This window comes from Girardinichthys multiradiatus, chromosome 12, assembly GCF_021462225.1.
Source record: "Girardinichthys multiradiatus isolate DD_20200921_A chromosome 12, DD_fGirMul_XY1, whole genome shotgun sequence".
NCBI classification, from domain to species: Eukaryota; Metazoa; Chordata; class Actinopteri; order Cyprinodontiformes; family Goodeidae; genus Girardinichthys; species Girardinichthys multiradiatus.
This window is the reverse complement of record NC_061805.1, coordinates 22063683-22124630: the sequence shown is the minus strand read 5'-3', so window position 1 is coordinate 22124630 and position 60948 is coordinate 22063683. Positions and strand designations below refer to the sequence as shown.

At 39.9% G+C, this 60948-nt stretch overlaps 2 protein-coding genes and 1 long non-coding RNA gene across 3 annotated transcripts; 2 read left to right on the top strand and 1 right to left on the bottom strand.

The window, feature by feature from the left end:
* Positions 1-16326: 16326 nt before the first annotated feature.
* On the bottom strand, positions 16327-19910 carry LOC124878391. The gene is made up of 5 exons (XM_047382316.1): positions 19026-19910; positions 18831-18938; positions 18597-18731; positions 18355-18445; positions 16327-18244 (listed from the first exon to the last, which is right to left on the bottom strand). Exon 5 carries the CDS (start codon positions 17544-17546, stop codon positions 16482-16484), a length of 1065 nt encoding a protein of 354 aa, XP_047238272.1. The 5' UTR covers positions 17547-18244; positions 18355-18445; positions 18597-18731; positions 18831-18938; positions 19026-19910; the 3' UTR covers positions 16327-16481.
* An 8267-nt stretch (positions 19911-28177) lies between these two features.
* LOC124878479 lies at positions 28178-29260 on the top strand. The gene is made up of 3 exons (XR_007040785.1): positions 28178-28317; positions 28689-28793; positions 28933-29260. It is a non-coding gene; the product is annotated as an uncharacterized LOC124878479 (long non-coding RNA).
* A 6939-nt stretch (positions 29261-36199) lies between these two features.
* LOC124878470 (lymphocyte antigen 6G-like) lies at positions 36200-37282 on the top strand. Its single transcript, XM_047382422.1, has 3 exons — positions 36200-36339; positions 36711-36815; positions 36955-37282. The coding sequence occupies exons 1-3, from the start codon at positions 36291-36293 to the stop codon at positions 37107-37109; spliced, it is 309 nt and encodes a 102-aa protein (XP_047238378.1). The 5' UTR covers positions 36200-36290; the 3' UTR covers positions 37110-37282.
* The last annotated feature ends 23666 nt before the right edge of the window (positions 37283-60948 follow it).

The window sequence follows — 60948 nt, the reverse complement described above, 5'->3', positions numbered from 1 at the left end:
TCCACATTCTGTTTCCATCATCCTCCTGGAACAAAAGACGTCTCATCTATCAGCAGCAAGGTGGCTGAGGTATTCCTCAATATTATTGGACATGCCCAACATTATGATTAAACGTTGTAACACTTTAAACCCAGCCACACTTCTGCCTACTGAGGAGGATGGTGAAAGTCACGACTGCGCAGCTGTCTAAAATGTTGTTTGTACCCCTCATCCTGACTTGCAAGACACCCTTTGACTAACCCTGATCTTATCTTGTATGTAGATGGGTCTTCCTCCCGTTCTGCTGTGGGTCTGAACCAAGTAGGGTTTGCAGTGTGCTCTGTTTTGCGCTCAGGTCCTTTGCCAGCGCACTACTCAGCTCAAACAGCTGAATTAATTGCTTTGACTGAAGCTTGCAAGTTGGCAGAAGGAAAGACTGTGACTATTTACACAGACTCAAGATATAGTTTCGGAGTGGTGCATGATTTCGGGGCCTTGTGGAAACATCGCTTCTTTTTTAAATCAGATGGAAACCCTACTTTGAATGCTAGACAAGTGTCTGATCTTTTGGATGCTATTTTGTTACCCGCACGTTTGGCTGTGGTTAAGTGTGCTGCGCACACAGGACAGTCTGATTCTGTTTCTAGGGGTAATGCAGCCGCGGACTCGGCTGCAAAAACCGCGGCTTTGAGGCCTTTCTCCTCAGATGAAACTTTTCTTTCTCTGACTGATCCGCAAGCTGTCACTGTTCCTCAAATGCAATCTTTTGCTACTTCACAGGAAAAAGAAAAATGGCGAAGAGCTGGGTGTACCTTTAACAGCAGTTCTGATTTTTCTGATGGTAGACCATGCCTGCCTAAACATTTTTTTTCCTGGTTTGCTATACGGATTGGATCATGTGTCCAAAGGGAGAATGCTGGATATGGTTAAAAAATATAGGTATACAAATGGGTTTTCAGTGGTAGCTGAAAATTATTGTAAAAGATGTTTGATCTGTGCTTCTCACAACCCCTTGAGGATTCCTGCACAATCACAAGCGACACATCCACCTCCACGGTTCCCATTTCAGCATTTGATGATGGATTTCATTGAGTTGACACCTGCTGAGGGGAAGAAATATTGTTTGGTGGTCGTGGATATGTTTTCTAAATATGTTGAAGCGTTTCCAACAAAACACGCAGACAGCAGTGCTGTAGCGAAGTCTTTGTTGACAGAGATTCTTCCCCGTTGGGGGGTCCCAGAGGTGATTTCCAGTGATAACGGGACACATTTTGTTAACAAAGCTTTGCAAGAAATTAGTAAGCTTCTAGGTTTCCAGTTGAAGACACATTTTGCTTACCACCCACAATCAGGTGGAGCAGTAGAACAAGAAAATTGAACAATAAAGAGTAAGTTGGCTAAATGCTGTGAAGAAACAGGGTTGTCCTGGCCAAAAGCTCTCCCTCTGGTTCTTATGTATATGCGAATGAGAAATAGATCCAGAGCTAATTTGAGTCCTTTTGAAATCCTTTTTGGGAGACCTGCAAATACAGGGGGAAGACCGAGTACTAATCTAAGCACACTAACAACTGCTCGTTTTGAACATTCCATGTTGGAATATTGTATGGTTCTGTCACGTTCCCTCTCTCTCTCCCATCAGACGGTGAAAGCTGCCTTACCCCCAGTAGCTGACAGACCCCTGCACCAGTTCCAGCCAGGACAGCGGATGCTGATTAGAGATACCAGGAGACGTCACTGGAGAGACAAACGATGGAGAGGTCCGTTTCAAATTCTGCTAGTGACTCACACTGCCGTAAAGGTCCAGGAACGTGACACCTGGGTCCATTTTACGCACTGCAAGGTGTTCACTGGAACACCACCTGAGCAGCATCCTGGTTCTGAACCTCCTACCTAGAGGAGCTTCCGACGACCGCCCACCTGTACCAGACTGGTAACAGGGCAGCCTGAAGCGCAGAAGCCACTCAGGAGAGACAGCAGGATTTTTGTTTTTTTTAAGTTGTTTATAATTTGTTTTCTTTGGAAAAAAACTGTTTGTTTTCAGTACCAGAAGAAAGGACATTCCACTTCAGGATCACGATGCAGCTAAATGGAAGATGTTCTGTTCGGATGCTAATGATTGGTATTGCAAGTATTTTTATTACTCCTGTGTTCATTTTGGGAAAAGGTACAGCAAAGACAATGGAAGGCTAATCTGAGGAATTATGCCAATAATACTCATCAGCGGATTCGAAGAGAGATTCATCACTTTCCTGACTACTATGATCATGCTGATAATGTCTGGTGGCAACTGATGCATCAAACCGTGAGGAAGATAAGAAATGATAGTTGCTATGTTTGTTGTTTGATTCCACATGCTATTAATGATCAACTATTTTTGGTACCAGTTCCTATTGATACTGCTTATACCCTAGCTACTTTCTTTCCAGATAACCGGTTGGTGGAGGTAATTTTTCCTTGGGTGAGGAATTATACTGTACGGGAAAGCAGAAATGTTAGTAGATTTTCTAGTGAGACTAATTTAACGTGTGCGTCTATAGGAACTCTTTATAGAATTCGAGGTAATAGAAATCCGATTAAAGATCCAGATATTTGTATTGCTCAGGAGGAAAGCACACCTTATTTCCTTGGAAGGACAGAGGGTTGCAAAACTATTATACCAGTTTCATGTGCCTTGATCCACAGTAATACATCTGGACCTTGTCCTGTCAGAACTGATCCTTCTACTATTTCAGAATCTTTGGCTCCAGATCCTTTTGTGTTAACTCTTAATTTTACAGCCTTACCGAATGGAAGTCAATTGTATGGCATGGCAGGTAAATTAACCAGGGTTCTTGTTACTTTTCCTAGTAGAGATGGGTACTCGTGTCCTAAGAACATGGTTTGGATGTGTGGGAACAGATCATATCTGTATCTGCCTGGTAATTGGTCTGGAGTATGTTATCTAGCTCATTTACTACCTACAGTCACAACTTATAATTCAATCAGCCCATTATTAGAGAGGAAGACAATGCTCAAACGGCAAAAGAGAGCTAGGATTCCACATTGGAAAGGGATTTTGGGTACAATTATTCCTAGTTATGGTGCTGCTAACGCCGCCCATAGGATTAATGAGTTGTCAGTTGAGTTAGAAAATCTTACTGCTTTATCTGAGGAAGGTTTCACTGTTCTAACTATAGAGCAGCAGGCTATTAGAACGATGCGTTTGCAAAATAGAATGGCTTTGGATTATCTGTTAGCTGAGAGGGCGGTGTTTGTCATTTAATTGGGAAACAATGTTGCACTTTTATTCCTGATGTGTCTAATAACATGACAAGTATCCATGATAAGTTTGAGGACTTGCTGACGACCCAACGGAAGGAAAATATGAGTTCCTCTTGGAATCCTTGGTCTTGGTTCTTTACTGGTGGATGGACTTCTTGGTTGGTAAAGATTGGAGTGATTCTTTTATGTTTCTTTTTGATTTTGATGTTTCTTTCATATTGCATTATTCCAATGGTTAGGGGGATGGTAATGAGACTGATAAATTTTTCCATGTTAAACGTTAAGGATGTAGACTTAATTTCTGTTTGTCATGATTGTGATGATTCTGCATTTGAGGTGACAGATGGTATGGATAACGATGGATTTTATGTCGCTTAAGATGCTTTAATGATGTGCTAACTCTAAATTGTTTGAGGAGTTACTACTGATGTTCAGCATTTTAGTGGTACACATGGAGTTTTGGTGTTTTTTTGTTTTTTTTTGCGGTGTTGTTATCCTTGTTCTTTCAGTTTTGTTTTCCTTGTGATTTGGGAAACTTAGTTCTTAGTGAGGGCCATGACTATACGGCGTTTGATTTATATATTCTTTATTTATTTTTTTCTTTTATTTTAATTATTTTTCTGGATGTTGGTTTGCTAGAATTTTTTTATATGTACTCGTACTCGTACTCGTCGTCTTCCGCTTTATCCGGGACCGGGTCGCGGGGGCAGCAGACTCAGCAGAGACGCCCAGACGTCCCTCTCCCCAGACACCTCTTCCAGCTCCTCCGGGGGGAGCCCAAGGCGTTCCCACGCCAGCCGAGAGACATGGTCCCTCCAGCGTGTCCTGGGCCGTCCCCTGGGCCTCCTCCCGGTGGGATGTGCCTAGAACACCTCCCGAGGAAGGCGTCCAGGAGGCATCTGGTATAGATGCCCGAGCCACCTCTACTGGCTCCCCTCGATGTGGAGAAGCAGCGTCTCTACTCCGAGCCCCTCCCGGATGGCCGAGCTCCTCACCCTATCTCTAAGGGAGTGCCCGGCCACCCTACGGAGGAAGCTCATTTCAGCCGCTTGTATTCGGGATCTCGTTCTTTCGGTCATGATGACTACAGAATCGAGGCACGTGACGTCGCCCGGTACGGCGGAGCCGGGGTCCCACCCTGAAGCCAGGCCTGGGGTCGGGACTCGTCGGAGAGCGCCTGGTGGCCGGGTTGCTCCTCGCGGGACACGGCCGGGCCAAGCCCAAACGAGAGACGCTAGACCATCCCCCAGTGGGCCCACCACCTGCAGGGGGAACCGTGAGGGACCGGTGCAAAGAGGATTGGGCGGCGGACGAAGGTGGAGACCTCGGCGGCCCGATCCCCGGATGCTTAGGCTGGCTCTAGGGACGTGGAATGTCACCTCGATGGGGGGGAAGGAGCCTGAGCTGATGCGGGAGGTCGAGAGATATCGACTAGAAATAGTCGGGCTCGCCTCCACACACAGCGTGGGCTCTGGAACCCATCTCCTTGAGAGGGGCTGGACTCTCTTCTACTCTGGAGTGGCCAGCGGGGAGAGGCAGCGGGCTGGTGTGGGTTTGCTTGTTGCCACCCAGCTCAGCCGTCTCGTGTTGGGGTTTACCTCAGTGGATGAGAGGGTCGCATCCCTGCGCCTTCGGGTTGGGGAGAGGTCTCTGACTATCATTTCGGCCTATGGGCCGAATGGTAGTGCGGAGTACCCGGCCTTCTTGGCGTCCCTGTCAGGGGTGCTGGATAGTGCCCCTCCTGGGGACTCCATTATTCTGCTGGGGGACTTCAACGCCCACGTGGGAAACGACAGTGACACCTGGAGAGGCGTGATTGGGAGGAATGGCCTCCCGGATCTGAATCCGAGTGGTGTTTTGTTATTGGACTTCTGTGCTAGTCACGGATTGTCCATAATGACTACCATGTTCAAACATAAGGGTGTCCATCAGTGCACTTGGCACCAGGATATCCTAGGCAGGAGGTCAATGATCAACTTTGTTGTCGTATCATCAGACCTTCGGCCGCATGTTTTGGACACTCGGGTGAAGAGAGGGGCTGAGCTGTCCACTGATCACTACCCAGTGGTGAGTTGGATCCGCTGGAGGAGGAGAAAGCCGGACAGACTTGGCAGGCCCAAGCGCATAGTGAGGGTCTGCTGGGAACGTCTGGCAGAGCCCTCGGCCAGGGATGTATTCAACTCTCACCTCCGGGAGAGCTTTGACCAGATTCCGAGGGATGTTGGAGATATAGAGTCCGAATGGACCATGTTCTCCACATCTATTGTCAATGGGTGACCGGAGGGTGTGTTCCAACTACAGGGGGATCACACTCCTCAACCTCCCTGGTAAGGCCTACACCAGGGTATTGGAGAGGAGAGTCCGGCCGATAGTCGAACCCCGGCTTCAGGAGGAGCAGTGTGGTTTTCGTCCCAGCCGTGGGACACTGGACCAGCTCTATACCGTCTACAGGGTACTTGAGGGTTCATGGGAGTTTGCCCAACCGGTTCACATGTGTTTTGTGTACCTGGAGAAGGCATTCGACTGTGTCCCTCGGGATGCCCTGTGGGGTGTGCTCCAGGAGTATGGAATCGGTGGCTCTTTACTAGGGGCATCCAGTCTCTGTACTAGCGGAGCAGGAGTTCGGTTCGCATTGCCGGCACTAAGTCGGACCTGTTCCCGGTGCATGTTGGACTCCGGCAGGGCTGCCCTTTGTCACCGGTCCTGTTCATAACTTTTATGGACAGGATTTCTAGGCGCAGCCAAGGGCCGGAGGGGGTCTGGTTTGGGGTCCAGAGGATTTCGTCTCTTCTTTTTGCAGATGACGTGGTCCTGCTGGCCTCATCTAGCCAAGACCTACAGCATGCACTGGGGCGGTTCGCAGCCGAGTGTGAAGCGGCTGGGATGAAGATCGGCTCCTCCAAGTCCGAGGCCATGGTTCTCGACCGGAAAAGGGTGGCTTGTTCTATTCAGGTTGGAGGGGAGTTCCTGCCTCAAGTGGAGGAGTTTAAGTATCTCGGGGTCTTGTTCACGAGTGAGGGAAGAATGGAGCGGGAGATCCCATTACTGTGGCCCCCATTACTGTGGCTGCCACAGTAATGGGGGCGCTGTGCCGGTCCGTTGTGGTGAAGAGAGAGCTCAGCCGAAAAGCGAAGCTCTCGATTTACTGGTCGGTCTACGTTCCTACCCTCACCTATGGCCATGAACTTTGGGTCATTTTTTTATATGATTGTCCTGTAATCACAAGGGGGGAGTGTGATGGAAATTCTTTTATTAAGTGTCCCAAAGTGTATGACCTTTAAGTTACCTCACTCCTCTGAACATCTGTGTTAGAGGAGGAAGCTGTAAAAGCCATTATCAGAAGTTTAATGGTTAAGTCCCATTTTTTAGGGTGATGTCTGGAAGGGCAGTTAGGTCTGTTCCTAGATAACTTTGTCAGCTCTGAACCCAAGAAGGGTCTGGGCCATAAAACACAGACTCTTTGAAGTTGAGATAACACTGTCATGTTGGTATAAATACTGTCTGTAAATGGTGTCCGGGACTCTGCTTAACTGACTTGCTCGGTGACAGAGTCATTCAAACGCTGAATGCCTTTGAATAAAACTTATAAAGACAAAGTCCGGATTTTCTCTTATTGTTGTGAGTCAACTTCTTTCCACTTTAATAAGAAAATTCCACAACATGCTCATGAAAAATGATCTTGCAGTTAAAAATCTAAAAGAAGTGGCTGTTTAAGTGATATGAGAATATGAGCAAATATAAGATAAACAGTGGGGAAATGTTGGAATAATTATATATCGTTTTTATCTTTTATCTTATATTCTTTCTTTTTGTTTCATTTGATTATTTGATTTTATAACCTTTCTTGATGTTTGTGTGACTAAGGATGTGTGAGTTGTCTGCAGGCAAAGGTCAAAAATGGAGCTGAGAAGGAAGCGGTCCAGTTGAGGAGGTCATAAAGATGAAGGCTGATTGCGCTGAACAGAAGACGCACTGATCCTAAAGATGGGGAGACTGTGGAAGTGTTGTTAAAAGATAATGGTGTTTATGACCTGTTTACGATGCAGCTATTGTTCCCATCCTTTAGAAAACAATGTTTTTGTAACTAGGGGCCCCCAAAGATAATAAAAAGAGAGGAGCGGACAGATGTTTTTTCAGAGCAGTGCGAGAATTGTAACTGAAAGCACATCTCAATCCGTTCTCCTCACATGCAAGTAAATAACTAATTCTTTGTCTCTCTCTTCTTTTTGTGATGTTATAAGTATTTTAGGTTGTTTAAACCTGACAAAAACAAACACAAAACATCAAAGACAGGCAAATGGCCAAATTTGAAGCTTCAGGAATTCAAAACATTTTTTAACAATCTCTTTTCAAAATATGTTTTCTCAGCAATATCTCTTAATGCTGTTATTGATCAATTTTGTTATGACAATCGTCAGGATCCTGTTTAAGATGAGTGCACATAGTCCAAAGAGATCTCAAACTATTTAAGAGACTACAATACACCCTTTAATCAAACTTTTGACAGGTGAACTTTTGAACTTAAGGGGTGTCATGGGTTATGGGGGCGGGGAGGTCATGGGGTCAACAGGGGTATGTCCGAGGGGCGTAATTGTGCATGCTGACTGGTTGTCGTCATTAGGGGCGATACCTTAAATGAACCAATTATAATACAGGGGTGTGTTTAAGGGTGTTACGGGGAAGGCCTTAAATGAACCAATTAAAACACAGGGGTGTGTATGTTATAAATAGAACAAGACAAATATGGTATTATCAGAAACTGTATGGCATCAGCACCAATTAAAAATAGAGGGGTGTGTTTGTAAGCCTCGTTAAACCTTGAATAACCCAATGAAAACAATGGGGCGTGCTTTAGTGTTTAGTTTAAATACAGGCATAAAACTCTGCACTTTACATGCCGCATTCGTTGGAAAAGAACACCCGTTCGGCAATGGCTAGAGTTAAGGGAGTTAATCATCAAGCGGAGGAGAAACGCAACGCGTGCCAAGATGATGAACAAGCAACTGCATCATCTATATCATCTACTTCCTCATCTGAGATACCTATCGGAATTCCCATCATAACATACTCTACCGATGATGAGGATTCAACATCAACTTCAACAACCACCGTTGAAAATCAGACCTCGGGTCGGCCAAGAGGTACGTCAGTTCTGTGCGAAACCCCAGTGACCGTCTACCAGCATTCATCCCATGAATTGAATGCTCCTAAGAAATCAACATACTACATCTGTAAGGTGCAAAGACCCCCGTTCAACACTCTGCAGGAAGAATGGTCTTTGGAGCCATATGGTCTGAGTGGTAGCTGGGGTTATATTTTCATGTATGAAATAGGAGAGCTTTGCCTGTATCAATTGGATCAAGACAAGGTATTTAATGGATCATTGGCTCTGTGTACTCTCACCCACAGTGACTGGGCTGTGTTAAGGCTTGCAATCCTCAGTCATTCAGTCAGTCAGTCAGTCAGTCATTTTCTACCGCTTATTCCATAGTGGGTCGCGGGGGAGCTGGTGCCTATCTCCAGCAGTCTATGGGCGAGAGGCAGGGTACACCCTGGACAAGTCGCCAGTCCATCGCAGGGCAATCCTATTAACCTTAATGATAGCCCTGAAACAGTCTCAATGCAGGAGAGGGAGGAAGAAGAAGAAAATGAACTGTCTCCTTGACCTGCAAAACAGGCGAGAATGTTTCATATACCATCCGATGTTGAAATAGCTGAAAGAGAACCTCTCTTTAGTGCAGTGTTTGTCAAAAACCACAGAAAATGGTTGCTGGTCTTTTCGGGCAAGCAGACGCAAGAACAACTGGACAAACCCCTCAGATCTGTTTGTGTTGGAGGCTTTCAATCAGGACTGCGGCATATTCAAGACAATGCTGGCTCTGCCATTTGAAGCTTGGGCAGAGAAGATGAGTGAAATTGGACAGCGTCTTTTCGACCTTTTCCACAACTCACGCAGTTGGATCGTTGTCATGTCAGTGAAAAAAACGCTGACGTTTCCTGTTTTAAGTCTAAAACAAACCCTCTTCTGAGGACCCGCCCCCTTCCTATGATATATATACGGGGGGATAACAGCAAGCTCACAGACACTGAGAATTGAATCCTGAGAATGAGTGAGCCAACACCATACAGGGATCTCTACAACCACCGAGCAGAGATCCACTTCTCTCCTGAGCACGATGAAAGCTTCAACATTGGACCATATCATCCGCCTTCCCCGGACCTCTTCTCACCATCCACCTCAACATCCTCATTCTCAGAGACCCACTTCAGTCCTGCATCACCTACAGGATACAACATGAAAATGTATCAACCGCTTTCTCCAGACCTCTACTCACCATCGCCGCTATTTATGGCTGAGTCTGTAGACGCAAATGTCCTGCCTGAAGACAAGAAGGTGGTCGTGCAGGATGAGGTAGCTACCAGCTACTCACCCTCTACTGAAGCCCCTACACAAACCCTGGAATTGATGCAGGACCCTCAGCCTTCAGCGGAGGATGAGAGTAACCAGGGGGACGAAATTGACGGTTGGTTCTCAACCGCCCTCATCAATACGGTGAAAACAGCGATACTTCATTTATTCAACATAACCTCTTTGAACTATCTCAGAGAAACCTGCTACGGGTGCATACCGAACCACCTGAGCCAGCGTCAGCACTAATGCCTGTAGGTATTGGGGGAGGATTATTACCAAGTCAACTTTCAACGCCTCGTGCAACGACTCGTAACCCCCAAACTCATTCCTGCTATTCAGAATCTTCTCATACTTCGACGCATACAAGCGGATGATTTCAGAGTGAAAAGGATTGCAGAGACGGTTTTATATGAACTGAAATCGGTACAAGGCATCCACTGTGCAATAGCATACGTTTATGATCGCATGGTCGAAGAGAAACACCTCAAACAACTTAACTCTGTTTCAGAGTGCTACGGACTGATAAACTGATCTCACATGTTTGATGACTTGTTGTATAATTTTTAGTATTCCAGTACTTTAATTAATTTGCATTATATGATTTTTCTTCTTTTTTTGTTCTTTTTACTATTAAATACAAAAATTTAAAAAAGGCATAAATCTACCCTCCGTTGTATTTTTTTCTCATTATTTAACAAGTAATCGTCAGAGTGAGCATAAGGCAGAGATGGCAGGAAGACGGTTGATGAAGAAAGTATATTATAGTCCTTCAAATCCGGGAAGTTTTGGGGGTATAGATAGACTGAGGAGGGTTATGCAAGATGAAATGGGAAAGAAGGTTGCGGTTGAAAAAGTTAAAGATTTTTTTATCAGGAGAAGATATCTATACTCTACATAAACCTGCAAGAATAAAGTTCCCGAGAAACAGAGTTTTTGTCACCAGACCATTGAGGCAGTTCCAGGCTGATCTCTGTGACATGCAAGCTCTGGCCAAGGAAAATGATGGTTATAATTATTTATTAACCGTCATTGATATATTTTCAAAAAGGGCGTATGTACGAGTTTTGAAGAGGAAAACAGCCGCTGAGGTGGTAAAGGCATTTTAATCAGTTTTTAAAGAAAGTCATATCCCCAAAAAATGTCAGACTGATGCCGGTAAAGACTTTTTTAACAAGAAATTTAAGGTGGAGAAATGGAAAAACACGGTATTGAACATTTCGCGACAGCGAGTGAAGCAAAAGCTTCAGTGGTCGAGAGATTTAACCGCACATTAAAAACAAGGATGTGGAGATATTTTACAGCTAACAACACCCAGCGGTACGTCGATGTCCTGCAAAACCTAACCAGAAGCTACAACCACAGCTACCACTCCAGCATTAAAATGAGCCCTATTGAAGTGACCTCACAAAATTCCTTTCAAGTGTTTCAGAATCTGTATGATGTCAAGTCCAACAGATATTGCAAGGACTCAGTGACAACGTTTGAACAAGGGGATCTTGTCAGAATATCCAAGGTCCGTGGAGTGTTTGACAAAAAATACGAACAGAGTTTTACAGATGAAGTGTTTACAGTGTATGAGCGGATACCCCGATCTCCTCCTGTATACAAACTCAAAGATTTGGATGGAGAACCTATCGAGGGTTCCTTTTACACAGAGGAGCTTCAAAAAGTAAAAATATTTAACGACAAGATGTATCAAGTGGAAAAAATATTAAAACGACGTACGGTCAAGGGTGTCAAACAGGGTTTTGTAAGCTGGAAAAACTGGCCTGAGAAATTCAACAGTTGGATCAGGTTTGATGAACTTCAAAACGTATAAAAAGGTTTGCACTAAACCTCACAGTTGACACAGCATCATGAACCGTCAGGTAGAGGATGATGGTTTTTACTTTACCCTTCCCTCTAACGCTAGCATGGAAGTGTTTAAAAATAATACCAGTTTGAGTTTCTGTGTAAATTTAGCTCAACATATTGATTTAGAAGGCCAATTGATGGTTGCATTAGCAGAGATTTCATACCCTCATACATGGCATAATTTACCAGATTATGATGCCTACTTTGAATGGAGGAAGGTTGGTGATGTGGAGATCAATACACAAAGGATCAGAAGTGGCTACTATAACAGCGTTATTCAACTCGAGACAGAGATGGAACTGTTTCTCAAAAAAATGAACTCGGGTATCCACATTAAATTCAGCAAAGTTAAAAAGAGATTTGCACTTCAAGCAAGCGGTCCGTATGAAATACGCTTCTTCAACACTCTAGCTTATATGCTGGGCGTGAAACCAGGGGAATGGATTCATGTATCTGAACCAAAACTGGCTCCTTTTACAGCGGATATAAAGGCTGGTTTCTATCACCTATACTGTTACAGCGACGTGGTCAGCCCTCAAATAGTAGGCGACACTTTTGCACCTTTACTGCAGACCATCAAAGTACAAGGCGACTTCAATGATATGGTTACTCTGACGTTTAACCCCGCCCACTACCTTCCAGTTTCCAGAAGACATATTGAAAATATCAATATAGAAATTAAATCGGACCAAAACGTTCCTGTAAATTTCGTCTACGGAAAGACCATCATAAGACTACACTTCAGACCGGTGATATCACAACGTAGCCTGAGATAAATTTTATTTGTATAAACTATTCCAGAGATATATATAACCTCTAAGACTGATTGGTTATCATTCATATTACCCTGGTCCTTCAACACTACACCAAGCAGGCAAGAGAGAACATGGCACAGCGAAGTCTGAGACGTGATCCAAATTGCTTTGTAAATTACTATGTAAGTCAATCAGGCGGTAACCTGCCAGGTTTTTATGGGGCTCTGGTCATGTACGGACGCGGAATTGGATCATTATTTTCAAAATTATTCCACTTCGTATCCCCTCTGGTTAAAAAAGGATTTGCTATTGCAAAACCCCATCTGAAAACAGCGGCATCAAATATAGCTTCTGATGTCATAGGTAGGGCCATGAGTAAAATGAGTGGTTCTACACACACCGAAGGTCAAGAAGGTTCAGGAATTATGGTTTTATCCAAAAGACCCAGAACAAGACCCCCTGGTGATCGTTTAAGGATGATTAAAAAACAACGGCTAGCACGAAAAAGGAGATCTGTCGGAGCTGACAAACGAAGAGGATGGAAGTATTCTGCAAGTTTTGATATACAGGTCCTTCTCAAAATATTAGCATATTGTGATAAAGTTCATTATTTTCCATAATGTCATGATGAAAATTTAACATTCATATATTTTAGATTCATTGCACACTAACTGAAATATTTCAGGTCTTTTATTGTCTTAATACGGATGATTTTGGCATACAGCTCATGAAAACCCAAAATTCCTATCTCACAAAATTAGCATATTTCATCCGACCAATAAAAGAAACGTTTTTTTAATACAAAAAACGTCAACCTTCAAATAATCATGTACAGTTATGCACTCAATACTTGGTCGGGAATCCTTTTGCAGAAATGACTGCTTCAATGCGGCGTGGCATGGAGGCAATCAGCCTGTGGCACTGCTGAGGTCTTATGGAGGCCCAGGATGCTTCGATAGCGGCCTTTAGCTCATCCAGAGTGTTGGGTCTTGAGTCTCTCAACGTTCTCTTCACAATATCCCACAGATTCTCTATGGGGTTCAGGTCAGGAGAGTTGGCAGGCCAATTGAGCACAGTGATACCATGGTCAGTAAACCATTTACCAGTGGTTTTGGCACTGTGAGCAGGTGCCAGGTCGTGCTGAAAAATGAAATCTTCATCTCCATAAAGCTTTTCAGCAGATGGAAGCATGAAGTGCTCCAAAATCTCCTGATAGCTAGCTGCATTGACCCTGCCCTTGATAAAACACAGTGGACCAACACCAGCAGCTGACACGGCACCCCAGACCATCACTGACTGTGGGTACTTGACACTGAACTTCTGGCATTTTGGCATTTCCTTCTCCCCAGTCTTCCTCCAGACTCTGGCACCTTGATTTCCGAATGACATGCAGAATTTGCTTTCATCCGAAAAAAGTACTTTGGACCACTGAGTAACAGTCCAGTGCTGCTTCTCTGTAGCCCAGGTCTGGGGAATGCGGCACCTGTAGCCCATTTCCTGCACACGCCTGTGCACGGGGGCTCTGGATGTTTCTACTCCAGACTCAGTCCACTGCTTCCGCAGGTCCCCAAAGGTCTGGAATCGGCCCTTCTCCACAATCTTCCTCAGGGTCCAGTCACCTCTTCTCGTTGTGCAGCGTTTTCTGCCACACTTTTTCCTTCCCACAGACTTCCCACTGAGGTGCCTTGATACAGCACTCTGGGAACAGCCTATTCGTTCAGAAATTTCTTTCTGTGTCTTACCCTCTTGCTTGAGGGTGTCAATAGTGGCCTTCTGGACAGCAGTCAGGTCGGCAGTCTTACCCATGATTGGGGTTTTGAGTGATGAACCAGGCTGGGAGTTTTAAAGGCCTCAGGAATCTTTTGCAGGTGTTTAGAGTTAACTCGTTGATTCAGATGATTAGGTTCATAGCTCGTTTAGAGACCCTTTTAATAATATGCTAATTTTGTGAGATAGGAATTTTGGGTTTTCATGAGCTGTATGCCAAAATCATCCGTATTAAGACAATAAAAGACCTGAAATATTTCAGTTAGTGTGCAATGAATCTAAAATATATGAATGTTACATTTTCATCATGACATTATGGAAAATAATTAACTTTATCACAATATGCTAATATTTTGAGAAGGACCTGTATAAACAGATGTATCACCATTAAAAACTGCATTTAACTAACCTTCAGTGTTCAAAACATCTTGCAGTCATTTTCAGTAGAAAAGTCAACTAGAGAACAGTCAGCCAGCAAGGTGTGGTTTGAGCAAAGAGCAGGCAGAGTCACAGCATCGGTCTTCCATGAGGCAGGCAGGACGGACAGTGCCTTATCCTTGATTAAAAGGATTTGTTACCCTCGACCCTGTCAGGTTTGTACTGAGGCAGTGAGGTAAAGACAGAAGTGCATATGGAAAGGCTACATAACCAACCAGGTTTACCCAGGGTTGGTTTTTATTTAATTTTTAAGGGATATTGCAGAGTAACAAAGTTATTATCATTACACTTCAAAGACTTAAGTGATGCAAGTTCAAGATAAGATCCCAGTCCTAACACTTCCACTATTTCATTTCTGCTTTGTCGAAAAGTCAGGTAATTACATAGTTAGATAATGTATACAATGCATAGTTAGATCATGTTTGCATAACTGCTAATGCACAGGTTTTAGATGTGAAGTAGTATACTCTAGGTTGTGATTGTTGTAAGTAGGAGTCAATCTAATTCATGTGTAACATCATTTTTCTAGATGGGGAAATCTAAATGAGCCAGTAGCAAGGATACATTACATCAAAGCGTTGCAAGATCATCACACAGATTTCCAGGTGACAACAGCAGGCCTCATCATCAACACATCTTTGCCGTGGATCGGTGTATCGCCAGATGGGATCATTACATGTGTCTGCCATGGTAAAGGTGTGCTTGAAATAAAATGTCCCTTTACCCTCAAAAATAGCTCTCTTGCCAACAGCTGTAACACTGACACAAACCTCTATCTAGTGGAAAAGGACAATGTTATGACACTGAAGTCAAATCACAAATACATGTCACAAGTTCAAGCCCACATGCGTATTGCAGGTGTACAGTATTGTGACTTTGTTGTGTGGAGTCCACTGAAATGTTTATACAACGCATTCAGTTTGATGACGTGTTCTTCAGTGAGACGTACAGCAGAGTAGTGCAGTTCATCAAAACTAGACTTCTGCCAGAACTTTTGGGAAAGTACTACACGGTACCACGCACCGTGATCTCCCCAATCTCAGAGAAACAGCCACATTCAGGATGCTACTGTGGTGAACCACAGGGAGCTCCAGAGAATGTAGTCATCTGTGCATCAAAACTATGCAAGCGAGGACACTTTCACAGGTCTTGCTTGCAGATGACAAGGGTTCCAAAAGTGTGGAAATGTTATGAATGCAGGAAGATAAAGCCAAACTGAGGAACTACAATGTTATGCAACTGACATTGTACAAAGCTAACATAACAAAACGATATTCAATAATATTTAGCCTAAGGTTTTGTTTCCTTTTGTTCTGATGCCAGAGTTTTCCACTTATAAACATGGTGTCATTCCAATAATCCCACTTCGGGTTATTTTCCAACTAAGTCGAAATACCTCATTAAAGGACTGCGATTGTCTTGTGATCTTTTAAAGTTGTGTTTAACCTGCCTTCTTTATTTCCTATTGTTCTTATTCTAATGATATGCTTGAAATAAAATCTACACTGAGTAGAGGGACAAGCATAGATGAGAAGGGAAGAGGAGAGGAAGGAAGGGAAGAAGAGGGGCAGTGGGAAAGGAGGGATATTCTAATTCCAATTCTGTTATTTTGATGTACTGTAACAAGATAATTGGAATTAGAATATTCAACCTCTCTTCCTGCCTCTCTCCTTCCCTTCCTTCCTCTCCTCCTTACTATCCTCTTTCCATCACTTCTTTCAGTGTATATTTCATTTCAAGTAGAACTACTGCAAATAAAATCTACATTGTGAGGAGAGGAAGATGAGGATGTGGGATGATTTTCTTGTCTTGTTTTTAATCCTGTCTTAATTTTGTGCGTTATTAAAATCACAATTGAAAAATTGTGACATGTTTCTCATGTTTCTCTTCAGTAGTAAACCTTTAAAACATTAAATATTGTAATAATGAAACAAGTATATTGTTTGATCAACAAAAGTCAGATTTATTTCAAAATGAAATACTTTGTGGTTTGGGATGTTTAATTCTGCATGTCATCACTCTGGTGGAACAACAGGAGGGCAAAGATTACTGAGGGTACAACACACTTTCACCATTTTGTCTAGTGGCGTGAGTCCATCTGAGGCTGAACAACAAAGTGATATGGGTATGGTTCCTTGCAAAATAGTATACTTATTCCTTACAAGTCCTATAATCCTCTCCACATGGATGCCCACAGCTGCCAGTCCTCTCGATGACTCGATTTCTTCTGGGTGAAGCTGTGCTTTTCCTTTGGTAAAGGCAGGTATCTTGAGTTGTGCATTGACAAGTCCTACAGAATATGCTACATTAAACCCTCTGTCAGCAAGAACCACATCCCCAGGGGACAACAGGTCAAGATATCCACTATGCTCCGTCACATACTTATCACTTGTCCTACCACCCCAACCTTTTGAAACAAAGCTAATGACCCCTTGTGGTGTTATGGAAATGAGATACTTAACTGTATTATGATGTTTATATTGTGAATAGGTTTGTGCACGTGCTCTCATCTCTTTAGGTCTTTCAATGAATATCTCAAAGCAGTCAATAATACTAGTACAATTTTTGAAGTTTTTTCTGTAACACATGGGAAGACTAATTAAAATCTGATCTCTGCTTGGCCACCTTATAATATTACACAGCCGGAAATACATAACATTCAGTGTGTTGTTGAAAACCCTACTAGCAGTTGATGTTGATGTATGAAAACAATGACCTAGGAAAAAAAGTGGTAAATTCATTCTCAAGCGCATTAATGTGAACTGATTAATAGATGCCTTGCAGCATCTATTAATCAGTTCACAGTCTAACGTTCCTGTAGCCTTACGTTTAGACCCTCCTGCTGGATCATTAACTACCTGAAGAACAAATTCCAGGTTATTGTCTACAGGTACATCAGCATTCGACTGTACTAACTCGTCCAAAAAGTCCTCAAAAGCAGGCAGGATCATATTTCCATCATCTGTAACAGTAAATGTGACATGACGATTGAGATTTTCACCCACTAATTCCAGCTGCACAACGTCGTTACGTCTGGTTAAAGATCTTGCGGCGTCGGCTAATTCAATGAGAATACACATGATGTTTGTATAGAATGCTGGAACGTTACCCGGACAGGGCGGCGGGATGGTAAAAGGTCTCCTTATTTCATGGTTTTTAAAACGTTCACGTTCAACAACAACAGTAGGAGGATTTTGTTCAATCTGACCAGAGTTGACTGCTATCTCCTGATTGGAATTACCCCCGTGCTGCACCGCACTGTGTGATGTTGAAGGATTCTGATGACTGTCGGGTGGAGACGGTGTATTTCAATTTTCAAGAATCTGGTCTAATAAGTTAAAATTTTGGTCAGGTGGAGACGGTCTGTTTAATTCTTCAATAGCCTGATCTAATAAGTTTAAAAAGTCACCGTGCTGATCTTCATTGTGGTTGTTAACAAGAGATGATTCATCCTCTAAAACATGTGCAGGTATAGGGATTTTGTTAAGCTCAGCTACTAAATTTTTTATTTCATCCAGGGCAAGTGTGATTCGGTTATCCATTTATATGAGCATAAGAAAAATCAAACAAACCAACAAAAAAACAACAACACAGTGATCAGTTCAGTTTAAAATCACCTTGATGTCACCAAACAGCTTCTGTAACAGAATCTGACATGCTGCCAAAAGCGTTAGGGATGAGGTTTTATTTCGACGGTCCCGTGCGGCCGTAGAAACTTTCTTTCTGCAACGATGCTGTCCGGGTCTGGAACGGATCTGTCCTACCATCAACGTTATCTCTGTAAAGAGAATGAACAACAAAAATTTATATATATTGAAATAAACAAATTAAAGCTGAAAAAAAAAAAGGGGAATTCAAATTAATTCAGTAGGTATGAATTAAACATACCGCTCATTAAGGCTCTCACAAGCGTTGCTCTGGTATGCAGAGCAGAGAGTCGCTGTCTTTTGGCTGGTGTTAAATATTCTGTAAAAACAAACTAAAATAAAATAAAGTTACCTTACACACAGCGCTCATAAATAAACGATAATAATGGTTTTAAAATAAACACGTTTTTTAAGGGGGAAGTGAACCCCTATAACTTTATTACTTGTACGTTTATAAACTAATTTTGAAATACTATAACTTACTCCGGGTCTGTGCGATAAAAGCTCCAGATTTCGCTTCTTGTTGCACTGGACTGATGCGCTTGTGTTGAACGCTGTCCTGATCTTTGAAAAGTGACCTTCTGGTGGGCGGCTTCAGGTTCGAATCTTTGGGTGCATCTGTAAACAGATTTAAATGATATTATTTTATTGAACTATGCTTGCTTAAAATACATATATATATGTTATTGTTCATTTTATTTATTTATTTTTACTCACCTTGCTGCTCCACAGCTGATGGCTGTATTCCAAGTTTGTTATTGGCTTTAGTTTGCTTGATCAAATCAGCTGCTGCTGCTTCTTTCAGAGATACGTTCTCCGTCAAATCTGTAAACAGTTTTATCTGAGTATTAAAACAAGTCTCTAATAATACACATTCACTCTCAAAGAAAACAAATAGTTTTTAGGGCTTACTTTCTGGCCCGGGAGCAGCTGGTAACTTATCCGGTGTGTTTTCAGGGGAAATGATGATAATTTACTCGATCCAACAGGGAGGGAGGAAGACAGAAGTAAAGGAAGACAGAGGTAAAAATAAGGAAGATAGCTCAGGATAACCTAAGCCACTCTAACTATAAGCTTTATCAAAAAGGAAAGTTTTAAGCCTAGCCTTAAAAGTAGACAGGGTGTCTGCCTCACAGACTAAAACTGCACAGCAAATTCATCAGTGTTAAAATGCTGGTGTTAGGCTTTTTCAGAGTGAAGTGTTGATGTATTGGTGTTGATTTTGGTAGTATCAACTCTCCGCTAGTGAAACATAAGAGTGTTGGTGTCAAATCACGGAGTTGACGGTATTTAACACTAATGGGTGACACTTTGAACATCCGGGTACTTGGACAGGTACCCCCCGTGAAGGAATTTGTCAGCAGCCATTTTCTCACACTCACATGGCGCATGAGAAGGAGAGACTGATGAGTAAAATTTCACAAATTAGTCATCATGCCATTGCTACTTTTATTAAAATGTGTTTACGCTGACTCGTTGTTTCTAAATTTGGGGACAGATTCAAATTTATTGGTATTTATAACAAGTCACCGTTTTTTGCAAACTTTAAGCAGACCTGCCCGAACGTTAGCGTTTATTTCATATCATGTTAAGACATCGTGGGTTAACGTTAAACTAAATTCCTCTCTAAAATATAGCTTTGAACAATTTAGGTTAAGTAGCCAATTAATTTTAAATGTTTTTTCTAAACGTCCTCGGTCGTGTAGCGGGTGTTAGGGTTAGGGTTAAGGGTTAGGGGTTAGGGTTAGGGTGAGTTTAGTGGGTTAGGGTTAATATTTAACAGTGTAAGAGTTTATTAGACAACACTGCCTAATGTTAATAATTTTAACTAAATAAAAAGTGTTAATTTAACACTTTGCCAGTGGTTCCCATATAAACCCTGGGAAAGTGTTCATTTTAACTCTGAGGGTGTTAAATTTGCAATTTCAGATTTGCTGTGTGGGAGCTGGTACACAGGAGAGGAGCTTCATAACTAAAGGATCTGCCTCCCATTCTACTTCTAGAGACTCTAGAGGAACCACCAGTAAACCTGCAGTCTGAGAACAAAGTGCTCTGTTAGGAACATATGGAACAATCAGATCTTGGATGTATGATGGAGCTAGATCATTAAGGGCTTTATATGTGAGGAGGAGAATTTTAAATTCTATTCTGGATTTAACAGGGAGACAATGAAGGGAAGCTAAAATAGGAGAAATATGATCTCTCTTTTTAATTTTCATCAGAACTCTTGCTGCAGCATTTTGAATCAGCTAAAGGCTTTTAACTGCATTTTGTGGACATCCTGATAGTAAAGAATTACAATAGTTCAGCCTTGAAGTAACAAATGCATGGACTAGTTTTTCAGCGTCACTCCTGGACAGGATATTTCTAATCTTGTCAATGTTCTGGAGGTGAAAGAAGGAAATCCTAGAAACCTGTTTAATATGGGATTTAAATGACATGTCCTGGTCAAAATTAACACCAAGGTTTTTTACTTTATTACTGGAGGTCAATTTAATGCCATCCAGGTTAAGTGATTGATTAAGCAATTTCTTTTTTAAAGACTGCGGTCCAAAGACAACTTCTGCCTTGTCTGAATTTAGAAGCAAAAAATTTAAAGTCATGAAAGTTTTTATGTCTTCAAGACATGCTTGTAGTCTATCTAACTGGTTGGGCTCATCAGGATTCATGGATAAGTAAAGCTGAGTATCATCAGCGTAACAGTGAAAATTTATCCTATGCGGCCTGATAATTTGACCTATTGGAAGCATATATATAGTAAAGAGAATTGGCCCAAGTACTGAACCCTGTGGTACTCCACAATTAACCCTGGAGTTTAAAGATGATTTATCATTTACATGAACAAACTGGAATCTGTCAGACACATAAGATTTAAACCAGCCTAGCGCTGTTCCCCTGATCCCTACAGCATATTCCAACCTTTCTAAGAGAATATTGTGATCGACTGTATCAAATGCAGCACTGAGGTCTAACAGAACCAGAACACACACAAGTCCATTATCTGAGGCCATAAGAATATCATTAGTGACTTTCAGCAGAGCTGTTTCATCTTTCTTTCTGCTCTCGGAGGAGGACGCTTTTTCTCTGTCTCCCACCCCCTCCCTTATCTGCCCTGCTTCAGCTCTGTGTCTTGTCTTTGGAGCCTCTTCTTGCATATCTTCCAAATTCTTAGTTATGGATTTAGTCAGCTGGTCTCTCAATGCAATTGATCAAATTTTCTCGAGGAGAAGATAGAGTGAAGGAGAGCCCAACTTGTCCGGACTGGACGTTTTTCTCTGGATACACAATAGACTCCTGGCAGAAGTGGAGGATTGTGTGTTTGTCAGTCGAGGATGTGGAAGATATGTATATAATTGGATGTTTGATATCAGGATTTCTGCTTTTTGGAGTCAGCGGTTACCTGGCATATCGAGAAATTCGGAGAGTGTCAGCAGCTGTTCTGGCAATTGTGAGGCTGCCTGGCATGCATGATGGGATCTTCAGGGTGATCAGCACTCACACTAAGATGTTACGTGAGCTGAATCGCAGACTGGATGTGATCCTTACACAGGATCGCAGGCAGGTTGTGGTTCCTGGACTCAGGAATGAAATTAGATAAATCTTGGAGAAAGTTGTTCGCTCGGATCTGGTGAAAGACCAGGAATTTGGCTGTTTGGATTCGCCTTTGAGAAGCACCAGCGAGACTCTCAAGGCTGATGGAAAATTAAGAGTCAGCCTAACCCAAATAATTATTGTTTTTCTGAATCTGGCTCCCCTGCACGGCCTTGATGGCTGGCTATCTTCAACTTCTCCTGGAAGTTATGTAAACATGACGCTCTGCTCCCTCTGCCCCCTCCCTTCCCTGAGGACATCTGTGGACCTGCTCAGAACTTTGTGGCCGGTTGATGAACATTCCAACGAACCATCAAGGACAATGGCCTCTGTGACAGTGCTTCATGGACTTACTTGCACACACACACATGCTCAAGATAAACATATGCACCCCCTCACACAAACTTCACCGTTCCCGGCATGATGTTGTTTTTTAAACTTGTTGCTTCTTTGTGCTGAAGTTTTTTGCAATCTCAAACTGTATCCTGCTAAGGATAAAGTGTGAAATATGATTTTTCCCTCTACATTCCTAATGTGGCCTCTTTTTCATCTAGCTAGGGCAGCGCTTGTGAGTGGGCTGCAAAGCCTCGGTGACCCGTCCCCCCCTTGTCTTGTGTCATGATGAATGTTTGGATGGGTTGTACTGGAATTCTAATTTCCCCTCGGGGATCAATAAAGTATCTTTGAATTGAATTTAATTGAATTCAGTGCTATGATGAGCTCGGAAGCCTGACTGAAACTCTTCAAACAGGTCATTGCTGTGTAAATGCTCACACATTTGATTAGCAACTATTTTCTCAAGAATTTTAGATAAGAATGGAAGATTGGATATAGGTCTGTAATTTATTAAGTCGATCAAGCGAAAGTTTCTTAAGTAAAGGTTTAATTACAGCTTCCTTAAAAGCTTGTGGTACATATCCATTTACTAAGGATAGATTAATCATATCTAAAATGGGGCTGGTAATCAGAGGAAACACTTTCTTAAATACTTTGGTTGGGATTGGGTCTAACATACAAGTTTAAGATTTAGATGAAGCTAATATTTCTGATAACTCAGGAAGCTTCACAGGATCAAAACAGTCCAAACACAGATCAAGTTCTACAGTTATTTCCAATGTTGTCTCACTTGCTGAGGATGAAGTAATCATCTTCGGGAGTATGTCAAACATTTTCGTTTTAATAGAATCAATTTTATTTTGGAAGAATCCCATAAAGTCATGACTGCTGAGAGCTAAGGGAATGGATGGCTCAACAGAGCAATGACTCTGTGTAAGTTTAGCAACTGTACTAAAGAGAAACCTAGGATTATTCTTGTTCTCTTCTATTAATGATGAGAAATTAGCTGTTCTGGCTTGGCGAAGTGTCTTTTTATACAACAGTAGGCTATTTTTCCAGATTAAGTAGGAATCCTCTAGGTGTGTAGAGCGCCATTTTCTCTCCAATTTCCTAACATTGTGCTTTAAAATTTGCAGATCTGAATTAAACTAGGGAGCTAGCCTCCTATTAATGATTACCTTCTTTTTCAAGGGGGCTGCATTGTCTAATGCATCACGCAATGATGAAGAAACACTATGAACAAAAGAATCAATTTGTGAAGGGGAAGAAACAGAATTATTGCCCTCCACTGTGCTTTTCTGTGATAATGAGGAAATCAAAAGTGGAAAAGATTCTTTAAAGGTTGTTACAGCATTGTCTGATAATGATCTACTATAATGAAATTTTCTTTCAGGTGTGGAGTACTCGGTTAAATTAAACTCAAAGGTTATTAAAAAATGGTCAGACAGGACAGGGTTATGAGAGAATATTGTTATGTCTTTACACTCAATGCCATATGTCAGCACAAGGTCCAGAGAATGAAGACAAAAGGTGGGTAGGTTTGTTAATGTTTTGAGCAAAGCCAATTGAGTCTAAGATAGCATTAAAGGCTATATTTAAGCTATCACTTTCAATGTCAACATGAATGTTAAAATCCCCCTCTATAATAACCTTATCTGTATTTAACACTAAATAAGATAAAAGGTCTGAAAACTGATCTAAAAATTGAGAGTAAGGGCCTGGTGGACGGTACAAAACAACAAATGGAAGTGGTTTTAGTGTTTTGCAATTTGGATGAGGAAAACTAAGGATTAAATATTCAAAAGAGTGGTAGCTATTGATTGGTCTGGGACTAGTCAATAAATCGGACTAAAATATGGTTGCTATTCCTCCTACTCGCCCAGTATTATTAAATTATTAACAATTAACAAAAATTATACATTTTGCTGTGGATTTACTGATATTTGGATGTTTAATTTGAACAGTTTTGCATGAGTGAAATTATTGATTTGTCGTGAGAAAAACAATGGTTATTGTTTGAGGACCAATATGCTGCTGTGGAGTGATTTGGTCTATTCTTCAACACACACTCACTTTAAATCATGAACATTCCAGCACTTCTTCTATGCAAGAGGACCTTCGACTGAATTTGATATTTTCTCTTTCTGACACCAGTCAAGAGTTTCCATGGCAGTATGTTTGAGATGATGATCTAGCTGAAAAAATACTTTATATTCAGATTCTCAGATTATCAAAAACATTTTGGGAAATCTTTCCCCTCATTTATCCTTTCTTATGAAGTCTGCCAGTACTATATCCTGATAAACAACCCCACACCCTGACTGTTCAGCCTCCAAACTGTTAGAATTGTGTTTTTGAGGTGATGTGCAGTGTAATTTCTCTTCCAAACATGGTGTGTGTTATGTTGCCCTATAGGACCTTAGTGTTGGTGTCATTAACCAGACTTTATCCTCCAAGTACTTTGTTGGCTGCTCTGCATCAAATGTAGAACAAGCTTCACCATCCTTTTTATTCAGCAGTGGAGTTGTGTACAGTGAGTGTACATAGAGGTCAATGGGGTTAAGTGCATTACTGTTTTCACAGAAAGGCGGTACCTGCCAATGTGAGGTCTTTCTGAAGCTCTCTGCGGGTATTTTCTTTAACGCTTGGACACCTCCTCCGTTATTTTTTAGTTCTGTCAGAAGTCTTGTATGTGGCACAAAGTCTTTGTTGGTTTATGGTGAAAAGGTTAGATATCCCAGCACAAACGAAAATTTTAACGGCACAAACCTGCACAAACGAAGCACTAAAAAATGAGCCCACTCTGGTTCAATTTGGAGTAAAATGGGGGGATGGTGACCTCTGGATGACCTAAAAAATAATCTTTAATATATCAGAAACCAAAACAGCACAAATGAAAATTTCAACGCCACAAACCTGCACAAACGAAGCACTAACCATTCTGTCTATTTGCTGGAATTTTTCAAGTGGGTAGGGTGTCAGCTTCACGCAGCTCCTGCCAAAAACAGATTTTTTATTTTGGCATTTATTAAGTTATATCCATCACAGTACAGTTGCGAGACAGAATGCTTCTAAAATCTAAGCAAGGTTAGTGCAGATAAGTGCTCAAAAGTTTATTTTTACTACTATAGTTTAAAATGTACAGGGGTTGGACAATGAAACTGAAACACCTGTCATTTTAGTGTGGGAGGTTTCATGGCTAAATTGGACCAGCCTGGTAACCAGTCTGCATTGATTGCACATTGCACCAGTAAGAGCAGAGTATGAAGGTTCAATTAGCAGGGTAAGAGCACAGTTTTGCTCAAAATATTGAAATGCACACAACATTATGGGTGACATACCAGAGTTCAAAAGAGGACAAATTGCTGGTGCACGTCTTGCTGGCACATCTGTGACCAAGACAGCAAGTCTTTGTGATGTATCAAGAGCCACGGTATCCAGGGTAATGTCAGCATACCACCAAGAAGGACAAACCACATCCAACTGGATTAACTGTGGACGCAAGAGGAAGCTGTCTGAAAGGGATGTTCGGGTGCTAACCTGGATTGTATCCAAAAAACATAAAACCACGACGGCCCAAATCACGGCAGAATTAAATGTGCACCTCAACTCTCCTGTTTCCACCAGAACTGTCCGTCGGGAGCTCCACAGGGTCAATATATACGGCCGGACTGCTATAGCCAAACCTTTGGTCACTCATGCCAATGCCAAACGTCGGTTTCAATGGTGCAAGGAGCGCAAATCTTGGGCTGTGGACAATGTGAAACATGTATTGTTCTCTGATGAGTCCACCTTTACTGTTTTCCCCACATCCGGGAGAGTCACGGTGTGGAGAAGCCCCAAAGAAGCGTACCACCCAGACTGTTGCATGCCCAGAGTGAAGCATGGGGGTGGATCAGTGATGGTTTGGGCTGCCATATCATGGCATTCCCTTGGCCCAATACTTGTGCTAGATGGGCACGTCACTGCCAAGGACTACCGAACCATTCTTGAGGACCATGTGCATCCAATGGTTCAAACATTGTATCCTGAAGGCGGTGCCATGTATCAGGATGACAATGCACCAAAACACACAGCAAGACTGGTGAAAGATTGGTTTGATGAACATGAAAGTGAAGTTGAGCATCTCCCATGGCCTGCACAGTCACCAGATCTAAATATTATTGAGCCACTTTGGGGTGTTTTGGAGGAGCGAGTCAGGAAACGTTTTCCTCCACCAGTATCACGTGACCTGGCCAGTATCCTGCGAGAAGAATGGCTTAAAATCCCTCTGACCACTGTGCAGGACTTCTATATGTCATTCCCAAGACGAATTGACGCTGTATTGGCCGCAAAAGGAGGCCCTACACCATACTAATAAATTATTGTGGTCTAAAACCAGGTGTTTCAGTTTCATTGTCCAACCCCTGTAAATTTGCAGACATTTATGACAAACGACGAAAGCGTGAAACCGACACTTTCACAGTGAGAACGTCGCAAGTTATATAAGAAGAAAAGGATAAACGAGACACACCTTTGCTGTAATATTGACCATACAAATATAACAGTTTTATTTGTCTTTCTTTTGTTGACTTCAACAGCTAAACCGCCAAGAAAGAACTCTCACAACCAGAAACTCAGCTGACAGGCTGCGTGGACTCCTGCGGCAAGCTCCTCCCCCTCTCACTGCTCGCTCCTCCGCGGGGACGCGCCCGAACTTACCCGATCCGTTTTTGGCAGACCATCACTTTATGGCACAACACCGGTAAGAAGAACACGTGCTTGCTACTAAAGAGTATTTAACAGAAAGGTTGTTAGTTTTCAAGCTAGTGAATAATAGTCCCTAAACATCATTTTACTAAATTTGATAACTAAGTAAAAACCATTAAGCCCCATTTCTCCAGAAGGATTTGGCTCTTTTCCAAAATACTCCCTTAATAATGTTTCTTTAAGTATTATTTTAACAAATAAAGGCAGCTAATTAGACACCGTTGAGAAATGGTCATCCAGAAGGTTGGTTTTATTCAGCAGATCATTCTTAAAACATTATTTTATTAAAATAATATTTTATCTGATTTTGCATTGTGAATGGTTGTCTAAAGCTATGCTGATTATTGCCTAAGTTAGTTTCAAGACTAATATAACTTCATTTCCAGATTCTTCAAGATAATCCTTGGTTCTCAAACATAAACATTGCATGGTAATGTTGCATCACTCTTTCAGTCATGATTTTCAATCATCTTTAATCAACTTGTTTATATTGTACATAGCCATTAGTCTTCATTATTCTTTAATTCTGCTTGGTAGTTTAGTTGGATTGTTTTAGCATAGTAAAGAGTTTGTTGATTAAAATATGTTTGACTTTGAGTTGACTTATTTTTGTTAATAAATTCTTGTATTTTAAGAAATTGTGTGAATTCATTCCATGTGTGTGCAGAGTGTATGCTGTTCAATAATGTCAGAGCTCGTCTCACACCTTTCTATTTTGTCCTAATACCATTGCCTTACTGGGCTGGTATTCACAGGACAACCCTTAACAGACCGAAATATTATTTGATAAAATATTAAATTATTAATATTAAATATTAAATAATATTTACAGTTTCATAATCCCAACAACTGCATAGAGGAAACGCAAAATGTTTTTCTACCCAGGCCTGATTTAAAAGATGCAGCAATTCTAGACTCACTTAAAGTGTTTGTTGATGGCTCAGCGAGCAAAGATTACACTGGGAAAAATAAAGTAGGTTACTCAGTAGTAACCCTGACAGAGACAGCTGAAGCAAAACCGTTACCATCTACATACTCTGCACAAGCAGCAGAGCTTGTAGCGCTAACCAGGGCATGTGAGATTTTTAAAGGGCAGTCAGTGACAATTTATACAGACAGCCAATGTGCTTTTTCAACATTACATGTGTTTGCAGCACAATGTAAAAATAGAGAAATGACAAGTACTGGAAAGGAAATGGCACATGTTAAAACTATTAGAAGCTGTACAGCTGCCAGCGAAATTAGTTGTGTGTAAATGTGAGGTGCATAAGAAAACAGATGACCCAAAATGATGGGAAACACAATCTTGCCTTTTGTTTAGCGTTAACAATACATTGAAAGACATGCCCCAACTACCACACCACACTACCACACTCATGTGAGAAGGAGGAGCTTTGTCAGGACTTGCAAAGAAAAGATTGAAAGAAAAACCCTGTGTGACAGTTTTCGATTCACAGGGCTGTTAAACAGATCAAGTTCATGATGCAGCTTTACGGAGCTCTGGTTCTGTTTCTGACTTTCTCTTCTGGTAAGATTAGATTTAGCTTGTAGCAACTACAGGTCAAATGTCACTGTGAATTTGAAAACGCAAGTAAAGTAAATGTCTTTTTGAAGATTTTCTTTCCTCTCAATTTTCCTCTCTCTATTATGCTTATAACAATCGGTAACTAATCATTCTTTAAACCTCTTAACATGCAAAATATTTCTACATGTGTTTTTGAGGAAAAAAAAGGTATTGTGGTTAATAAACCACTATTATTGTGTGTACCTATATAGGTCTATATGTTTTTATTACATGGAAATTTTTCCTTTCAGACTATGACTGTAAATATGAAGGAAAGTGTTTAGAATTTATTTTCTATGTGTTGCTAATGTTGAAGTGCTGTGTTTCTTATTTAGCTTGTGGACTGAGATGCTACTCATGTACAGCAGCTGATCCGAAGTCCTGCACAGACACCACAGCTTGTTCTGTGTTATTTAACCGATGTTCTTCTCTCAAGATAGGTGAGCTGTTAAATATGTGAGAAGCTTTGCTGCTAGAGCTGTTTACTTTCAAAAAGATTAGAACTTGTTGTATGAGCACTTTGTGGCCATTATACAGTATATAACACTACTGATACGTTTACCTGTTCTGTCTTCGAAGGGACGAATGTGGTAAACAAGGGCTGCATGACCAGCCCAGCATGCATTGCACCTATAACTTGCTGTGAAGGCGACTTGTGCAACGGTGCCGTACCAACTGGTCCTGGTGTCATCGTGCTGCTGCTGTCCTCAGCCCTAATTACGCTCTTTATTTAAGGCTCTAAAATTTTCTTCTTTTTGTGCTTCATTGTTTGGTTTCATCATGCACTCAGGACAAACATGCTGCATTTTTATGAATCATTTAATACATGCTTGACTCTTGTAAAAATGAAACAGTAAAAATATGTGAACCCTGATTGAATGAATTAATAAACTGCTCAGTCTACAAACTGCTATGTTGTAATACTTTTAGTGTAATAAATGAGCTGGCCCTATATTCCTAACATGATCTTTTTAATATCCACACATTTTAATGATTCCTTAAGCAACTTGCATGTTTCTCTTACATTATTCAGGGCTAAAAACGATATCAGTGTTTTTCAGTAGCTGCAAATCTATAAAGTAGTTACCTCTGAATATGCTGGTCAAATGTCCCATGAAGAGATAACAAATCACAACAGATTACTCCATAAATTAAGTAATGTGCAATTAGGAGAAAGTTTGCAGGGGGTAAGTACCATACGTATTAAGGTACTAATGCTCAAAGTGGAATTGAAAGCCAAGGAAAATTGTTGAAATCTGTCAGTATTAAGAAAGCAATTACAAACGTGCAAATTAATATTGGTTGTTTTAGTCTTTGTTGATGACCTGCAAAAAGGCTTCTCATTACCAAGGTATTGCACAAGCATGATGTCATGATTGGTGAAAGCATTAATGTCTGTTCAAAAATGTGGTTTTTAGAGTAGGACCCAAGTGCAGACAGAAACGTGTGAAAAGCGGTGTGAAGGTTTATTCTAAAATACTAAGCAAACTTACAGAGGCCGGCACATGGAGAACATGATGTGAAGCATGGGAAGAACAAAAGAGCAGGACATAGGAACACAAAGAAAACAGGTAATGGAAGGTAAAAGGGTGCATGAAAGTCAAAAGGAACAATCTAGTGGAGTAAAATGAGAACCAATGAAGATATATAATGAGGAAGTATAAAGAATGACAAAGACTGCAGGTGAGAGTAATCAGGGGAATATGTAACACAAACAAAACCCAGGGAAGTATCTAACAAGAAATAACTCTAAAGAACATTACAAAACTAGGAAGCTAAACACATAAGAAAATACCTAACAATAAAGAGCATAGGGAAATGAACTAAACAAGGCAAGATCTTACAAAAACAAGGAGATGATCAAAATACACACAAAAAAGAAAATCAAAACCCAAACGCCTCTAAATCATGACCAATGTCAAGCCTGTAGTTGCAAAACATACACACATGGACAAAATTGTTTTTACCCCTCGGTTAATGAAAGAAAAACCCACAATGGTCACAGAAATGACTTGAATCCGACAAAGGTAATAATGAATAATGAATTCTATGAAAATGAACAAATGAAAGTCAGACATTGCTTTTCAAACATGCTTCAACATAATTATTTTAAAATATAAACTCATGAAACAGGCCTGGACAAAAATATGGTACCCATAACTTAATATTTAGTTGCACAACCTTTTGAGCCAATCAGTGCAATCAAACGATTCCTATAACTGCTAATGAGACTTCTGCACCTCTCAGCAGGTATTTTGGCTCACTCCTCATGAGCAAACTGCTCCAGTTGTCTCAGGTTTGAAGGGTGCCTTTTCCAGTCAGCATGTTTCAGCTCCTTCCAAAGATGCTCAATAGGATTTAGGTCAGGGCTCATATAAGGCCACTTCACAATAGTCCAATCTTTTTCTCTTAGCCATTCTTGGGTGTTTTTAGCTGTGTGTTTTGGGTCATTATCCTGTTGAAAGACCCATGACCTGCGACTGAGACCAAGCTTTCTGACACTCGGCAGCACATTTCTCTCTAGAATCCCTTGATAGTCCTGAGATTTCGTTATATCTGCACAGATTCAAGACACCCTGTGCCAGATGCAGCAAAGCAGACCCAGAACATAACAGAGCCTCCTCCAGGTATTTTTAAAAAATAATTCTGTTGAAGCATGTTTGAAAAACAATGTCTGACTTTCATTTGTTCATTTTCAATTCATTTTTATTAATTATTACCTTTGTCGGATTCAAGTTATTTCTGTGACCATTGTGGGTTTTTCTTTCATTAACCGAGGGGTACCAACAGCTTTGTCCACGTGTGCACTTATGACATTTGTTAAAGACATATTTCTAAACATCTGAAAGCATGGGGCAATAATTCTGAACACAAAAGAACATCCTTTCACCATAAACCAACAAAGACTTTGTGCCCCATACAAGACTTCTGACAGAGAACTAAAAAATAATGAAGGAGGTGTCCAAGAGTCAAAAAAATACTCACAGAGAGCTTCAGAAAGACCTCAAATTGGCAGGTACCGCCTTTCTGTGGAAACAGTGAAGCACTTAACCCCATTGACCTCTATGTTCACTCACTGTACACGACTCCACTGCTGAAGAAAAAGGATGGTGAAGCTTGTTCTACGTTTGCTCCAGAGCAGCCAATAAAGTACCAGCCGGTCCTCAACTTGTTCACCTGTACACATGCAACTGGGGCTTTAAAAAAATGATAAGATTGCTTTATAAAATCTAACAGAAATGCCATAAGTTAATACTGATGGCTCTGTAGTTTAGTGGTTCTATGGGGTCAGCCTTTGACAATTTTGGCATCGGTTTTATGATTGACTGATGCCACTCTATAATAGTGGCATGAAATAATAGAGTTTGAGAAATAGGTTTAAAAGACACTGCAGAAAATGAACTAGAGATAAGGTCTTCAGACCTCCATACATGGGTTGCATGTTTAACCCCCTGCGCCACCAGCACAGCATAAGCTGACAAAACCAAATATAACATTTATGAGTAAATTCCATGTTAGAGAGTTGATTTAATTTAGTTCGTTTATTTTCGCTATTACCACAGCATATTTTAGGTTCAAAGTTAAAAAATAATGCATACTTGCCATCAAGCAAAGCTTCCCTTAAGAAAAGAAGCTGAGCACTCAGAGTAAACCGGCAGCATAAAGATATAATATCATAGAATCTGACAAAACAAAGGAATACCAGAACTATACAAACACTTAGGAGGATGAAGTTTACAACCAGAGGCCTCGCGGTAGCTAGATTTTCTACCAAAATGGGGTTCACACTTAAAACAAGGAAAGCAAGACAGACAAAAAAATTTCCAAAAAAGATACAGAAGGGAAACTTTTCATTACTAAACTGTAGTATATCACTCAAAAGAAGAACTTCACTAAAACATAAATCAACCCACAGACATGAATTCATTTCAACAACCTCAAAACCAAACTGGCATACCATGGCAATTTCAAAAACATACAAAGGTCTCATACTAGGAACAGACAAACAAAGCTCTTTTAACTGAGCAATTTAACAGAAACATATAGGTACAGAAGCTAAACAACCGAGTTTCTTAAAATTCTTTCTTTTTCTTCTCCGTGGGGTGTTCCCGCATCTCTAAACGACTTCTTTGGAAAAAGAATACTTTAGCTGCTGTGGCCAGTTCAGACCTGCCAGCATTTCACAACAAATGAAGTAATCATCTTCGGGAGTATGTCAAACATTTTCGTTTTAATAGAATCAATTTTATTTTGGAAGAATCCCATAAAGTCATGACTGCTGAGAGCTAAGGGAATGGATGGCTCAACAGAGCAATGACTCTGTGTAAGTTTAGCAACTGTACTAAAGAGAAACCTAGGATTATTCTTGTTCTCTTCTATTAATGATGAGAAATTAGCTGTTCTGGCTTGGCGAAGTGTCTTTTTATACAACAGTAGGCTATTTTTCCAGATTAAGTAGGAATCCTCTAGGTGTGTAGAGCGCCATTTTCTCTCCAATTTCCTAACATTGTGCTTTAAAATTTGCAGATCTGAATTAAACTAGGGAGCTAGCCTCCTATTAATGATTACCTTCTTTTTCAAGGGGGCTGCATTGTCTAATGCATCACGCAATGATGAAGAAACACTATGAACAAAAGAATCAATTTGTGAAAGGGCAGAAACAGAATTATTGCCCTCCACTGTGCTTTTCTGTGATAATGAGGAAATCAAAAGTGGAAAAGATTCTTTAAAGGTTGTTACAGCATTGTCTGATAATGATCTACTATAATGAAATTTTCTTTCAGGTGTGGAGTACTCGGTTAAATTAAACTCAAAGGTTATTAAAAAATGGTCAGACAGGACAGGGTTATGAGAGAATATTGTTATGTCTTTACACTCAATGCCATATGTCAGCACAAGGTCCAGAGAATGAAGACAAAAGGTGGGTAGGTTTGTTAAATGTTTTGAGCAAAGCCAATTGAGTCTAAGATAGCATTAAAGGCTATATTTAAGCTATCACTTTCAATGTCAACATGAATGTTAAAATCCCCCTCTATAATAACCTTATCTGTATTTAACACTAAATAAGATAAAAGGTCTGAAAACTGATCTAAAAATTGAGAGTAAGGGCCTGGTGGACGGTACAAAACAACAAATGGAAGTGGTTTTAGTGTTTTGCAATTTGGATGAGGAAAACTAAGGATTAAATATTCAAAAGAGTGGTAGCTATTGATTGGTCTGGGACTAGTCAATAAATCGGACTAAAATATGGTTGCTATTCCTCCTACTCGCCCAGTATTATTAAATTATTAACAATTAACAAAAATTATACATTTTGCTGTGGATTTACTGATATTTGGATGTTTCATTTGAACAGTTTTGCATGAGTGAAATTATTGATTTGTCGTGAGAAAAACAATGGTTATTGTTTGAGGACCAATATGCTGCTGTGGAGTGATTTGGTCTATTCTTCAACACACACTCACTTTAAATCATGAACATTCCAGCACTTCTTCTATGCAAGAGGACCTTCGACTGAATTTGATATTTTCTCTTTCTGACACCAGTCAAGAGTTTCCATGGCAGTATGTTTGAGATGATGATCTAGCTGAAAAAATACTTTATGTTCAGATTCTCAAATTATCAAAAACATTTTGGGAAATCATTCCCCTCATTTATCCTTTCTTATGAAGTCTGCCAGTACTATATCCTGATAAACAACCCCACACCCTGACTGTTCAGCCTCCAAACTGTTAGAATTGTGTTTTTGAGGTGATGTGCAGTGTAATTTCTTTTCCAAACATGGTGTGTGTTATGTTGCCCTATAGGACCTTAGTGTTGGTGTCATTAACCAGACTTTATCCTCCAAGTACTTTGTTGGCTGCTCTGCATCAAATGTAGAACCAGCTTCACCATCCTTTTTATTCAGCAGTGGAGTTGTGTACAGTGAGTGTACATAGAGGTCAATGGGGTTAAGTGCATTACTGTTTTCACAGAAAGGCGGTACCTGCCAATGTGAGGTCTTTCTGAAGCTCTCTGCGGGTATTTTCTTTAACGCTTGGACACCTCCTCCGTTATTTTTTAGTTCTGTCAGAAGTCTTGTATGTGGCACAAAGTCTTTGTTGGTTTATGGTGAAAAGGTTAGATATCCCAGCACAAACGAAAATTTTAACGGCACAAACCTGCACAAACGAAGCACTAAAAAATGAGCCCACTCTGGTTCAATTTGGAGTAAAATGGGGGGATGGTGACCTCTGGATGACCTAAAAAATAATCTTTAATATATCAGAAACCAAAACAGCACAAACGAAAATTTCAACGCCACAAACCTGCACAAACGAAGCACTAACCATTCTGTCTATTTGCTGGAATTTTTCAAGTGGGTGGGGTGTCAGCTTCACGCAGCTCCTGCCAAAAACAGATTTTTTATTTTGGCATTTATTAAGTTATATCCATCACAGTACAGTTGCGAGACAGAATGCTTCTAAAATCTAAGCAAGGTTAGTGCAGATAAGTGCTCAAAAGTTTATTTTTACTACTATAGTTTAAAATGTACAGGGGTTGGACAATGAAACTGAAACACCTGTCATTTTAGTGTGGGAGGTTTCATGGCTAAATTGGACCAGCCTGGTAACCAGTCTGCATTGATTGCACATTGCACCAGTAAGAGCAGAGTATGAAGGTTCAATTAGCAGGGTAAGAGCACAGTTTTGCTCAAAATATTGAAATGCACACAACATTATGGGTGACATACCAGAGTTCAAAAGAGGACAAATTGCTGGTGCACGTCTTGCTGGCACATCTGTGACCAAGACAGCAAGTCTTTGTGATGTATCAAGAGCCACGGTATCCAGGGTAATGTCAGCATACCACCAAGAAGGACAAACCACATCCAACTGGATTAACTGTGGACGCAAGAGGAAGCTGTCTGAAAGGGATGTTCGGGTGCTAACCTGGATTGTATCCAAAAAACATAAAACCACGACGGCCCAAATCACGGCAGAATTAAATGTGCACCTCAACTCTCCTGTTTCCACCAGAACTGTCCGTCGGGAGCTCCACAGGGTCAATATATACGGCCGGACTGCTATAGCCAAACCTTTGGTCACTCATGCCAATGCCAAACGTCGGTTTCAATGGTGCAAAGAGCGCAAATCTTGGGCTGTGGACAATGTGAAACATGTATTGTTCTCTGATGAGTCCACCTTTACTGTTTTCCCCACATCCGGGAGAGTTACGGTGTGGAGAAGCCCCAAAGAAGCGTACCACCCAGACTGTTGTATGCCCAGAGTGAAGCATGGGGGTGGATCAGTGATGGTTTGGGCTGCCATATCATGGCATTCCCTTGGCCCAATACTTGTGCTAGATGGGCACGTCACTGCCAAGGACTACCGAACCATTCTTGAGGACCATGTGCATCCAATGGTTCAAACATTGTATCCTGAAGGCGGTGCCGTGTACCAGGATGACAATGCACCAATACACACAGCAAGACTGGTGAAAGATTGGTTTGATGAATATGAAAGTGAAGTTGAACATCTCCCATGGCCTGCACAGTCACCAGATCTAAATATTATTGAGCCACTTTGGGGTGTTTTGGAGGAGCGAGTCAGGAAACGTTTTCCTCCACCAGTATCACGTGACCTGGCCACTATCCTGCGAGAAGAATGGCTTAAAATCCCTCTGACCACTTTGCAGGACTTCTATATGTCATTCCCAAGACGAATTGACGCTGTATTGGCCGCAAAAGGAGGCCCTACACCATACTAATAAATTATTGTGGTCTAAAACCAGGTGTTTCAGTTTCATTGTCCAACCCCTGTACCACATGAGTGTGGTAAACACTACCACACTCATGTGAGAAGGAGGAGCTTTGTCAGGACTTGCAAAGAAAAGATTGAAAGAAAAACCCTGTGTGACAGTTTTCGATTCACAGGGCTGTTAAACAGATCAAGTTCATGATGCAGCTTTACGGAGCTCTGGTTCTGTTTCTGACTTTCTCTTCTGGTAAGATTAGATTTAGCTTGTAGCAACTACAGGTCAAATGTCACTGTGAATTTGAAAACGCAAGTAAAGTAAATGTCTTTTTGAAGATTTTCTTTCCTCTCAATTTTCCTCTCTCTATTATGCTTATAACAATCGGTAACTAATCATTCTTTAAACCTCTTAACATGCAAAATATTTCTACATGTGTTTTTGAGGAAAAAAAAGGTATTGTGGTTAATAAACCACTATTATTGTGTGTACCTATATAGGTCTATATGTTTTTATTACATGGAAATTTTTCCTTTCAGACTATGACTGTAAATATGAAGGAAAGTGTTTAGAATTTATTTTCTATGTGTTGCTAATGTTGAAGTGCTGTGTTTCTTATTTAGCTTGTGGACTGAGATGCTACTCATGTACAGCAGCTGATCCGAAGTCCTGCACAGACACCACAGCTTGTTCTGTGTTATTTAACCGATGTTCTTCTCTCAAGATAGGTGAGCTGTTAAATATGTGAGAAGCTTTGCTGCTAGAGCTGTTTACTTTCAAAAAGATTAGAACTTGTTGTATGAGCACTTTGTGGCCATTATACAGTATATAACACTACTGATACGTTTACCTGTTCTGTCTTCGAAGGGACGAATGTGGTAAACAAGGGCTGCATGACCAGCCCAGCATGCATTGCACCTATAACTTGCTGTGAAGGCGACTTGTGCAACGGTGCCGTACCAACTGGTCCTGGTGTCATCGTGCTGCTGCTGTCCTCAGCCCTAATTACGCTCTTTATTTAAGGCTCTAAAATTTTCTTCTTTTTGTGCTTCATTGTTTGGTTTCATCATGCACTCAGGACAAACATGCTGCATTTTTATGAATCATTTAATACATGCTTGACTCTTGTAAAAATGAAACAGTAAAAATATGTGAACCCTGATTGAATGAATTAATAAACTGCTCAGTCTACAAACTGCTATGTTGTAATACTTTTAGTGTAATAAATGAGCTGGCCCTATATTCCTAACATGATCTTTTTAATATCCACACATTTTAATGATTCCTTAAGCAACTTGCATGTTTCTCTTACATTATTCAGGGCTAAAAACGATATCAGTGTTTTTCAGTAGCTGCAAATCTATAAAGTAGTTACCTCTGAATATGCTGGTCAAATGTCCCATGAAGAGATAACAAATCACAACAGATTACTCCATAAATTAAGTAATGTGCAATTAGGAGAAAGTTTGCAGGGGGTAAGTACCATACGTATTAAGGTACTAATGCTCAAAGTGGAATTGAAAGCCAAGGAAAATTGTTGAAATCTGTCAGTATTAAGAAAGCAATTACAAACGTGCAAATTAATATTGGTTGTTTTAGTCTTTGTTGATGACCTGCAAAAAGGCTTCTCATTACCAAGGTATTGCACAAGCATGATGTCATGATTGGTGAAAGCATTAATGTCTGTTCAAAAATGTGGTTTTTAGAGTAGGACCCAAGTGCAGACAGAAACGTGTGAAAAGCGGTGTGAAGGTTTATTCTAAAATACTAAGCAAACTTACAGAGGCCGGCACATGGAGAACATGATGTGAAGCATGGGAAGAACAAAAGAGCAGGACATAGGAACACAAAGAAAACAGGTAATGGAAGGTAAAAGGGTGCATGAAAGTCAAAAGGAACAATCTAGTGGAGTAAAATGAGAACCAATGAAGATATATAATGAGGAAGTATAAAGAATGACAAAGACTGCAGGTGAGAGTAATCAGGGGAATATGTAACACAAACAAAACCCAGGGAAGTATCTAACAAGAAATAACTCTAAAGAACATTACAAAACTAGGAAGCTAAACACATAAGAAAATACCTAACAATAAAGAGCATAGGGAAATGAACTAAACAAGGCAAGATCTTACAAAAACAAGGAGATGATCAAAATACACACAAAAAAGAAAATCAAAACCCAAACGCCTCTAAATCATGACCAATGTCAAGCCTGTAGTTGCAAAACATACACACATGGACAAAATTGTTTTTACCCCTCGGTTAATGAAAGAAAAACCCACAATGGTCACAGAAATGACTTGAATCCGACAAAGGTAATAATGAATAATGAATTCTATGAAAATGAACAAATGAAAGTCAGACATTGCTTTTCAAACATGCTTCAACATAATTATTTTAAAATATAAACTCATGAAACAGGCCTGGACAAAAATATGGTACCCATAACTTAATATTTAGTTGCACAACCTTTTGAGCCAATCAGTGCAATCAAACGATTCCTATAACTGCTAATGAGACTTCTGCACCTCTCAGCAGGTATTTTGGCTCACTCCTCATGAGCAAACTGCTCCAGTTGTCTCAGGTTTGAAGGGTGCCTTTTCCAGTCAGCATATTTCAGCTCCTTCCAAAGATGCTCAATAGGATTTAGGTCAGGGCTCATATAAGGCCACTTCACAATAGTCCAATCTTTTTCTCTTAGCCATTCTTGGGTGTTTTTAGCTGTGTGTTTTGGGTCATTATCCTGTTGAAAGACCCATGACCTGCGACTGAGACCAAGCTTTCTGACACTCGGCAGCACATTTCTCTCTAGAATCCCTTGATAGTCCTGAGATTTCGTTATATCTGCACAGATTCAAGACACCCTGTGCCAGATGCAGCAAAGCAGACCCAGAACATAACAGAGCCTCCTCCAGGTATTTTTAAAAAATAATTCTGTTGAAGCATGTTTGAAAAACAATGTCTGACTTTCATTTGTTCATTTTCAATTCATTTTTATTAATTATTACCTTTGTCGGATTCAAGTTATTTCTGTGACCATTGTGGGTTTTTCTTTCATTAACCGAGGGGTACCAACAGCTTTGTCCACGTGTGCACTTATGACATTTGTTAAAGACATATTTCTAAACATCTGAAAGCATGGGGCAATAATTCTGAACACAAAAGAACATCCTTTCACCATAAACCAACAAAGACTTTGTGCCCCATACAAGACTTCTGACAGAGAACTAAAAAATAATGAAGGAGGTGTCCAAGAGTCAAAAAAATACTCACAGAGAGCTTCAGAAAGACCTCAAATTGGCAGGTACCGCCTTTCTGTGGAAACAGTGAAGCACTTAACCCCATTGACCTCTATGTTCACTCACTGTACACGACTCCACTGCTGAAGAAAAAGGATGGTGAAGCTTGTTCTACGTTTGCTCCAGAGCAGCCAATAAAGTACCAGCCGGTCCTCAACTTGTTCACCTGTACACATGCAACTGGGGCTTTAAAAAAATGATAAGATTGCTTTATAAAATCTAACAGAAATGCCATAAGTTAATACTGATGGCTCTGTAGTTTAGTGGTTCTATGGGGTCAGCCTTTGACAATTTTGGCATCGGTTTTATGATTGACTGATGCCACTCTATAATAGTGGCATGAAATAATAGAGTTTGAGAAATAGGTTTAAAAGACACTGCAGAAAATGAACTAGAGATAAGGTCTTCAGACCTCCATACATGGGTTGCATGTTTAACCCCCTGCGCCACCAGCACAGCATAAGCTGACAAAACCAAATATAACATTTATGAGTAAATTCCATGTTAGAGAGTTGATTTAATTTAGTTCGTTTATTTTCGCTATTACCACAGCATATTTTAGGTTCAAAGTTAAAAAATAATGCATACTTGCCATCAAGCAAAGCTTCCCTTAAGAAAAGAAGCTGAGCACTCAGAGTAAACCGGCAGCATAAAGATATAATATCATAGAATCTGACAAAACAAAGGAATACCAGAACTATACAAACACTTAGGAGGATGAAGTTTACAACCAGAGGCCTCGCGGTAGCTAGATTTTCTACCAAAATGGGGTTCACACTTAAAACAAGGAAAGCAAGACAGACAAAAAAATTTCCAAAAAAGATACAGAAGGGAAACTTTTCATTACTAAACTGTAGTATATCACTCAAAAGAAGAACTTCACTAAAACATAAATCAACCCACAGACATGAATTCATTTCAACAACCTCAAAACCAAACTGGCATACCATGGCAATTTCAAAAACATACAAAGGTCTCATACTAGGAACAGACAAACAAAGCTCTTTTAACTGAGCAATTTAACAGAAACATATAGGTACAGAAGCTAAACAACCGAGTTTCTTAAAATTCTTTCTTTTTCTTCTCCGTGGGGTGTTCCCGCATCTCTAAACGACTTCTTTGGAAAAAGAATACTTTAGCTGCTGTGGCCAGTTCAGACCTGCCAGCATTTCACAACAAATGACAAAAGGAGGAGCTTGGACCAGAGCTGGGTTCCTGGCAGAGGCCACATAGACTGCACCCCAGGGCGCTTGCTGACAACTCAAAGAAGAACATAGATTTAAATAAATAATAGCATCAAAGTGCACCTCTTACTGTTGTCCTTTTCTAATACTCTTTATTGAAAATAAAAAAAAAACAGATAAATGTAAACAACAACCCACTTGAGCCCTGTTGTTCCTCATTTTGATGGACCTCCCACCACTGCAAATCAAATGCCCAAAAAAATGGAAAACTAAGTCTACTCACCACTCGCTCAGTTGATCCAAAATCTTTTGATGAATTAGTGCCTATTTAAATGACTTGGTAGTGTCTGAAAGTGATATCTAACCTTTTAAAAACGTTTTAGTGTTAGTTTCGTGACTTTTATTTCATGTGGACTTAAGTGTGAACAGAATCAGAATCTCCACTTGGTTTTTCTCTGATAATTTCGCTTATTTGCTCCTTTTACTTAGCAATAATATCATGATCTGCCTGTGTTTTGAGTTTTTGAGTTATGTTTACAGCTCTACACTGCCAGACTCTTCCCTTGTTTTTTTTTAGTTCAGATCTGGTTTCCACGTATTAATGTTCTTTAGTTAGTCTCATTGTATACTTGCTCCAGTTCATTTAGATGTTTTTCTGTTATCCCCCTGCACTCCCTGCTCATTTGTGTTAATTAGTCACTCTCCCTCAGTATTGTTTAGGCTTCCTACCACTGCTCCTGATTCTCTCCCTGATTAGCCTCCTCAGTTCATTGGTCCACTCTCCACTTCTCTCAGTATTTATCCTCTCTGGTTTTCATTGTTTGCCACTGGTTCCTCCTGATTTATACCTGATGTCAGCCCTGTTACTTCCTGTTGCTGCCTGCTCCATGCCCGTTGTTCGCCAGGATCTTGTCTTATGTCTATTTGCAAGGCTTTCATTTATTATTAAACACCATATTGTCAAGGTTTGTGTAGCGGAGGAATGCAGACAAATAGGCAGCACGAAGGTAAGTAAAAGATTTAATCTTAGAAAAACAAAAACTCACTCACAAGAGGAGACAAGAACAAAACAATAAATAGGCAGCCAAGACAGACATGGCATGATCCATAAAGTTTCCGCAAGAAGTGAACAGAACTGATGTGTATATATGGAGCATGAAGCAGGTGAAACGAGGAGACTGATTTGTTTAGTGCTGTCAAGAAATAATAGTAAAAACCCCAAAACACCCACAAATCATGACACATATCCTTTACCTTGTGGCTCCCTCCTCGTTGTCTGCATTTTGGTACAACTCCCACACCTTGACAAATACAGTTTAACCATAAAATATAGATTAAACAGAAAACACACTGCAGCTATCAATAAGTAATAAAAGCTAAAGTACTTTTTATATATATTGATAGCTGTATGGGAGGAGGGACCCAAATCATAATTTTCCCTGGGGTACCAAAACAGCTAGAACCGGCCATGACTTTGACTCACTCTTTATTCCAGGATTGTTTAAATTTAGCCAAGTTGGAGGGTTTTGAGTAGCCTGTTCAATCCATAGCAGCTCAAATGGTTTAAAGTTCATACTATTAAGGTTACGTCAAAACCTTAATTTTGTTTTGGGAGCCATTTAACTGTGGATTAACATGTGTGCTTTAGACTGACTTTGGATAAAAAAGAGCCTTCAGGGAGCGAGACAGGGAGTTATTGAGGAGTATACAAAGCAACATAAAGTAATGATTACAGTCAGCAATGAGGTGTGCAAGAAGAAGCTGGAGACCAGGTTTCAACAACACAATATTCGAGATGTGTGGTCAGGAATGAAGCAGATCGCAGGCTCCTAAAAGAAGAATTATCAAAAAAATCCAAGTCTGGACAAAGACAATGAACTGGACGCAGTCTTCAATAGGTTAAGTTGAGGGAAAAAGGTCCGCGTTCTCCTCTCTTGACCCCAGCTAAACATACCTCACATTATACTATGCTTTTCTGTTGCACTTTAATTGTGTTATCTTTCTTAATGGTCGTGGATCCTGTAGCTTCTTAACATTCTATACAATCAAATCAGGAGATGCTGGTGCTCTCCTTGCCTCCCACTCCCGTCTGTCTTTTTCTAGAAGTCAGGTGGAGAAGCAATTGGAGAGACAAATGGTAAAAGGCCGCAGGTCCAGACTGTCAACTCCAGAATCCTGAAGGCCTGCACAAACCAGCTATGTGGGATTCTGCAGCACCTCTTCAATCTTAGTCTGTCACAACAAAAAGCTCCAGTGTTGTGGATCATATCTTGCCTTGTTTGCTTACCTCTTGCTCTGACATCCTACATCATTAAGGTCCAGGAGAGACTCACGTTGGCTTACCTGAGTAAGCAAAAAATCACCTTTCATGACCCAGTGCAAATTGCTTACAACTGTGGAGTTGATGCTGAAGACACCATTATACAACTAATACAACAAACCCACTGTCATCTGGACAAAGGAGACAGCACTAAGAGAATCGTGTTCTTTGATTTCTCCAGTGCATTTAACACTCGGAAGCAAAGTTTATTGAACGTTGGTCTAATTTTTAGCTGATGCTATCAGCCCACGCAACCAAAAATGGTCAAACATAAGGATGAGTTATTAGGAGCAGACTGAAGTGTAGGCAGGCAGAGGTAGCGTGGTGAGATGAAAAGTTTAATACTTAAGAAAATCTGACAAGATGGGTTATGGCAATAAACAAACAGTATACACCTGTTAAGAATGAATGGAATTGCAGAGTATATAATGAGCTTAGCACAGGTGATAACAGGCTGATTGGCAAAAACAGGTGGACTGAATGAAGCTGATAATAGTGGCAGGAGCTGAGTGGAGCCAAAACATTGTTGGAACTAAACAAAAATACAAATACACAATAAGACCAAATAAAATACACTCACCGGCCACTTTATTAGGTACACCTGTCCAACTGCTTGTTAACTCTAATTTCTAATCAGCCAATCACATGGCAGCAACTCAATGCATTTATGCATGTAGACATGGTGAAGATGATCTTCTGCGGTTCAAACCGAGCATCAGAATGGGGAAGAAAGGTGATTTAAGTGACTTTGAACGTGGCATGATTGTTGGTGCCAGAAGGGCTGGTCTGAGTATTTCAGAAACTGCTGATCTACTTTGATTTTCACGTACCACCATCTCTAGGGTTTACAGAGAATGGTCCGAAAAAGAGAAAATATCAAGTGAGCGCCAGTACTGTGGGCGCAAATGCCTTGTTGATGCCAGAGGTCAGAGGAGAATGGCCAGACTGGTTCGAGCTGATAGAAAGGCAACAGTAACTCAATTAAACACTTGTTACAACCAAGGCTTGCAGAAGAGCATCTCTGAACACACAACACGTCAAACCTTGAGGCAGATGGGCTAGAGCAGCAGAAGACCACACCGGGTGCCACTCCTGTCAGCTAAGAACAGGAAACTGAGGCTACAATTCGCACAGGCTCACCAAAAGTGGACAATAGAAGATTAGAAAAACGTTGCCTGGTCTGACGAGTCTCGATTTCTGCTGCGACGTTCAGATGGTAGGGTCAGAATTTGGCATCAATAACATGAAAGCATGGATCCGTCCTGCCTTGTATAAACGGTTGAGGCTGATGGTGGTGGTGTAATGGTGTGGGGGATAAAGTGACAGCATTGATGTAGTCTTTATATACTGCACAGTATCATTTCCTGCTTTGGTATAGACATAAAATAATGATCTTCAGCTGTAACAATTTTTAAAGGCTGGCAGTAGCATATGTCACCAGGTACCAGACCTTTCCAAACTTGGATTTTGGCATCAGAGCAAGTAGGTCTAATAAAATACAATTTAGTACCATTATACAAAATATAATTTTGAAAAGCTTTGAAAATGAGAGCTGAACAATTATATGTCCAATCAGGAAGTTTGCTATGTAATTTGTAGGCCCTATTACGGAGCCTAGCTACTGGTTCCAAAATTTCAATGGTGGTAAGAGACCAACCAGGTAGATAGTATGACATTGTTCCAAGTATTAAGATATGAAAGTAAGTGTTTGAAACAGAAAATGTAAAATTTTATTCCTGAGTAAACATACAATTTTTCTTTTGACTTAGTAGATAAGGCTTGCACATAGTCACCATAGATGAAATGAGAATCCAAAAGAATTCTCGGATATTTATAAGGAGTTGAACTAAATGTCTCCTCGGTGAAGAAAAATAGATGAATTCAATTTTCTTGACATTAATCGTTAAATGATTATGCTGCAACCAGCAATGTAATTGTTATGATTTGGGTTTGTTTGGTTTTTTGGTTTCGGATTTGTTCTTTATGTTTTTCACAGTTAAGGTTTTGAATCGTTCTTCTGTTTATTATTATTATTATTATTATTGTTAGATTTTTGAATCATGTTTCTATTTGTTTTTCTGGTTTCATGCTTTAGTTTTGTCATTTTGTTCATGTTTTACAGGTCTAGGGTCAAGAAAAGAGCTGCTAAAATCTCTGCAGACCCCACACACCCTGCACATAAACTGTTCAGAGTTTTACCTTCAGGCCGCCGCTACAGAGCACTGTTTACTAAAACCAGCCGCCACAGAGACAGTTTCTTCCCCCAGGCTGTTTCTCTGTTGAACATTCAATAGATTACAGAACAACAGCATACAGATGTTGCAAATGCACCTTTTTATTATATATGTGTATATTGTACATTGTAAATATGTATATTCTGTAATACAAAAGCAAAACCAAAGAGCAAAGTGTACCGGAGTCAAATTCCTTGTTTGTCTGTACAAACTTGGCAATAAAGCTGATTCTGATTCTGATTCTGAAAGACAGGGCCAAGTAGATCATCTCTAGAAGGTGAGCATTAAGTTGTTGCCAGCAGAAGCTTTGACGATGCCCCCCTCCAGAAAGGTGCCACAGGTAGACACAGAGTCAGGCCAGGTGTAGCTTCTAGGAAGAAAAAAGAGAAAGAACATAAAGTTAAAAACGGAAATAACAGCAAATAATGCAACATTGGAGAGTAGTGTGAGAATGTAGGGAAGAGGGTGAAAGTGGTCATTATGTCCTCCAGTAGCCTAAACCTATAGCAGCATAACTACAGAGATAGCTCAGGATAACCCAAGCGACTCTAAGTATAAGCTTTATCAAAAAGGAAAGTTTTAAGCCTAGCCTTAAAAGTAGATAAGGTGTCTGCCTCACGGCATGAACGCGACACATCGAGGACGTTGTGAAACAGGACCGCAGTCTAGCGGCAAGGAGATTGTCTAGGTTTTCGATGCCTCCCTTGTTGGAGTTGTAGGGGGAGCACGACCAGCAGCTTCTTGTTGCGGCGCTCGCGGGCCAGGTTGATGCCCCCGCGTGTAGCGTGCTGAGCAGCAGCACGTTTCTGCCCCTTTTGGGCACATAGAAGATGAGAGCGGCCCAGGGCGTGAAGGCACAGGGTGTGGAGAGCGCAGCCCACTCCCTGGCGGAGAAGTGCGTGAGCGTGGGCAGCAGCTCGGGTTTGTTCTTGCGCATGGTGCCAAACAGGGTCAGGCCACCAGTGAGCCGACGCTCGGCGAGGCGCCGAGAGGTGAAAAAGTTGTTGCATGTCACGTTGTGGCCCCCGAATCCTCTAGTCAGGTCGAGCACCACGCTCATCCCCAGGTCTCTCTCGGGTCCTCGGCTTGCCCGTGTACACGCTCATCCTCCACACGTAGCTGGACTTGGCGTCATGGCCCACCTACAGCTTGATCCCGTATTTGCCCAGCATTTCCATCGGGGGAGACAGAGCCCACGGGGGGACAGCCTCTCAGACGAGCCAGGCTCAGAGTCAGGGGAGGAAGGGGTGAAGGATTGGGAGAAGGATCGGGAGGACGACAGGGATGGCTGCGGCAACAGGTGTACTGGCAGGAGGAGGAGGAGGAGGAAGAGAAGGATCGGGAGGAGGAACGGGAGGGCGACGGGGATGGCCGCAGCGATGAAGGGTACTGGGGCGAGGATGAGGAGAAGGAAAAGGCTCAGGAATGGCAGGACGATGGGGATGGCTGTGACAACGAGGGGTACCAGGGGAAGGAGGAGGAGAGGGAGAAGGAAAAGGAGACCGAGACCTCCAATCTTTAATTTGCGTGTTCAACCTCCCCGTCATTCTCTTTAGCTCTTTTGTTCTCTTTCGCCCCTTTGCTCTCTTCGCGTCTTGAGGCAAGCAGATAAAAAAAGGAAAAACAAAAAAGAAATTACCACAAAATGAAGGGACAGTCAGACGTACATAGATAAATTCATAAATACATAAACAAATACATACAAGAAATACAGCCAGGGTCCATGAGGGTTAAAGAAACTGGCAAATTCTTTGTGTTACGAAAAAAGTAGACCTTCTATTGAAATGTTTATTCTATATTTTATTATTGTTTTCTGCTGTTACAGACTTAATTGTGTGCCGTAAAGGTTTTGGATTATTACCAGCTGAAATAATGTGCCTTTTAAAGCACAGTGTTTTAGCTTTATGTAATTCAGTATTACGTTTTTTTCTAAAATAATTAAAGCACAACCTATTTTCAAGTGTTTTTTAAAACCTGTGACCTTTCAAAGAGGAAACTATCATCTTTAGAAGATGTATTATGGAAGCATTCAACCACCATATTTTTCCAGATCAGAATTTTACAAATCGATATATATACATTTTTGGTATATAGTCTCAAATTCATTATAAAAATGATAGAAATGATTAGGACAAAAAATGTCTTCACACCAGTCAGTATTTTAAATTTTACTTAATTTAGTTTTTATTGGGGAGTCTTTTGAAGAGAATTATGTACAGTGCCTTGTGAAAGTATTCGACCCCCTTGAACTTTTCAACCTCTTGCCACATTTCAGGCTTCAAACATAAAGATATAAAATTCTAAGTTTTTGTGAAGAATCAACAACAAGTGGGACACAATCGTGACGTGGAATGAAATTTATTGGATGTGTCAAACTTTTTTAACAAATAAAAAACTGAAAAGTGAGGCGTGCAATATTATTCGGCCCCCTTGCGTTAATACTTTGTAGCGCCACCCTTTGCTGCAATTACAGCTGCAAGTCGCTTGGGGTTTGTCTCTATCAGTTTTGCACATCGAGAGACTGAAATTCTTGCCCATTCTTCCTTGCAAAACAGCTCAAGCTCAGTGAGGTTGGATGGAGAGCGTTCATAAACAGCAGTCTTCAGCTCTTTCCACAGATTCTCGATTGGATTCAGGTCTGGACTTTGACTTGGCCATTCCAACACCTGGATACATTTATTTGTGAACCATTCCATTGTAGATTTGGCTTTCTGTTTTGGATCATTGTCTTGTTGGAAGATAAATCTCCGTCCCAGTCTCAGGTCTCTTGCAGACTCCAACAGGTTTTCTTCCAGAATGGTCCTGTATTTGGCCCCATCCATCTTCACATCAATTTTGACCATCTTCCCTGTCACTGCTGACGAAAAGCAGGCCCAAACCATGATGCTGCCACCACCATGTTTGACAATGGGGATGGTGTGTTCAGGGTGATGAGCTGTGTTGCTTTTACGGCAAACATATCGTTTTGCATTGTGGCCAAACAGTAGGATTTAGTGCTGGTCTTTGTGTACACTGTAGTTACACTGGATTAACATGCAGTGCCCCTGTTTGCTAGCCCTGGTCAAAATTATTGTTAAAAACATGTGTATAAAATCCCAGAATCCCAATATACAGAAAAATAGACATAAAAACATTTTTACCCAGACCTGGATTAAGTTCAATGTTTCCAATGACTAAAAGAATATCAAACAAAAGTCTTGCGACAAAATCTGTTGCATCAGTGTCTTTAAAATTAACGTTCAAGCAAGGGGATTTACCCAGGTTGTAGGAGCAGGTTCTTGTAATAATTTTTTGTATTGTTTATTTAGCAGAGAAATATTTATGATCAATTATTTAGATTTTTATCAAACACACACTCAGTATTATCTTCTTAAGTGAAACTTTGTTATTCCATGAAAACAATGCAGCAGTATTAGCTTACTTTTACTTTGCAAATTAAAGTTCATTACCCTAAATGGAAAGATATTCTCACCTGCAGAGACAGTCAGTTAAATATATGCTGAAAAGCAGCAATGCAAAATTGCTCAAAATAGACTCTCTTTGATGAGACAAGAATCACATTTTACATGAATTACATAAAGGTTACTTTAGTCCAACAAAAAAAAAGTTGAGGAGGAAGAAAGAAGACCCAAATAGGAAGGTACAATACAAACACAATTACAAACAACAGGAGTGTTACAGTCTTGATTTTAAAGACTACAGTGCAGCAAAAAAACAAAAACCCACTAAAAAGTCGGATTCATTGAATAAGTTGCGGTTTAGTCCAGATCTTTAAGCTGTGGAACATTTTAAACAATCCACAGGCCTCAAAATTATAATGCAAAGTTTTTAGGAGTTTGCTCAACTGGAGTCATTTGCTCTTTGACTGCATTCTCATTGTGGGAGATTTAAACATTCATATTGATAATGAACATCTAATAAATGTAGATGTACAACAGAGCTAATGGGTATTCTGGACTATTTTGGACTTCTACAGCATGTAACAAAACCAACCAAAAACAAGGAACATGTACTGGATCTGATTTCCAGAGGTCTAAACATTGCTGATATTGTGACTGATGTTGCTCTTTCTGACCCTTACTGTGTCCTGTTTAAAAAGAACAACCCTGCTAAAACTATCAGTAGCAGAGCAGAGATGGTTACAAAACGCTGCAGTAATGACAACACCTGTGCAACATTCAGTCAAGGTTTTTGCACCAACCAGTCTAACCTCAGCTTTTGTTGATGGCCTTGTAGATAACTTTAATCTGGCCGAGGCACCTTTCTTCAGCTTATCTACTACCCCTACTACATCCTTTTTATGCTAAATACAAATATTTGACTCATACTATTTTGCCTTCAGTGTTTCTCTTTATTGTTACTAAAGAAACAGATACATTTTGTCTTTGTGACAGGTTGCCAGTAACGATGTCCCAAAAATTTGATTTAAAATTGGTTTTATCCTGATTTGAAGCAACAGTTGTTGATTCCTTAAGCTTTGGGCCTTTTTATGTATTAATGTGTCAGGTTAAGATTATTTTAAAAACAACATGCATGCATTCATCTGAAAATGGTCAGGCTCAGTCAGATGATTGAGTGAAGATTATAACCTAACCCTGCTTTGAACCTCTCCACCAATTTCTCCCTGACATGTCTGCTGAGTTCATTGGTCTTCATAAAAATGTTTCTACTTTGTTGTTCTCTAACAAATCTATGAGGCCTTCACAGAACTTCTGGATTCATAGTGAGATTAAATTGGAGGTGGGCTCTATTTACTAACTATGTTACTTCTAAATGTACATTATTTTAATTAGTAGCATCAGGGTAATGGGGGCTGAATAGAAAAAGCTAGGTACATTTAACAGATTTTCATTTGTAAGAAATGTATACCATGTAACTTTTTCCTTCCTCTTCAGAGAGTGACAAACTCTGTAAAAGCTCAAGGGGTGTGAATATTTTTGCCAAGCACTGTTTTGGTTTTTGCATCATGTTTTCTTTTCTCCCTCTTCCACCTCCTAATGTTTACTTCTTAAGTTCTTTTATGGTGGTTTTCTTATTACTTTGTATGGTTTATTATTATTATTATTATTATTGTAATTATTATAGTTATTGGTCTTCCCTGGATTCTCTAGTTTTATTTCTCTTTAGTATCTTTGCATTTAACTGTGTTTTTATTATTTGTTCCTTTGCACTCTTCTTGTTTACTAGTTTATTTTCTGTTTCCTTTCCAGTTAATTCAGTCAGTGTGGTTAGGTTTGTTTACTTTTGTATTCAGGTTTTCTTTATGGGTTCTTTGTTCTCAGGTTGTTATTGTTGTTCCAATGTTCTCTCTAGTTTCTCTGTTTACTTTAGTAATAATTATTCTAGTTTTCTTATTCCCCATTTGGTTATTTATCTTAGGTTTGCTTGGTCTGTGTTTCTGTTTATTGTTAGTTACTTTGCCCATCCTCAGTCTTTGTATTTGTTTCACCTGTTCCTTCTGCCTCCTTGTCACACCTGTTCCCTGTTTTCTCTGATTACCTGCCCTTTGTTATCCCTCAGTATATTAGTTGGTTTTGTGTCATTGTTTGTGGCTGGTTCCTTGTGATTGTCATACCCCGTTCTCAACCCACGTATTCGTGCTGAGTTTTTTTCCATGTGCCTGCAGAACCTCTTGTCTTGTCTGCACTTTGGTCCGCCCACAAACCACATTATGACAGTTTAAGATGTTTCTTGACTTCCAAACAGCTGAATTAAAGGATGTGGTCACTAGCATACTCATGCAGAGCTTGGCAAAAGGTTGTGGTGGTAATTCAGCTATTTGAGTAAGGTGTTTTGGACCAGAAAGAAATTAGTAATTTAGCAACATTCTCACACTTCTGATAAAACTAGGTTGATAAATCCACTGACAAGATTTAGCTGATGATTTAACTTTTGTCATATTTGACTGTTCGAACTACAAAACCTGCTTAATGAACTGCAAATATATGCCAGTTAAAATATGAGGAATGCTTCCTTTTCAAGACTTCAACACACATTTATGAGAGGCTTAGGTGGTGTAACTTCCAATGAATGTCCCTGAACTGTTATGATCCTGCCACTGTGCGAAAGGATGTCAATAATAATACAGATTTTAACTTTACTGTGTAATTTTTTACATTATTTGCCTGACTTGAGAAATGAATTTTAAGCATTTTTCACACTGGTTCACACATCAGAGGTATTAACCATAAGAGGGAATGAAAAGAACCTACAAACTTTACATGCAAAGGACCATGCAAACTTTGCCCTACCCTGAAGAAAGTGGTTTTGACTTTAGAAAGCATGGAATAACCTTATTTAGAATTTACACAGATATGAATCTTGTAATATTTTAGTTTTCTGCATTTCTGATCAAAATCAGGTTAAAAGATTGATCTGTCCTAAACATGATTAGTTTTGTCATTCATTTTAGTATTTTTGGAAGCCTTTTTACCACTGTGAGGCAAAGTGTGTTTGTTAGCTTACACTTCCTTATTTGTGACTTTTTTTTTTATCCCTGAGGGAGTTTTAAGTTGTCTAAGATAATGGTCTCTGTAAAGTCGCATTTATAGACAATGTTTGTATAGAATACACAGGAAGTCAAATCAAATCTATCTTTAACAAAAGAAAAGTAAACACCAAAAGATCTGATTTTTTTTTCCTTCACATGGAGAAAGCTTTAGAAAGACCTGGAATTAGCAGGTACAGTTTGTCCCATGAAAACATTATGTATTGCACCCAAAAGCAACACCTCTTTGCACCACCACTGCACATGACTCCATTGCTGAAGAAAAAGCCTTGTTGAAGCTTGTTTAAAGTTCAGAGAAAGTAACACTGCTAGAATGGTCCAGTCACACAGAGGGCCACAAAAGATATGAAAACAGCTTGTGACGATGAATGGGTCAAGATCACACCTGAGCAATGCCAGTAATTAGTTTCTCCTTACAGAAGATGTCTTGAAATTGTTATTAACAAAGTACCCCATTCTGTGAAGCATTTAATACATTTCTGTTAGAATGTTCTATACCTATTCCCTGTGTTATTCCAAAGTTTTTCCCATTAATGTATTTGTATACTACTGCGCTTTATTTCCTTTTATATATGGATTTCTTGGGTTGTTGCCAACATCTGGTTTGAATGTTGTCACTGGCCCCATTAGAAATTATACAAAACACAGCAACAAATCTATACAACAGAATACTTCTGTTCAGATTTTGAAAACAGGAAAACTTTTTCACATGTTGAACAGAAGTAGTGGTTGGCAGAAAATTCTGCTGCTCCTTCAGTGTTATTGTCAAACTCTTGACAGCCTCCCTCACAGTCCTTGCTGTGCTATGGTGCATTTATAATGATGTAAATTTTTTTGGACCATTCTCCTAAACTGATACAGTTGTACAATTAAGCTAAATGATGAAAATATTCAAATTTCAAAGAAATTCTACTGAGTCAGTTGAACTTTTTTGTATCTTAATCAGATTCTGTCAGGATCTGCCATTTTCTGTACTCTGCCTGCCTGCCTGTAAGTCTGTGTTCAATTACATTAAACCTCTACTATTCACCATGTGGCCTCCTCGTTCTGGTCCTACCTCCAAATCCACGACTCTGACAGATTCAGTATAATTAGCAGTAGGTATGTAATGAATTAGACAGAAGCTTGAAGTTAAATAAATTTCTTTTCTGCTAAGAAGGTGTGTTGTTTCTTGGGGTTAAATGGAACAGGATATGTCACTTTGAAGTTGGTCCAGACATGGGTGAGTTTTCCCTATTACCTAGATGCATAATGGGCCCGAAGGGTTCTAAGGAATTACCTCCTCCCCAGGGAGAAATGTTTGATTTTATGGTGAAAAAAACCAAAAGCACAAGAGTGCATCTATGAATTGGTTAAAAATGTACATTTTTTCTGCAGAGGGTTTGTTTAGTCTTACGATTTTACAAAATGTTAAGGTCATTCTGTCCATTTACATTTTCTTTACCTTTCTTGCCATTATGCCACAGCATCTTTAAATCCTCCAAACATAACTTTTCTCCTCTTGGATAAACAGCTCAATTGTTGTCTTTTCTGAACATACCACCCTGAAAAAATAGAGGTTCAAGTAAATCACTAAAAGCGTCAAATTAGTATGAAATCCATGCTGATGATGTGTGCGTGTAAACTTCTTAGCACAACTGTAAGAGCTCAGTGTTGAACAATGTATGTTTTTTGTTCCTCCTCCAATTTTCTGTCATATGACATCTCTGTACCTGATCCAAATATAAACGAGATTAACAACTCTCGAGTGATGTGTCTTATTTCCATGCAGCCAAGCTCTGTTCTCACTTTCTAGACATGACTTGACACTTCATACTGGGAAATTTATTTGACCACGGAGTAAAATTTACAAACAGAAGTGAGAAAACCCTTCCTGTCATCTGAGAGTGTTAATTACTGTATACATCACACTGTGCCCTCTGTGTATTTTTCCTCCTTCTTACTCCTCCTCAAGTCTTTTGACTGTTCTTGGCCGATTCATCATCACCCTACAAAGAGATAACAAAGTCCCTTTTAAAGGAAAAACTGTGCCTGCTTTTTAAATCTAAGTTAACGCCTTCAGATGTTTTAAAATTGACATATCTGACATCACTTCCTGGAAGAAGTAAATATTATTTCCAAATAAAATAAAAGCAGAGTGCTTCGTGACTGACTTAGTTCAACTGTGTTCACTCAGCCCAATAAACCAAGATTTAGTAATAAAACAACCTAACATCATAGCTGGCTCAACTTTGTCATACATGATTTAGCCTGTCATTCACTTTGCTTCGTATAGTTTCTTTTCACCTCCACCCTTCCTGTGAAACGCCCCCCTGCCTTCCACCCACATGCGGTCTCTCAGAGTGGCGATGGTTTGGGGGGTCTGAAGAGGCAAGGCGGCAACTGTGAGGGCAGAGGGATTGTTAACACGATGCTTTGTTGTTCAAATTAAAGTCATTAAACAGACATACTGCTCAACACTTTACTTTTCATAGGTCATTATGGTCTTATTGAAATGCATCTAGCAATACAGAAAACAGAAGAACACAATAAATTATTAGGACACGTTGGAAGAAATTAAATTAAAACACTTACCCCAGAGTCTCAACTCAAATCTGATAGATAATCTATGGAGGGGGCTACAGATTAGGAGGATGGAAAGGAGGTATTTCAACTTTAAAGACTTGGACCACATCACCAAAGACAACAGTGGAATGTTAACCAGCAATTGTAAGAAGGGTTTGATTCCTTTAATGTCTATTAAGATTGTTCCATGAATTATTGAGAAGGGTTTAAACAGCATTCCTCATGGCATTTAAAAAAGGCAAATAAAAACGTTTTCAAAATTGATCCTTTTTTTACACTGCTTCATTGTCTTTTAAGAGATGCCTCCTTCATTTCCTATTATGATTTCATTATTTTGGACATAACTGTGCCTATTCATCAATCACATGTTTTCTGCTTACTTTCTAAAATGCATCAAATAAAGTTTGAATAAAGTATGGAAAGCAAAGCTAGGATATACAGTATAGACCAAACGTTTGGACACACCTTCTCATTCAAAGAGTTTTCTTTATTTTCATGACTATGAATATTGTAGCTTCACACTGAAGGCATCAAAACTATGAATTAACACATGTGGAATTATATACTGAACAAAAAAGTGTGAAACAAATTTCTCATATGCTTGTGGATGTTGTGCATTGTTTAGGGTTACTTATTTGTTTCATTTTGCACTCATGATGGTTTACAGTAAGGACTTTGCATACACTTATCGGGGACATGAATATCACATTAGTTCAGGGATTTGCAGTGGCATGATAAAAGGAAGGAAAAAAGGCAAATAAAAGTTGGACTGCAGAGTGAAATCAATAAATACCCTCGTTTTTTTAGGCCCATATTTTTCAAACATAAAATCAAATGTTTTTCTCTAGGGAGCAGGCAACTCCTTAGAACTGTTCTGACACATTATGCATCTCGACTAAGGGGGAATATTCCTTTTAAAACCCGGTCCACGTCTGGACCAAGAGTCAGAGACTTCATGGTTCTCTGTACCTTCCTCCTATCTTCTTCTAGGAGAGCCAGCCATAAATATATAATATATACATCTTTGGACTTGGTTTGTGTTTTTGTGTTAACTGTGCTTAGGTCTATGTTTTCCTTTATTGTCAATTAGTTCCACCTGTCCCTTATGCTTCCATGTCTCCTTGCCACACCTGTTCTTAGTTCCTGTGATTACCTGCCTTTGTTTTCTCCCTGTATATTAGTTGGTCTGTTTTCTTTGTTCCCCGCTGGTTCCTTGTCACTATTCCTCGTCACACCCCGGTTTAGTCTTGTGTTTTTCTACATGCCTGCAGCAGTGAACTTTCATGTGAGTTTTGATCTGGACTCTTGTGATACCTGAAGTGACTTTTAGCTTCACCTGGAAATCGCTTAATAAACCTCTTAACTCATTTAATCATGCGGCTCCCAAGCTCTTGTCTGTGTATTGGTCTGATCCAAACTCAGAACGTGACAATGTCTAGCTTAAGAGGCAATAGCAAACCACAAAGTATTACATCCTGTACTTGTTATTGGGGTATAGCAGTTCTAAAACTTAAAGCTGTGCCTAAATGGGAGTTTACACCGAACTAGGTCATGAAATATAGTGAGGTTTAAAACCAAGAAACAATTTTTTTTTTTGTGGCTTTCTGGAACCATGTTGAAGTTTCTTTTCTGATTTCACAGCCAGTAACAGACAGGATCTTCACTTTTTTCCATTTTTTGGAAACAACTCATCAATATAAAGCATACTGCTTTACTGATGTTCCAATTGTTAAAGCTGTGCATTTAAATATTTAAGCTCTTCAGGGAGTAAAGAGTAATTTCTCTAGTTTTATTTCTGATCTAAATCTTAAGAGCTTTGCTAAACTGCATTTAAAGGCAAAATATTGAGAAAACATGTTTAAACCTACTTTTTGCTGTGATACCTGCATAACAATGCAACTCAAAAGATGACTAAAGTCTGTCCTACCCATATACAGGTCCTTCTCAAAATATTAGCATATTGTGATAAAGTTCATTATTTTCCATAATGGCATGATGAAAATTTAACATTCATATATTTTAGATTCATTGCACACTAACTGAAATATTTCAGGTCTTTTATTGTCTTAATATGGATGATTTTGGCATACAGCTCATGAAAACCCAAAATTCCTATCTCACAAAATTAGCATATTTCATCCGACCAATAAAAGAAAAGTGTTTTTAATACAAAAAACGTCAACCTTCAAATAATCATGTACAGTTATGCACTCAATACTTGGTCGGGAATCCTTTGGCAGAAATGACTGCTTCAATGCGGCGTGGCATGGAGGCAATCAGCCTGTGGCACTGCTGAGGTCTTATGGAGGCCCAGGATGCTTCGATAGCGGCCTTTAGCTCATCCAGAGTGTTGGGTCTTGAGTCTCTCAACGTTCTCTTCACAATATCCCACAGATTCTCTATGGGGTTCAGGTCAGGAGAGTTGGCAGGCCAATTGAGCACAGTGATACCATGGTCAGTAAACCATTTACCAGTGGTTTTGGCACTGTGAGCAGGTGCCAGGTCGTGCTGAAAAATGAAATCTTCATCTCCATAAAGCTTTTCAGCAGATGGAAGCATGAAGTGCTCCAAAATCTCCTGATAGCTAGCTGCATTGACCCTGCCCTTGATAAAACACAGTGGACCAACACCAGCAGCTGATACGGCACCCCAGACCATCACTGACTGTGGGTACTTGACACTGGACTTCTGGCATTTTGGCATTTCCTTCTCCCCAGTCTTCCTCCAGACTCTGGCACCTTGATTTCCGAATGACATGCAGAATTTGCTTTCATCCAAAAAAAGTACTTTGGACCACTGAGCAACAGTCCAGTGCTGCTTCTCTGTAGCCCAGGTCAGGCGCTTCTGCTGCTGTTTCTGGTTCAAAAGTGGCTTGACCTGGGGAATGCGGCACCTGTAGCCCATTTCCTGCACACGCCTGTGCACGGTGGCTCTGGATGTTTCTACTCCACACTCAGTCCACTGCTTCCGCAGGTCCCCCAAGGTCTGGAATCGGCCCTTCTCCACAATCTTCCTCAGGGTCCGGTCACCTCTTCTCGTTGTGCAGCGTTTTCTGCCACACTTTTTCCTTCCCACAGACTTCCCACCGAGGTGCCTTGATACAGCACTCTGGGAACAGCCTATTCGTTCAGAAATGTCTTTCTGTGTCTTACCCTCTTGCTTGAGGGTGTCAATAGTGGCCTTCTGGACAGCAGTCAGGTCGGCAGTCTTACCCATGATTGGGGTTTTGAGTGATGAACCAGGCTGGGAGTTTTAAAGGCCTCAGGAATCTTTTGCAGGTGTTTAGAGTTAACTCGTTGATTCAGATGATTAGGTTCATAGCTCGTTTAGAGACCCTTTTAATGATATGCTAATTTTGTGAGATAGGAATTTTGGGTTTTCATGAGCTGTATGCCACAATCATCCGTATTAAGACAATAAAAGACCTGAAATATTTCAGTTAGTGTGCAATGAATCTAAAATATACGAATGTTAAATTTTCATCATGACATTATGGAAAATAATGAACTTTATCACAATATGCTAATATTTTGAGAAGGACCAGTACTCCTCAGCAGGTAATCAAGGGAATGATGAACACCTGTCACCTCTCCTCCAGGTTCCACGCCATCTAGGGGCTAAGCACAGAAAAAACACCAAACAGGCAAGGCATGGATCCTGACAAGAGGTCTTCCACTCATCCCCCTGGCGGATCCTAACTAAATGGTAGGCGTTACGGAGATCTAACTTAGAAAAAATGGTTGAACCGTGAACTGGTTCAAAGGCCGAGGACAGAAGAGGAAGTGGGTATTTGTTTTTAACTGTAATTTGGTTTAACCCCCTATAGTCGATACAAGGGCGTAGTGAGCCATCTTTTTTCTCCACAAAGAAAAACACAGCTCCGAGTGGAGATGAAGAGGGGCGAATTAATCCTGTCACCAGAGACTCATTAATATAGTCTTCCATAACTTTTCTTTCTGGTCCTGAGATGTGATGAAGCCTACTGGAAGGCAGGGGGGCACCGGGAAGCAAATCTATTGCACAGTCATAGGGTCTATGCGGGGGTAAAGACAAAGCTTTGGATTTACTGAAAACTAACCTGAGGTCCAATGTAGTAACGAGAGGCTAGAGTCTTTGTTCATGGAGCTGGACAGCTTCTTTCCAGAAGTGGTTAATCCAGGCAGAGTTCCACACGAAAAGGCAAGGTCAGTATGTGGTAATCCACTAAGGGACCACACTCTGGCAGTGAGTTCTTCTTCTGTGTTATTTTTTGGCAGTTGGCAAATAACTTGAAGATGTGCATTACCACCACCGACTGGTATGGAGTGTGGTTCTTCATGGTTTTAAATCTTATTTACTATTACAACAATCAAATTCTATTTATTAATTTAGTGCTTTTGAAAAATCTAATTATAATTTGAATATGTTTGCTACCTAAACTTCTTTGCAAAGTATCTCTCAATATAAAAATTTCTTTAATACCTACAAATTCTCTCCTTAAAATTGTTCTTTCTTGTTCATATTTCTGACACTTCAATATTACATGTTCTATTGTTTCCTCCTCTCCACAATAATCACATTTTCCTGTATTATGTTTCTTTATCTTGAACAATGTAGAATTAAATCCTGTATGTCCTAGTCTTAATCTTGTAATTAATCTTTCCTCTTTTCTACTCCTTCTTCCTGTTCTTACTTCTCCTACTATCTTGTTGATTCTGTAAAACCATCTTCCTTTCTTTTCTTCATCCCACCTTTTTTGCCACTCTTTCCTGATTCTCTGTTTAATTATATTTCTTGCCTCTGACCTACTAATATTTATTATAAAGCTAATGTTGTTTTGTGTTGCCTTCTTTGCCATCCTGTCCGCCATCTCATTCCCTCCAACTCCTACATGTGCTGGTACCCATAAAAACACTAATATTAATCCCATTCTTTGTATTCTACATAAAGTATGTTTTATTTCCAACAAAATGTCTGGTCTACCCTCTGAATGATTATGTTTTAAACTTAATAATGCTGAACTTGAGTCTGAACAAATGATTGTTTTTAATGGTTTTATATCCTCCACCCACTGCACTGCTAACAATATGGCTAATAATTCTCCTGAATATATCGATAATCCATCTGTAATTCTTTTTCCTACTTTTATTTTAAATTCTGGTATTACAAATGCTACTCCTATTTTTTCATCTGTTTTTGATGCGTCTGTGTAAATCTGGACATAATGATAGTAATTGTTTATATATTCTTGTATTATACTTGAATCTAATCTACATTTTGGATCCTTTTTCTTTTTCATCAATGCCATATCCACCACTGCTTCTGGTAACAGCCACGGTGGCACTACTGGCAAAGGCAACATTAAACTTATTTATTTTTCATATATTTGAAATTCTTCTGCTATATTACTGATAATCCAACCAAAACTCTTAACTTGTTTTTTTTCTTTTTCCCAGCATGGTTTTAAAATATCACGTGTGGGATGATCCGGATTATTGCTTTGTAAGTTTATCCAGTAATTTAATGCTAACTGTTTCCTTCTTAGATCTAATGGCATCTCTCCCATCTCTACCTGAAGTGCTGCTATTGGACTGGTTCTGATTGCTCCTGTACAAATTCTTAAAGCTTGATGTTGTATATTGTCTAATTTTATAAGATGAGTGTTTGCTGCTGATCCATAAATTATACTTCCATAATCAATATTTGATCTAATTAATCCTGTATAAATTCTTTTTAATGATGTTCGATCTGCTCCCCAATCAATACCAGCCATACATCTCATAATGTTTAATATTTCTTTGCATTTATCTATGATTTTTTCTATATGTACTTTCCATATAATTTTTTCATCAAACCATATGCCTAAAAATTTTATATTTTTTACTTGTTCTAAAACTTGATTGTATAATTTTATTTTTATATTTTCTCTTTTCCTTTTCTGTGTAAACACCGTTACTTTTGTTTTTTCCACTGAGAATTTAAATCCCCATTGATTTGCCCATTGTTCTATTCTAATAATCTCATCCTGTATTTTCTTTTCAATAAGTTTGATATTACGACCCCTTTTCCATATAGCTCCATCATCTGCAAATAGTGAGCAACCGACTTCCTTACCAATATTTTTAAATACATCATTTATCATTATAGAAAACAATAACGGACTTATAATACTTCCTTGAGGAGTACCATTATCTATTATATATTTATCTGACAATTCTTGACCAATTCTTACTTGTATTGTTCTATTTGATAAATAATCTTTAATCCAGTTAAACATTTTTCCAGTAATACCCATTTTATGTAATTTAATTAATAATCCTTCAACCCACATCATGTCATAAGCTTTTTCTATGTCGAAAAATACAGCTACTACATTTTCTTTGTTTATTTGTGCTCTCCTAATTTCATATTCTAAACATAATGCAGAGTCATTTGTGCTTCTCCCTTTTCTAAACCCATTTTGATTTCTAGATATATATCCATTAATATTTAAATAATATGTTAATCTATTATTAATCATTTTTTCCATTATTTTACAAATATTTGATGTTAATGCGATTGGTCTATAATTTTCTGGTTTTGTGTTATCTTTTCCTGGTTTAGCTATTGGAATAATTATTGCTTCCTTCCAGCTCTGTGGCAGCTCTCCCTCCTCCCAGACTTTATTGTATAATTCTAACATTTTGTCTTTTGCTTTGTCATTAAGATGTTCTATCATTGTATAATACATTTGATCTTTTCCAGGTGATGTATTTTTTGTTTTCCTGGTTAC

Excerpts from the sequence above, each read along its gene's own strand:
- LOC124878391 (XM_047382316.1), bottom strand. The coding sequence starts at position 17,546 with ATGTGTATTCTCATTGAATTAGCCGACGCCGCAAGATCTTTAACCAGA.
- LOC124878470 (XM_047382422.1), top strand. The coding sequence starts at position 36,291 with ATGATGCAGCTTTACGGAGCTCTGGTTCTGTTTCTGACTTTCTCTTCT. Across the intron at positions 36,340-36,710 it reads GTTTCTGACTTTCTCTTCTG|CTTGTGGACTGAGATGCTAC; the intron begins GTAAGATTAGAT and ends TTTCTTATTTAG. Across the intron at positions 36,816-36,954 it reads ATGTTCTTCTCTCAAGATAG|GGACGAATGTGGTAAACAAG; the intron begins GTGAGCTGTTAA and ends CTGTCTTCGAAG.